This window comes from Chenopodium album, chromosome 22 (genome assembly GCF_948465745.1).
Source record: "Chenopodium album chromosome 22, dcCheAlbu1.1, whole genome shotgun sequence".
Lineage (NCBI taxonomy): Eukaryota > Viridiplantae > Streptophyta > Magnoliopsida > Caryophyllales > Amaranthaceae > Chenopodium > Chenopodium album.
The window spans coordinates 26,290,784-26,362,872 of record NC_137855.1 but is presented as its reverse complement, the minus strand read 5'-3'; the positions used below and the strand labels follow the sequence as shown (position 1 = coordinate 26,362,872).

Sequence of the window (72,089 nt, the reverse complement as noted above, 5' to 3'; positions counted from 1 at the left end):
CGATCGGAAAAGACCCACGTTGGTGCGGCCACACAATAGGGGATGTGCGCCCGCACCACCATGATGTGCGCCCGCACCACCATGGTGTGCGGCCGCACATCCTTCGTGTGCGCCCGCACCTTCTGCGCGTGCGGCCGCACTCAGCTGGGTTTCTTCGAATCTTCAACTCTTCAAGCTCAAGGGGTGCAAACATGATTTATGATGGTGATGGAGGACAAGGTAGGCAGTAGCTAAGGCTTAATATTGAGGGCACACACTTCCTTTGAAGGGAGCACAAGAGAAGAGCCAAGATTTGGAACTTCCACTTCTTTGCATCTTGAGCTTCCCAAACTCCATGAACTCGATCCCAAAGCTTCTTCCACCATAGTGGATCACCAAAATCAAGACCCGAACCTCGTCCAATACCTACAACCACGAAAATAGAGCAAATAAAGAAGAAAAGGCTAGAAAACAAACGAAAAGCACAAAAGCTACAAAATAAGAGAAGAAAGGTAAAACTAAGCAACAAAGCATTAAACTAAGCACTTATTAAGCATGAAAGCTATGAAAAGAGAATAGAAAGGACCTAAATGCTCGTCAAATGTGTGCCATTTATGACACACATCAGGTACCCTTGTTGGTGATCGTGTTGTTGTTGTTGGAATTGTTGTTGTGGAGGTTGTTGTGGAGGTTGCTGCTGCTCTCCTTGCTCTTGCTCCTCTTCATCGTCTTCATCGCCGGGAGCCCAATCGTGGTCTCTCTCGAAGATCCAGTTGGTCTCGTCGTCGATGAAGGTCCGCTCCGGGTCGGGGAGGTAGGCATAGGACCGGCCACTGACGTGCCACAGGTAGGGGTGTGGCCCCTCGACGTCCTCCACCCACCTCATTGTCCTAAGCGACTGCATATCGATCCGCGTCGCTCCTGGGCAAACCTGCTGATCTGCAAAATCAAGATTAAGAGCAGCAGCAATAATAGTGATCATACCACCTATGGTGATGTTACCGGTCCCGGTGGCAACATCCTCTAGGTGGTCTACAAACCAGGACCCTACATCTAGGGTCGAACTACCCATACTCAAGTGCCATATGAAGTGAAGCTCCCTAGTGGACACTACCCCCGAACTGTCACCTCTAGCGAACGTCGTGTTCGCTATGGTGCGCTGTGACAACCTAAATGCGGGGTGGATAATGGCCGTGGCCTTATCGGTTTTGGGGTTGTAGTTAAAGAGGCCGGTGATCTTCCTCCAAAACTCACCTGCGTTATAGCTACGGGGTGGCCTATCCTTTGCCCCAATGGTTCCGTTCGTAGGCCACCCGAACGCTTGGTTCACCCTATTGATGGTCATGGTATGGGTGGTGTTCATGAGTTGGAAGGTGATACGGCGGGGGTTCCTAGTTGTGTCCCGTTGGACTTGGAGGGTGGAGAGGAATTCAAGAGTTAATCTCTTGTAGGTCAAGGCATGTAAGTCTAGCCAACTACCTAGGCCACATCCCTCGAATAACATTCTAATGTCCTCCCCCACCCCTAGGGACTCGGCAACCTCCTCACTATAGAACTTGGTCGGCCTAATTCTCTTCCTACTATTTCTCAGAAAGTTGTTTGCAAAAGTTTCGTCATTGAAAATTATTCCCATTGTATCCACTTGTGGTGGACCAACGGGAGGAGGAGGAGAAGGGTTGCGGTACCTAGCGTCCGTGTTTCTAGGTCGATTTCTTCTAGACATGGTCGGATTTATGCAATGCAATCAAACAAACCACAACCAAATAATCAACACAATAAACACACAATAGGCACTAGGTCCACTAAACACAACCAAAGCTCAAACAAGGCCAATAGATATTACACAATCAAGCCAAGCTCTAAGTCTCCCACCTAAAGCAAGCAAATCACCAAGCCACTAGGACTTAATCCAATCACAACCACAACAATTCTAATATCAAAATTATGCACTAGAATCAATAAATCCAACACAACAATTTACTCAAACAAGCATGCTTTGTCATGTATGAAAATCAATTCCTCACCCTCACTTACAAAAGTGCAATTCTCAAAAGACACCAAAATTCATTCAAACTCTATAATACTTGGCAATTATCAATTATCAATCACTCATAACCAATTTCAACAAGCTTTCATAAGCAATTTCATGCAAAAATCCAAGAATTCAAGCATAAAAATAGTTAAAGGGAGGAACGATTATACCGAGCTTATCGTGGGTGTAAAACCCGCAAATGAACCTTTCTAACCTTCCCTTTGCTTCCTTGAACTTACTCCTTCAACCAATTGCTTCAAATTTATCTCCCAAAGAAAACCCCCAAATCAATTTCAAGGATAGGGTTTGAGTATTTTGGGTGATTTTTGGGATTGAAAGTGATAAAAGGAGTAGTAGTTTGTGAATTTGTTGAAATGGAGTGAAGATTATTGTATAAAGAGTTGAATTTGGGTGAGAATTTGGGTGGGAAAGGAGAATTGAGTGAGTATGGAGAGGAGGAAGAGGAGTTCTAGAGAGAGAGAGGGAAAATCGTGAGATTGAAAGAGTGAAAGTGAGGAAATTTTTTTTTTTTTTTTAAGTAAAACCCGTGGCTATAACAGCCATAATCGACGCTGCACGGACGTGCCAAATTTGGCACGGACGTGCAGTTTCGATCAGTTTCAATCTTACCTTCTGCCTGATTTGGCACGGACGTGCTGAATTTAGCACGTCCGTGCCAAATTTCGAAGTACTTTGGGCACTTACTGCCTGATTCTGCACGGACGTGCGATGTTCTGCACGTCCGTGCTGACCTGATGCTGTACTTTTCTTCTCTTTTTTTTTTCTTTTTTTTTTTTTTTTTTTAATAATAGTAAGGCATAATAATAATAATAAAATTATTATTATCACCATTATTATTATTATTATTATTATTATTATTATTATTAAAATTGCCTACTACTTCATTTTCACAAAAACCTTTTCTTACTTCTCTTTTCATCAACACCTACAAAAGACATTGAAAGAAAAGTTAGTAATAGTAAAGTGATGGAAATTAAGTAATAGCTTATTGAGAGAGAGAGTTGAGAAACTCGGGTTGCCTCCCGGAAGCGCTCTTTTAACGTCACTAGCTTGACGACCTCCACACTCAGGAGATAAGATTACATTGAGTTGATTCTAAAACACCCACATGAGCACCCTCGTAGTAAAGCTTGAGGCGATGCCCATTCACCTTGAAAGATCTCTTGCCGTCCATATCCAAAACTTCCACGGCTCCATGAGGAAACACTTCCTTGACGACAAAAGGTCCACTCCACCTTGATAAAAGTTTCCCGGGAAACAATTTCATCCTAGAGTTGTAGATCGAGTAGTACCTTATCGCCCTTTTGAAATGCTTTCTTTTCAATGTTCCGGTCGTGGCAATCCTTAGTGCGATTCTTATAGTTGCTAGCACACTCATAGGCTTCCAACCTTAGCTCTTCAAGCTCATGCAAATCAAGCCATCTTTGCTCTCCCGCGCTAGCCAAGTCGAAATTAATCTTCTTGATCGCCCATTGGGTTCGGTGCTCAAGCTCCACCGATAGATGACAAGATTTTCCATACACTAGCCGGTATGGAGTTGTGCCTATTGGGGTCTTGTACGCCGTCCTATATGCCCATAGAGCGTCGTCAAGCTTTTCCGACCAATCCTTCCTATTCTTAGCAACCGTCTTCTCGAGGATTAGCTTTATTTGACGGTTAGACACTTCCGCTTGTCCACTTGTTTGTGGATGATAGGTAAGGCCGCCACAAGGATGTATTGATTTCCATGAGAATTCGGGAATGGCCCCATGAAATCCATACCCCAAACATCAAATAACTCAAGCTCAAGAATCGGTTGTTGGGGCATCTCATTGCGCTTGGATATGTTGCCGGTTCGTTGACACCGGTCACAAGTCTTCACAAATCCCCAAGCGTCCTTGAAAATGTGAGGCAACCATAACCCGCTATGCAAGATTTTCAATGCAGTTTTGTTGGCTCCCATATGCCCTCCACATGGATCGAAATGGCACATCTTGAGCACTTCTTGCACTTGTTCATCCGGGACACACCTACGGAGCAAACCATCTACTCCTCGTTTGTAGAGAATGGGATCATCCCAAACATAATGTCTTGCTTCTCTTTTTAGCTTCTTCCTTTGATTCTTGGAGAAATCGGGTGGACATTCTCCACAAGCCAAGTAGTTCACCAAGTCGGCGAACCAAAGAAGCTCCTTTTCATTCAAAATGTAAAGCACATCATCTCTCAATTCATCACATATAGGGATTTCATCATCACTAGCTTGCACATTCTCTAGTCGGGAAAGATGGTCCGCAACCACATTCTCGGCCCCCTTTTTATCACGGATTTCAACATCAAATTGTTGGAGAGATAAGACCCACCGAAGAAGACGTGGCTTGGATTCTTTCTTTGCAATAAGGTACCTAATGGCTGCGTGATCGGTATAAACAATAGTTTTGGAACCAATGAGGTAGTTCCAAAACTTCTCAAAAGCATGAACCACGGCAAGAAACTCTTTCTCCGTTGTGGTGTAGTTCCGTTGAGCTTCATTCAAGGTCTTAGACATGTAGTAAATCACGTGAAGCTTCTTCTCTACCCTTTGCCCCAATACTCCTCCAATCGCAACATCACTTGCATCGCACATAAGTTCAAATGGCAAATCCCATCTTGGCCCTTGCACAATTGGAGTTGAGATTAAGGCCTCCTTTAATTTGTTGAAAGCTTGGAGACACTTTTCATCAAAAATAAAGATGGCATCCTTTTGAAGAAGAGCATTTAGGGGTCTAGCAATTTGTGAGAAATCCTTGATGAATCTTTTATAGAACCCGGCATGCCCCAAAAATGACCTTACTCCTCTCACATTGATTGGTGGCGGTAGCTTCTCTATCACTTCAACTTTGGCCTTGTCAACCTCAATCCCCTTGCTTGAAATCTTGTGACCAAGGACAATTCCCTCTTCCACCATAAAGTGGCATTTTTCCCAATTCAAAACCAAATTGACCTTCTCACATCTTGCCAAGCACTTGCCCAAGTTGGACAAACAATCCTCGAATGAAAGGCCCCCTACCGAGAAGTCATCCATGAAAACTTCCATTTCGGCTTCAAGCATGTCCCCAAAAATACTCATCATGCATCTTTGGAAGGTTGCCGGTGCGTTGCAAAGCCCGAAAGGCATCCTCCTATATGCAAAAGTTCCATAGGGACAAGTAAAAGTTGTTTTCTCTTGGTTATCCGGGTTTATAGGGATTTGAAAGAAACCAGAATAACCATCAAGAAAGCAATAATACTTGTTCTTGGTTAGTCTTTCAAGCATTTGGTAGATAAAAGGGATAGGAAAATGATCCTTGTTGGTGGATGCATTTAGACGTCTATAGTCTATGCACATCCTCCAACCGGTCACCGTTCTAGTTGAAATGAGATCACCATTCTCATTTTCAACTACGGTCATTCCTCCCTTTTTAGGGACCACATGAACGGGGGAAACCCATCTAGAACTCGAAATGGGGAAGATGATGCCGGCATCAAGGAGTTTGGTGATTTCTTTCTTCACCACCTCCCCCATTTGAGGATTGAGTTTCCTTTGCCTCTCAATGGAAGGCTTAGCACCCTCCTCAAGTGTTATGTGGTGCATACATAAAGCAGGACTAATACCTTTGAGGTTATCTATGGTGTAGCCTAAAGCACCTTGGTGGTCTCTCAAAACACCACATAACATTTGAGTTTGGCACTCATTCAAAGAAGAATTCACAATAACCGGAAAAATTGAATTGGGGCCCAAAAACTCATACCTTAGGTGTGATGGTAGAGGTTTCAACTCTACCATTGGAACACCCTTACCTTCTCTTGAGGTAGCTACTTCTAGTGCATCATGTGTTGTGATTCCCATGCACACTTGCTCATCGCTTGATTCCGTACTTCCTTCAAGCATCTCCTCATACAATGCCATCTCTTTGCTTTGGTCACCTATCTTTTCCTTGTTCAAAAGGACATTCTCAAGGGCATCATTAGTAGTGAGCAAGTGCTCATGCATGGAAGTTACAATAGAATCAATAGTATCAATCATCATGCAATTATCAAGATTAGAGCTTGGATATTTCATGCTCTCATTCAAGTCAAATTCTATTACCTCATTACCTACTTTTAGTGAAATTTTAGCACTTTTAACATCTATTAAAGCACCCGAAGTAGCAAGAAAAGGTCTTCCTAGAATTATTGGAATGTTAACATCTTCGTCCATTTCTAACACAACAAAATCCATCGGGATTATAAACTTTCCTACCCTTAGAGGAACATCCTCTACCTTACCCTTTGGGAATTTAATAGAGCGATCGGCCAATTGTAGGGTGATGTTGGTGGGTAGAAGTTCCCCTATCCCAAGTCTTTGGTATACCGAGTATGGCATTAGGCTAACACTAGCCCCTAGGTCACACAAAGCATTATCAATTTGCATCTTGTATATCGCACATGGGATAGAAAAGTTACCGGGGTCTTTCAACTTGGGTGGCATCTTATTCATGATAATAGCACTACAATTCTCGGTGAGATTCACCGTTTCAACCAATTCACACTTTCTCCTTCCACTCAAAATGTCTTTTAAAAACCTAGCATAATTAGGCATTTGCTTGATAGCGTCGTTAAAAAGAATTGAAAGATGAATTTGCTTCAATGTCTCAAGAAACTTTCCAAATTGCACATCTAATTTGTTTCTAACAAATTTATGAGGATATGGTAGCCTTTGCAATTGTTTTGTTTCCCTCTCTTTTTCTCTTTTCTCTTGACTCTCTTTTTCAAAATCATTCTCTTTTTCACATTCTTTTTCTTTCTCACATTCTTTTTCTCTTTCACCCTCTTGATTTTTCTCTTTTTCTTGCTCACAATCACTCTCAAGGGGAGGCTCACTCATGTTCACTCTCTCATTGCTTTTCTTAGGAACACTATCTTCCAACACCTTCCCACTCCTAGTAGATATGGCATTAATGGGCCTCTTAGGATCTAGTCTTTGGGGTGGAAGTTTGGAAGTGCTAGCCCCTTCCTTCAAAGCATTAGCCAATTGTGAAATTTGAGTTTCAAGCATTTTATTATGAGTCATTACTTCATTAAACTTCTTGTCACTCGTGGCCATGAAAGTGTTGAACATTTTAGCTTGACTTTCCATCATTTCCTCTAGATTAGACTTACCAGGTGATGCTTGGGCATAATAGTTATCTTGGGGAGCTCTATTACCTCTCACATTTGAATTGGAAGCATTTTGATTAGAAAAACCTCTATTGTTATTGTTGTTCCAATTATTCCTATTATTAGAGTTCCCCCCTTGGTGATATTGGCCTTGATTCCCATAATTCCCTTGATTATTATGGTTATGGTTACCATAACCACCTTGTTGGTTGTAGTTACCTTGGGGATTTTGGTCCCTTTGGTTCCTATTACCCCATTGGTTTTGGTTATGGTAATCATAATCATTTCCTCTTTGATTATAAGCATTTCCCCCTTGTTCCCTTCGATTAGGTGGTAAATATCTTTGATTGTCATTCCTATGTCTATTATCATAAGACAAAGCATTGACCTGTTCATTTTCATTATCATTACCATCTTCATAATGGGATTGGGGTTGGGAATCATATTTACAAGAAGAGGTATCATGGTCATATGACCCACAATTTTCACAAAACAAACACCCATGTGGCATGTTATTAGATGTAGAAGGAGAAGAGTTAGAATTCATACCCCTCCCCTTAGATTGGGAGGGATGCTCTTGTTGTGAAGTGGAAGTCTCTAGCTTTGCCTTGATAGATGTCATCTCCTTGCCAAGATTGGCTATTTGAGATGTCAAATTATTGATGGCGTTGAGGTGATCGACGGAGTAAACCGCATTCCCTCCTTTGCTTAAAGACTCCCTCTCTCCTTCTTGCCAATCCATGTGGTGTCTCACCACATCCTCAATTATCTCGATGACTTGTTCCTCTGTTTTGTTCATAATCGGGCCACCCGCTCTCGCATCCAAGCTAGTCTTTCCTTGTGGGCTCAATCCCCCATAGAAAATTTTAAGCACTTAATATGATGGAATGCCATGATGAGGGCACTCCCTTTGATATTCTTTGTATCGTTCCCATGCCTCATATATGGTTTCACTAGCCCTTTGACGGAAGCCTTGGATCAAAGCCCTTGCTTCGGCCGTCTTCTTTTGAGAATAGAATCTCCCGAAGAAGGCCGTGGTGACCTCGTCCCAAGTTCTCAAGGAGTTAGGCCTCACCTCCTTCTCAAGCCATTCAAGAGCCCTTCCTATCAAAGAAAAAGGAAATAGCTTTAGTCTCACAAACTCTTGAGTTACCCCATTTACCTTGATTGTGTTGCAATATTTCTCGAACTCGTTCAAGTGTGCAAGAGGGCTCTCATGTTTTGCTCCACTATATTGCCTCCTTTCAATCAAATTTATCATCGCGGGCCGAATCTCGAAGTCATTGGCTTGAGTGACGGGTGGAGCAATGCCACTTGAAGCTCTATAAGCTCCCGGAGTTCCCAACTCCTTTAAAGGTCTTTGAGGTGGTGGTTCCGCGTCACCCATTTGATCTCGATCCTCCTCGAAATTGGTCTCTCTAGTTGGGGGAGTATTGAACGGCCTAGAACCGGCTCTTTTTCTCCTTCTATAAGTTTGCTCAATCTCGGGATCGTAAGGTACCAAGATCCTGTTATGAGTTCTGCGCATACACTCTCAACAAACGCAATTAGTACCAAGGCTACAAGTGTAGCCAAAAAGAAACAATTCTTTTTGAAATTTTTATGGTTTATGGTGAACTAGACTCAAGTAATCAATTAGCAATCAACAACACCGTTCCCCGGCAATGGCGCCATTTTGATGGGCGTTAGAACGGTCGCTCATTCCACACTCAATCAAACACATTTATTAACAAACACCTTACAAACCAAGCATAATGACAAGTAAGAGTTCGGTCCACAAGGAACGGGATATGGTTGCTAAAGATCTTAACACTTAAGCTAATTCGACGTCAATGGTGAATTGGGGTTTCGTCAAGTAGACAAACAAACTATGGTTCTAAATCAATGGATTAAAGACACTAGGGAATGGGATCCACTCAACCAAGGCAATTAGGCAAACGGGAGTAAAATAGACAAGTTATAGCAAGGACTATATGTAAAATCAACCTCATGCAATAAGAAAACAACTCACACTACTAAACTTAGATTCCTCATTATTCTAGCAATAGATGATACATAATCAAATTACAATAAGTAATGACATACTCAATTTACACTTCCATGTCAAATTAGGCACATCATGCTATCAAGCTCCTAAGTCAAGGGTAGCTAATCCTATCATGAAGAACTAACAAGAAATCTCATATAATCAATTTAATTGCAATACAAACATCAATGTTTCTCCCATATTTGCATAACTAACCCAAAAGGTTGAGCTTCACCCAACCCCTAGCAAGAAGACTACTCACAACTCATATTTATAAACATGCAATTAACAATTAGGGTTCTAACTACTTCAATAATTGGGAGAAAGTGGTTAACGATTGAAATAACTATCATCCAATAACAAATTACCAAGAACTTAAGAAGATTTAAATGACATGCAAAAGCAAATGAAATCAGAAATTAAGTAGAAAAAGGTTGGAGAAATTACTAATTGAAGCTTGAAATTGAATAACAATGGAGGAACTTGTCTTCTACAATGATTGAGATTGAGAATTCCAAACTAATAATTGAAATATAACTAATGATTTGAGAGAATTTATGTTTCTACAACTACAAACTAAGAGGAAGCTCTGAAAACTTGGATTTCGTACAATAGAGTCTAAGGGGGTATTTATATGACCCTCAAATAAAAAGGACGGAGAAAACAAGAGTCGGGCTTTTCTGCAGGTGCGCACGGACGTGCCAGGGGTGGCACGGACGTGCAGCCAAGGTGGCACGGACGTGCCACCCTAAGCACGGACGTGCAGATTTGGGCAGTAGCTCAGATTTGGCCAGGCTAACTGCACGGCCGTGCAGTTTATGGCACAGACGTGCTGGCTGAGATGCACGGACGTGCTGAAGCCTTGCACATCCGTGCCAAATCGGGCAGTAGCTTGGTTTGACTGGGACTGTCCTGCACGGCCGTGCAGGACATGGCACGTCCGTGCAGGGTCTTCTAGGCCCTTTTCTTCACATTCTCTTCAGTTTTGCTCCTTTGTTACGGCTTCTAAACTTGGTTTGTTATCCATATGCTTCAAATCATCGGTTTTTGGTCCTGAAAACTCAACAAAAACACTAACAACCCGTGAAGCAAGGGATACACAAAAATTGAATGAAAATAGGATAGAAAGTGAACCAAAATGCTAACATTTCAAGTAAACAAGGTTCAAAAATCACCCTAAAATCGTATCAAATAACAAGTTATCACCTAGCATGTCACTAACCATAAAGATCAAAGCTTTAAACTTAACATGGTACTAACATGCTATTAGAAAGAGAAAAAAAGCACCCTAAAGATGATTCTAGAAAGCAATAAAGACATCCTAACATGATACTAGGAATTAATAAAGTAATAAACGTGCTTTCTACAACAAAATAATAGGGAGTAAGCTAATTACTTACTTTGAAGCGTCGTACCTCTTTCTTTCATGTCTAGAGCGAAGACAACTTCGAACTTGGCTAAGTGTGTCAAGATCTTGTGAATGCGGAATTGTGTTTATAAAAAGGTTGGTTTAGAAAGACAGAGAAAGAAAGCTATATTGCTCAAGAGAGAAGAGAGAAAGTTGATGATTGTGGATGAGAGTTCATAATTGAAAATGGAGGTCCAAGGACCCTATTTATAGAAAAATAGTCCGGAAAATAGTCCAAGGGCCCAGTTTAGTATTTTGGCCATAACTTCCTCATCATTCATCAGAGGGTTTATAATATATCGTTGGAAAGCTCTTTTCGGGCCCTATCCAAGTACACTATTATTGGACCCTTGTCGTAGACCAAACTAAACTGGATTAGACATTTTCATAAATAGAGAAGGTTTTCGAAAATAGAATGAAAGGTTTTAGAAGAAAAACAACCGCAACACTAGACTTTTCACACTTTCACTTCATTCGATTATCATTCGACGCGAAAGGGATTCATCACCGGGTTTGGTTTTGGGGAGACACAATTGGGCGTCTACAACACATAATACAAAATATATCGAATAAGATAACAGATTTCAACAAGACAATAGAGGAAATTATGTAAACATTTACAGGACATCAACAAAGCAAAAGAGGACATTATCAACAAAAAATGAAACATCATCAATAAAATAGAGGACATCATCAACAAAATAGAGGACATCATTTACTGCAATAAAGGACATCATCAACAAAATAGAGGACATTATCATGAGAGTGCAAAACATCAGTCAAAGTATCACAAGATATATCTACACCAATAAAGGATATAATGTCCGACCATAAAGGAGATCATCAAACAGTATAGGATATCAAGAACAAACATAAAATAAAATCATTAAACAATGAGATAACAGTAAACCAAAACAAGATATCTTACGCATAATACACATAAGACAACATCAACACAATAGAGGATATCACTCAAGAATTAGAAGATATAGTTTAAAACGAAACATATATTACAACAACGATAAAATAAACCTAGATTCGGAAGTTAACTTTCTCTTCGACGATTTCTTCGGAGATTTTCTGTAAATCAACAAAGGAATTTTAAGCACAAAATTATAGAACAAGTTGTAATTGAACTAAAAACCTAAAAAAAAAAAAAAAAACAAACACAAACGAGAAATTCAACAACAATAAAAAAACAATCAAAGAAGTAAATTTCAGTAAAACAAAAAATAAATTCATCAAAATTAACAAAATCATCAATGATAATCAAATATAACAATATCAACAGTAATTATCATCGGAAGCAGAACTCGACTGGTAAACCTAAATCAAAACAAAAACAATCAACTAAAAAAACGGTCAAATTAAATGTATACCTAGAAGCAATATTTGACTTAGAAGAACCAATATCATCGGAAGTTAATGGAGGTTTATTAGCATTCTATGACCACATCGTTGGTTTACGACGATAATAAGTGCGGCTAAAGTCTTTCATAAAACGAAGACGCCTAATGCACAGAAGAGAAATAAAAGATGATGAACAAATGAAGAACAATGAAAGAACAACTATGAAAAAATGCAGAGAAGAGAAATCAAAAACGATGAACAATCGAAAACGAGTGAAGAAAAGAAGAACAACAAGGAAAATAGAGAAACTTCAAATTAACGGCGGTTTATTTTGGATAAAGAACAAAAAAAAGGAAATATAAACGTTAACAAATAAAACATTGAAAGGAATTGGGCTGAACATTATTAATAAAGTTGTTGGGCTGAATAAAAGAAAGTCGGGCAAACAAGCCCGTGCAACTGGCACAACTATTATATTCCAATAGTTTGTGTATATTATATTCCAAAAGCAAGTGTCTAACAAATTCCTTCATGATGAATAAAATGTATAAAACCAAGGAAAAAAGAAATTCATTGTTTATGCTAATTTTCGTTAAGTGGGATTGAGTATCAAAATCTAGGCTACGGATCAACTAAATAAAACCGTGAATAAAGAAATGACACAAGGAGTTGTTGACGCGGAGAACCCAATGAAGGTAAAAACCGCGGGTAGAATAAGGATCTACCAGACTTTCACTATGCAAAGTATCAAAGGAATCGATTTACAATGTATGCTTAGAGTATTTTTGTAGCTAGGTTGCGATGTGTGTTTCGTCTGACGATGCCTTCCCCCTATATAGGTGGCGTCTAGGGTTAATACCTAGCCGTTTGGAAGGTGATAGACTTGATCCCTTGATTTTCAGACGTAGTTTCATCATTATCCCTTTTCAGTTTAGCCTACTAATGGTAATGTACAACTTGAGCATGGACTAGTCTTCCACGTCTATTTTCCCTAGAAAATAGGAGGTCAGTCGGTGCTTCTTTCGTTCGTTGAAGTTAACCTTTCTTCGTCAGGTCTTGGTCTTTGTTAGAGCTTGATCTTGTCGTTGACTTTGGCTGGCCATCATTGACTTTGACATACAGAATTTTACCCATAACAATTTGCCCCTAATTGCTAAATGTGGATAGCCATTTACATTTTTGGCAATTACATAAAAAATAAACAGAAACAAAAAAAGGAAAAACAAACATAGAGAAAAACGGTAAAATTCAAAAACTAAATTACTTGGGGGCAGATCCGTCTTTACGTTGATATGTACTACCTTTGGAGAAGTTATTTCATCTTCCCACTCTCTCTCTCTCTAACCATCATTTCTTCCCCTTTATTACTGCTACACGCTTCCCACTTCCCAAAGTTTCCACACAATTCTTGCTTTCTCTCTCATCTTTCTCTCTCTTGTGCAGAACAACTTTGGCGACTCTAAGGCGGTGCGCGGCGGTGATCTTGAACTTTAATTAACTTCATTTGACAAGTAATCACTTCAATTTCTTACTTTATTAGTTAATTTGGGCGAAATGTCGAGCAAAACATCCAAAATTAGGTCTAGGTTTTCTCTTCGCATTGTTGAAAAAAAAGGAACGATTGTTTCACAGAGGAGAACTATGACCAAGTCAAAGTCGTTGATGGCGCCAAATATGATGGTTGGCTTTGTCAACATGGAGGGGTTTCCTAAGACTACTTTTGCTCATATTCCGGGTCCTGGGAAGACGGTGGAGGATTGTCCTAAAGGCTTTGTCGTGGCTTTTAGATACCCTTTCTTGGAGACTGGGGTTAAATTTCCCTTTACACCTTTAATTCGTTCTTTCTTTGAAGTGTTGGGGTTGAAACCTGGGCAATTGATGCCTTCTAGGTGGAGAATTCTATAGGTTATAGAGGAAGTCACCAAAAATCAGGACGATCCTTTTACTTTGGAGGATTTGGCAGCGGGGTATGAGATCAAGATGTCGGATAATGGGTTTGTTATTCTATACAAGAAGGGAGATCGGTTAGTTCTAAACACCAATGTGAATGATAGGGGTTGGAAGAGCTGGTTTGCTTTTGTCAAGAGGGTGTCCCAAGGGGTCGAAGGAGAATGGTTGACAAAGGGGTGGTGTAGGGAATATTTCAAGCATCCAAAACTTGAACCCCACTGTGATCATACAGTTAAGCGTGGTGGTGTACAAAGAGAAGGCAACGAGAGCAAAAAAGTCGCCAACAAGTTTTAGGAACATGTAAACCATTCACATGGTGAAGGTTACACCGCTTTACGATCCTAGAGATCACTAACTCCATAGTGGTCTTGAACCGTGACTAGATATTCAGATGAAGGTACGAATCCAACCTAAAAGAGATTGAACCCACCCTAAAAATAGGCCTCTACTTTATTCTTCTCGTATTCATGTGCACAATCTGACTAACATGCAATCATTAGATTAGCCTAAACCTTTTTAATCTATGTTGGTTGATTATTAATGCACAAATAAATCTATTATTGATGATCACTTGAAATAAAATCATATAGCCTAAACCAAATTATTAATTATCTTATTAGGCGTGAATTCAAATACAAATTCCGTTTAAACCTGCATAAAAGGCGTGATCAAGCAACAACAATAATATGTATCAAGCAACATGATATCGATGATCATAAACCCAACAATCATCATCATAACAACAATCTCAATAAAGCGTAACAATAGTAGCAAGATCCTAGGCATGATACTAACAAGATTAATAACAAACCCTAGCATGTCACTAAACAAAAAAGATCAAAGCTTTAGCCCTAACATGATACTAACATGATATTAGAAATATGAGGCATTCTAAATATGATACTTGGAACATAAATGATATTAGAAATATTAGTTAATACCAAACATGATTCTAAGAATTAATATAAAATTATAAACATGATTTCTATATCAAAGGAATAGTAAATAATCGAATTACTTACTTTGATGCCTCGTATCTCATTCTATCAAAACAATACACACGTTAGTAAATTTAAGGAAAATATTAAATAGTAAATAATCAAGAATTGAAATAAGATCTGGGACCAAACCCTCAGAAAGTATCAACCTTTCACGTCGAGGGCAAAGGCAACTTCGAACTTGACTAGGTGTGTCAAGTCTTGTGAATGAGGTATGATGTATTTTCAAAAGGGCTAGGCTTAGAAAAAGAATAACGAGAGAATAAGCTTGAACTTAGAGAGAGAGAGAAAAGATGATTGTTGGTGATCAAACTTGTTGATGATTTAAAAACGGGGATTGAGGACCCTATTTATAGAGAAAATAGTTCGGAAATGATAGAAAAGAGTTAGAATTAAAATTGGAATAAAATTGGTTCTGTCGCAGAGATGTCGCACGCGACAGAGTCTGTTGCGACAGAAATCACGCGGTGCGACATAGCTGTAGTTTTGCGCTGAGACAGCTTTTTGCGAATTTTGTTTTTATAATATCTTTTGATCCGGAAGTCCAAATAAGTCATATAATATGTCGTTGGAAATCTCTTGAAGTATACTTTCCAACCCAATTAGACTTGAAGAATAAAACATATGGCGGAAATAGTGAAAGGGTGTCAGTTTTAGATAGAGTTTAATATTTCTTTCATATCATTTTCTTTATTGATCGAGGGTCGAAGCTAGGTCGTTGAGGCTAACCCCTACCCAGGCCAAGGTCATTCAATATTTATAAACACTCAACACACCCTACATAAGTATAACGGTAAGTCGAGGGTCGAACTCAAAGGAATGGTGGGCTATTGTCTATGGTCAAGCTATTCCGAAGTCTAGAGATAGGGTATGAATTCTATACTAGGACAAACACGACAAATAAACGAGAAGAAATCAAATGTAATAAGCACTAGGGCTAGGATCCACATGTAGTCATAATGGAAGCAACTAATTGGGAGGTAAAATTGGTTAAGTCAAGCAATGTGAGGGAAAATCAATCATGCAACCAATAGAGCATATCAAGCTATTCTCCTTGAGGTCTAACTAACGTCAACTACGATAAACTCTAGCTAGGAAACATCACAAGACACCTCAATCGTGTAAGTGCAAGCCACAAATCAATGGTCCATATCAATGTAAACTTACAATCCAATCTAGTGCAACAATCAAAGTTGGCCAATCTTGAATCAATCACACACATGCACATGATCATCAACCAAATTTAATCACATTATCAACTCCATCAATTATCCCCAATTAGCACTATGCTTCACCATTACCCTAGCAACTAATCTACTCACTAGCCATTGAAATTAAGATTAAAACAACACTAATCAACAAATTCATCATGATCAAATCAAACAAGCTGAAATCAACACAAAATCAATCAAACATCAATCAAACTTGAACGATCAATGAAGCAAAATTAAATCAAACTAAAGATCAAACTATAGATTGAATTAAAGAAAAGGAATCCGTACAAGCTTGATAAAAAATCAAAGGAAATGTAGAAATCTTCAATCATCAACAATACACCATGAACTTCTCTCTCTAAAACCTAGAGTTTCTCTCTCTAAAAATATGATCTAAAATTATCTAATGAATTCAAATTGTTCTCCCAAAAAAGTTCCCCTCTAAAAATAGAAGAAAAGGCTATATATAGGAAAGATACAAAGAAGAGTTAGTTAGATCGTCCCAAAAGAAATCCCGGAAGGTGCGGCCGCATCAAGGAAGAGACGCGGCTGCGGAAAAAAGGGTATGGAACAGAGACCCAGGTGGGCGCGCCCGCACAACCTAGGTGTGCGGCCGCACCACCTGCGTGCGCGCCCACACCTGGCAGTAGGGCACTCCTTCTCTTTCTTCGTCCTAGCTTATCCTCGTGCGCTCGTCTTGGTGATAATGATGAACACTAAGGTAGGCAGTCTTGAAATGGATATTTTGGTGGGTTCATGGAAAAGATGATGCCCCCACCACATGCGTGCACCGATCTCTTGACTTGCTCCTTGCGTTCCTTCAAACTTTAAGCTCCAAAAGACAACCACGAGGCATCCAAATTGATGTGAAATATGAGAGGAAGGCTCGGGAGTCCTTGGAAACACGATCATAACATGAAAATGAAACAAAGACAAGCAAATAAAAGGGAAAAAGAACAAATAAACAAAGAAATGCACAAAACAAGGAAACTAACTAAGGAAAGCACAAACTAACGAAATAAAGAACAACACTAAGGAAAATTAAGGAAAAGAGCTATAAAATAGCATGAAAATCATCCTAAAAGAAGCCAAATGAGTGCCATAAATGACACTCATCAAATTCCCCCAAGATAAACTTTTCCTCGTCCTCGAGCAAAACAAAGCAAGAAAGAATAAGAATGAAAGACTTATTCAAAAAGAAAAAGGAAGACTCAAGATGAGAATGTATACTAAGACTCACTGTCGTAGGAATCACGGTTGCTTTTAGCTACAACAAGCCCTTTAAACCCCAAAGTCGCCTATGAGGACGAGTGACGTCTCGTAAGGGTATCCTAAGAGTTTACCCACAACTCTCCCTCAACATCAAAGAGGCAAATCCATAAAAAGAAAAGAAAAGGGAAAAAGGAAAACAAAACCTTTGCGAAATGGACTTACAAAGAAACTACAATGCAAATGGATGAAAATCTTTCTCAAGTAATCAAGGCATGCACTTTTCAAGATATCCAAGGTTGATTGAAACATAGGGTATGCTAGACATAGGAACTAGACATTACAATCCACGTTCATCCCAAACGATCTTACCGCGTTCTCCCCATTAGTCTCAAATCTCCCCTTAGTGAGCATCCCAATGATTCCTCGAAGGAACCGGAAAAAGAGATTTATTAAGGCTATTCGACAATCTTGACTATGCATCCCCTTTCCTTAGACAATGACCCATGATTCCCTCCCCCGAATAGTGACTCAACTTTCTAGGACGAAAGGTCTTTTCCCAAGGTTGTAACGTAAGGCATAAAGGGTGAAGGTAGGCTAAAATTTTAAAATTTGGCGGTTTTCCTAAAAAATGAAGCAAAAGGGTGATCAATCCTCAACAACACGATCAAGAAATCACCAAACAAAAACAACACCCCCAAGCTTATTCAAAGCTATACTCACAAGAAATATATACAAAAAGCTTAAACGCTTTTCCCCCAAGCTTAAATGAAGCATTGTCCTCAATGCTTAGAAGGAGAAAAGAATACATCAAAATATTTTTGAGTTTTTCACTTTATTCAAAATTTTTTGTTTTGTCTATTTGTTATGCTTTGCTTTGTCCTTGCCTTTTTCTAAATTCGGACGTCTTTTTCAATATTGCACTTATTTGTCCATGTCTTTTATAATGTAGGACGGCTTTTACTCATACTCATTTGCCATTATTCACAAAGAAGATAAAATCACAAGCTTGCATCAATTTAACCACATATCCCAACTTTATCACCATAAACTCCATCAAGAATGATCAATTGCTTCACAAAAACAAGAAAAGAAAGAAAATAAAACAAAAGGCCAAAGATCTAAAGATGTAGCTTGAAAAGAAGGAAATAGGCTCAAATGGTTGCACGAAGGCAAATGTAAACCCAAAAACAAAGATGAAACAAACTATCCTAAAAATGAAAAATACCACCCCGAAAAAGGTGCCTTTGTCCTCCCTAGATAGCTCGGTCTCGGGTTCAAGAATCATAAATCAAGCATTATAGTTTAGGTTTGCAATAGTAATGGATCCACATCGCTCATACAAAATAGGTTGAAGGCTTGAAAAATGATGAACCTCACATGGAAATAGCAAAAACTCACTAATTGTGTCAAATGAACTATAAGGAGCAAATACCAAGAATGCCACAAACAAGTAGAATCCGGCTTCATGATCCTCCTAGTTCAAACCAACTACCCTAGCATACACCTATCCTAGAGTCAACCAAACATAGTCTCAAACCGTGCATACCTTTACTACCTAGGAAGAAAGTAATGCAAAAGACAAAGTCCAATGTACAAAGTCTTACTCATAAGGAAAACAAATATGAAGAATAAGCCTCAAAATTAAACCACAAACCAAAACAAGAACAAAGGAAAATAAAAGGTAAAAAAAAAGAATAGAAAAGGAAAAGAAAGTCAATGGAGAAAAGAACTAGAAAGCAAGTTAAACACATATATCCCAATCGACATACAAGTGATCGAATGACAACATCGTCATCAATGCCAAACACATTACGTGTTAACAAGCAATCATCCTCGAACCGTTCAACTTCCCCTAAACTAATCCTAATCTATGCATCCAAAGGAAATAAGGAGAAAAATTAGAAAGGTCTCACCGGGCCATCCATGCTTAGCATAATAAACAAAAGCGATAGAAAGTACCACCTTCGTTGCGTTCCATGATCTTAAGCATCATCAAAAAGCCATGTGAGAAAAAGAAAAGTAAAAGAAGCTATAAACAAAGAAAATGGTTAGTAACTTCAAAACAAAAGAAAGAAACTACAAAATAAAAGTAAACCAAGCTAACAAAGACTATAAACAACGAAGCAAAACTAAAACTAAACTAACAAAGACTAAAGAAGGAAAGGAGAGAAAGACTAAGAAAGCAATTAAACAACTATCTAACTAAAGAAACTACACTACAAGATTTGGATTCACGGGATTTGGATCAAAGGGTTTTGGATATAAGGGATTTGGATTCATGGAGTGAGGAGAAAACAACATCTTCACAAAGAAAGCATCACAACAACAACAATAGCAAATCAAGCTCATGGGCTAGCAACAAGCATCAAAAGGACTAGAGACTAAGAAAAGAAAACCGTCAAGCGAGAGGCAAATATAATACAAGGCATGCAACAACAACAAATATTGGCAACCAAGACACAACAGAGGTTCCCTCAAGCTAAACATAAATACATCTCAACATCCCAACAATACAAAGCAAGCACATAAAACATAAGGGATGGAGGTAAAAATCACAAAAGCGAGGGAGCTAATGACCACCACCACCACTACCACTCGGCCCGGCCTCTTTGGAATCATTAATTCCCATGTAGTCATCGAAGGTTGGGAGTGAATATGTAGCCCAACCTCCGGTGAATCCCTCGGGCCAACCATAATGCCCCTAGTGTTCCTTAGTGCCTGTGTATTGGAACAAAGGTGTGAGCCACATCCGGTATCTAATACCCATGAAGCCGAGTTAGTGAAGTTAAAGTCAATAACGTAAATACCTAATGTGGAAGCAACGGTTCCGTTCTTCTTATCTTCCTTGAATTTGAGGCAGTCTCTCTTCCAATGTCCCTTCTTCTTGCAATAGAAGCATTCGGAATCAGACTTAGAAGATGCTACCTTTTCCTCCTTGTTGTCTTTGGTAGCTTTCGGCTTAGGCGGAAAGTTTTTCTTTCCTTTCCCCTTGAAGCCCTTCTTCCTTTTGCCCGCCCTTTTGCACGGCTTGCCCTTCTTAATCATGAGCATATCATGTTTTCCCTCATCCTTGAGCGTCTGCTCAGCTTGCTTCAACATCCCATGAAGCTCGGTGAGGGTTTTCTCCATGCTATGCATGTTGTAGTTCATCTTGAACTGGTCATAGCCTTTGTGAAGGGAATGGAGAATGATGTCAATAGCCATTTCAGTTGAATACCCCGCATCAAGCCTTCCCATGTTCTCAAATAATCCGATCATTTTGAGCACATGTGGGCTGACTGGCTCTCCTTTCTTGAGCTTAGTCTCAAGGATCTTCCTGTGGGTTTTAAACCTTTCAGTTCGAGCCTGTTCTTGAAACATATTCTGTAACTCAGAAATGATCTCATAGGCCGATTCCTTCTCGAAGAAGGTTTTCTAAAGTTCAGGAGACATAGTGGCTAGCATTACGCACTTGACATCCCGATCGGCTAATTGCCATCGGTTAAGGGCTGCTTGAGTTACCTTCTCATTGGGAGCCTCGGGCATTTCCTCATCAAGGACATACTCTTTCTGCTCTTGCATAAGAAAGATGCGTAAATTCCTTTGCCAATCAAGGAAATTGGTACCACTCAACTTCTCCTTGTCGAGAATTGAGCGTAATGAAAACTGGTTGTTTGAGGTTGAAGAAATGATTCTACAATTAAAAGAATTTTAATGAAAAACCATTCAAAATTACTTAAATAAGATTGAATTTTATTCATGCAAATTTTCAATACTTATTTAACGTCTTATTTACACGTAAAATTGTCCATATTTTGTGAAAATAAGGCGATTCCAAGATCCGAAGAAACAAAGAGTGGTTAAGCATGCTTTGGCTTGTCTTAAACACTCAATCTTCTTGGGTAAGAATTGCCTAGCTAATGGCTCTAAGCCACTCTTGGTTAAACAATCGTCGCATTTAATGCATCTTTGACGATGTATCTCTTTTGCCACGGTATGTAAGGACTCCTCACTCATACCGATGAGTTAAACCAAAACCAACGTGCTCACCCGGTGTGCCTTACGCGCCTTGGAGAAGTAATGGCACCTCGCTTTGGCGTAGCCTACCATCATCCTCGTCCGGTCAATAAGTGTCATTTTGGAAAGGCAATTTTGACTCAATATTATAAGGGACCTAGGATTTCTATGTTGGTTGATTTAAGTGAACTTAACTAATCATCGCAACATCAACAAAACCTAAACATGCATCTAACGAATAATTCACATATATATAAGCATAAAATATAAAGCGAAATTATGGATGCATATTGGCAACTAGCATGACCCCTTGAATTCTTCATATCTTCAAAAGGTCTTCATTTGCAATTCAAGGCTTTGTCTTCTAAGATACGCCGCCTTCAAGACATAACCAAACTATGTAAAAACTAGTGTCTACGACTAAGAATAATATAAATATTAAAGTACAAAAATACTTAACGGTGCGTAGACCGTATTTAGATTTACAAAAATACATAACGGCACGTAGTCCGTATTTTCTACCCTAGTCGGGTCCCACTAATTGCCATTTCATAAAACCTGTGAGAGAGAATATACATTCCATTCATCCACTCACTATTCGTGAATGGCCCATGCAACTTACAAAATCAAAACATGTAAACTGCATTTAAACAACGCGCGCACTAGTAACTAATTTAGGTGGTTAATCCGATTAACATGCCTAATTAAAACTAGTCAAAGTTGTTTAACCGATTATGTAATTGACGTCATTAATAATTGAAGCTCCCACTAAATTCCGCATTTCCCTTAATTAATCTAATTAATTAAGCCGGTAACACCCTAACTTGCCAAAATGAAATTTTGCCAACGTCACTCAAAACCGAACCGAGGCCTAGCCTCCCAAAATTTTAATTAAAATAAACAAAATTAATTAAAATAAATAAAACGGCAAAATAAGTAACATTAAGCCTATTACGGCTAGTCACCTCACCGCACCAAGCATACGCATACACCAAAAAGCGCACACACGGCCCACGGCACGCGGCTGCAAGCTGCTGCCACGGTACGCCCGTGCGTGGCTGCTGCAGCCCGCGTGCTGCTGCCGCGTGTGTGCTACTGCCGCGTGTGTGGCCGCACGCAAGGCGGGGCAGCCACATGCGGGCTGCTGTGCAGCCCGGCTCGCCAAGGTGGTTCTTTGCCTCGTTTTGCGTGCCACAGCCTCGAGATTTGATCCCTTTTCGCGAGACAAAAATAATTAATTCTAAATTAATTTTAGAACTAATTTAGTGAGCAAAATAAAATTTTAAACAAGTCTAACTTAATAAAATCTTCAAAGTGCGAATAACCAAAATAATTCCAAGAACCATTCTTAATTAAATTGGTTTAGCTTGGTGCAAAATTAAATTGAGGCAATTTCTCACGTTCAATTTAATCAATTTAAATTAAACTTGAGAATTTGACAAAGTAAGGGAAAGTTGGAAAAATATGAACTTTAATGTTCAAATGAAAATTCCAACATCTAAATTTTGTGAATCCTTGAAAATTATATCTTCCAACATGAAGATAACCAAATTTCTATCACAAAAAATTGAAACTTTATGTTTCCAATTAACTCAAAATGATTAAAACAACAAAGTTTAACACAAAATAACATGGAATTTAGTGGTTTTTAAAGTTTCAATCACTTATCACAAATAAAGATTGAATCTTTAACACTTAGGAAGCCTAAAAAATAAAATTTTCACACTAAAAAGCAATTAGTTTGCAATTATGTGAAAATAAATCAACCTTTAAGCATCAAATACTACCAAGTAAGGCCCCGTTCTTTAGAGCTGCTCTGCTCTGCTTTGCTCTGCTAAAATCTGCTCTGCTTTGCTCTGCTCTTCTTTGCTCTGCTGAAATTTGCTCTTCTCTGCTCTGCTCTGCTTCAATCTGCTCTGCTCTGCCCTGCTCTTCTCTGCTCTACTTAAAATTAATACTTAATATTGAATTATTATTATAATAATAATGTATATTTAATAACAATAATAACTAATTAATACTTAATGGTAATAATAATTAATATTTAATAATGATAATAAATAAATAATATTTAATAATAATAAATAATATTTAATAATAATAATAAATAAATAAATAATATTTAACAATAATAAATAATATTTAATAATAATAATATATAATTAATATTTAATAATAATAATATTATTAAAAATAAATATTTAATAATAATAATATTCTTAAAAATTGATATTTAATTATAATAAAAATTAATATTTAATAATAATAATGATTAATACTTAATAATAATATAATTAATATTTAACAATAATATAATTAATATTTAATAATAATAATATTAATAATATAATTAATATTTAATAATAATAATATTAATAATAATAATAATATAATTAATATTTAATAATAATATAATTAATATTTATTAATAATAATAATTAATTTTTAATAATAAAATTTAATGATTATACTAATAATAATAGTAGTAGTAGTAGTAGTAGTAGTAGTAGTAGTAGTAGTAGTAGTAGTAGTAGTAGTAGTAGCAGCAGAGCAAAGCAGAGCCTAGCCACGAGCCCAGCTTGAGCCCAGCCCGCACCCAGCCCCGCACCAAGCTGCGGGCTGCTGCTGTGCCCGCAAGCTACGCACTTGGTGCGGGCTTGCTGATGCTATGGTGCGGCTGCTACTGCGCTAGCGAGCCTAGCCGCGACAGCTAGCTGCTGCACACACCACGTGCTGCTTCTGCTAGCCTTGGCTGCTAGCATGGTGCGCTAGCACGCACCAGCCAGCCATGCTAGGCTAGGCTTGGTGCTTGCTAGCCACCTTTGCAAGGACATTTTTGCCGCTAGCATTCGGATGCTCGGGGCACTCCGATGCTAGGGGTATTTTGGGAATATGGTCGATTTATTATTATTTTTGCGCGTCTCGTCTTTTATTATTTTGACTCGACTTTCGACGATCGGTTTTCGACGCTCCAAACTCGAATCACCGACGTCTAAATATTATACACTCGGGCGACGAATTAATTTCTTCCGAATTAATTCGTCGAGTCGGTTCGTATATTTTGCTTGGGTGGGATCCAAAGGGTTTAGTCAAGATTAAGCTGTAATATTAATTATATTAATATCACTGATCGGAAGCGGCCTCCACCCAGGCATTCCGATCACTTGACCTTGCTGAATATATTAGCTTTCTAATAATTCTGAACCCGCTATCAGAATAATACACTTGTTCGAAGGACACCATCCTTTCATTTATTGTATCCGGAGTGGCGTCCATGAATGTTAGGAGCTCAAGACCTATTGTTGCATCTACTATGGCGTCAATGTGCAGCAACGAGAACGGATCTTTTGGGCATGCTTTGTTGAGATCGGTGAAGTCGATACAAACTCTCCACATGCCATTTTTCTTGCTGACGAAGACAACATTAGCGAGCCAATTTGGATATTTGACTTCTCTTCTTTTCCCTGTATCGATCAGCTGCTGCACTTTATCGTTGATGATCTTATTTCGTTCCATGGCAAACTTTCGAAGCTTCTTCTTCACAAGCTTGTGATTTGGATCGATGTTCAGCTTGTGCGAAATGATGCTTGGATCTATGCCAGTCATATCTTCATGAGACCAGGTGAAACAACCTTTATTCTCTCGGAAGAAGGCTAGGATAGTGTTTTTTAGTTCAAGTGCTAAGTTGGCTCCAACACGGATGGTTTGATCTGGTTTTTCAGTATCTAAGGGTATTTCGTCGATTTTGAGGTCGTTGGGATTGTCTGGTGTCGGGCCTTGCTTCAATTGCTATGCGGTTCTCATGGTTGGTTTTAGGGTTGTTTTATAGCAGTGTTTGGCTTCACGGGGTTCTCCTTTAATTTCTTGGATTCCCCATGGGGCGGGAAATTTGATCGATTGGTGGTAGGTGGAAGGAATGGCTTTTAATTTGTGGATCCATGGCCTACCCATGATAGCATTAGGCTGAGGGGAAGTCGACGACATTGAATTTGGTTTAAGGGTTTAAGCCTCCTGCATAGGGTGGCAAGGTTAAATATCCGTGCTGAGAGTTGACATAGTCTCAACCCTCAAACTGACCAAGGTTGTTGATCTTCTGACGAAGTCGCTATCTTTTAGCCCCATATCTTCCATAGTCCTCCAAAACAATAAATTTGCGGAGCTTCCTCCATTGACCAGCACCCTTCGAAGCAGATAATTCCCAACCATCAAAGAAATCACCAAGGAATCTCCATGCTCTTTGTTGATGTTGTTGATGTCGTCATCGTCGAAAGTGATGGCCATAGCTTCTAGCTTCTTTTCCAGAGGATCTCTCAGCTCTTCCGGGACATCTACATTTTCTTTTGGACGACTTTGCGATTCTCTTGGCTGCAGAATATGTTAGTCCAAAAATATCATAATCACCAAAAACAACACTAAAACTACCTCGCGTACAGGCGGCTTTGGGGGCTTGCTCGTTGTTTCGACTTTGGGGCGATTGGCTTCGCTGCTCTTCTTCTTTCCTAGCAAATGCTTGAGGTTGTCTCTCTTCAGCTGGAAGGCGACTTCTCTTTGCAAAGCGTAGCAATTCTTCGTCTTGTGACCATGGTCGCTATGGAACTCACACCACTTGCTCATATCCTTCTCCGACTCTGGCTTATTGCTCTTCATTGGCCAGCATACTTTGTTGCCTAAGGGCTCCAATCTTTCACCACTGCTTAGATGTTCACGTCGAACCCACACTCGGATATCTCAGGGTATTGCTCTGGGTCGATGATCTGTTCCACCTGCGCAGTATTAACTAAACGTGATCTACCTGTTGCCTCATAAGGCTGATGTCGCCATGACCCTCGCTGGTTGCTTGGGGCTTTGCGATCAGATGAGCCTCTGGCACTAGGGTTGGAGCTGCTATTGGCGATATCCTTGTCAAAGCACATTTGGGCCACAGCTCTTGTCTTGACTTCTTCAAATGTTGACCAGGGGTACTTGACCATATCCCTGTACAGATCTGAGTCTGTATGCAACCCTCGGAGGAAGGCTTTGATGGAAGTCCTGTTGTCGATGTTCTTGATCGAGACTTTTTCCTTGTTGAAACGAGACCAATAAGTTCTGATGCTTTCCTAGGGCCTCTGTGTAGGAGTTTATAGGTACTACGCAGCGGAAATAACATATATGAATCATATTCAATAAAGTACCTAATCCAAGGATCACATGCATAACACACAAGACACATAATCATACCTTTGAAGCGTGAATTCCACGAAGCAATTTGACAGGCAAATCAGGGAGAGAATAGAGCCCCAAGTGTTGCTCCTCTACTTAGTCCACGAGATTCGAACGAGCCGTCCACCAATACTAGATTGGTCGAGTGATTGAGGAAAACCGCGATCACCACCTTTTCGGACAACCGACCACCGCACGAACTACCACCACCACGAGACACCACCGGCGCCAGGAGGAAGAGAGTGACGTGAGAGAGGGAGTATGAGAGGGGGTTGGTTTCGTGTTTGCTAATTAGGGTTTGATCTAAATGATCAGTAAATTCCTTACTTGCAAACCTAGGCACCTAGTCTATTTATAATCTTATTATAATTAGACTAGGGCACGAAGCCCAATAGCCTCTCTAAGCCCCATATGGTCGGCCACGTAGAGTGATGAGGCCCATGGTGGGCCTCGTCCTCTATTGCTCGATCTAGCCCTTTTGTGTGACCTTATAGGATCCGTCCAATTGGGCTTTGGCCTATTTTACTAGTCCAAAGATCGTAAGTACCTCTAGCTATATATGTCAAAACGACGACCCAAATGTCCGGACTTAATTATCTCCATAATTTGATCCAACTATATATCTAGTAATTGCACACGACGAAGACATAACTCCTTCAATCTCCCACTTGTCTGAGACAAGGGTGCAATATTCAAATTCCTTAAGTCAAAGTATATGTCGATTTGATAATATGATTGCATCACATGTCGAGATCATATTAATCTACAAATCGTTTCTTGAAATCTGAGTTAGAATTACAAAACCAAATGATTACTGAGTAATGCATTTGAACGCGGCCACGTATTTTCTGAATTCTCCCTCTTCAAGCGGCCATGACACATTTCCTAATTTAATAGGTAGACTCTATCCAATCTTGTGGCAACAAGCCTCCCACTCAACTTCTGAAATGATCGGGAAACACCCTTTATAATCTCCAGTTACGGGCAGACGTTTGAGTGTACCACAGCCATAACATCCATTGAATGAAATCAATGTTCCACTCATGTCAAAGGAATCCACTAATATATACGGAAGCTCTATACTTGAACTTCAAAGTAGGTCAATAGTTCGATCATGCATCATTCATGCATATCCAAGTGATTGACCGAGCATCACTATGCCCCTATAGCCCATGAAACTGCGCTATCCAATCAATCTTACATGCTAGTCCATTCATTGAAATCATTTCTGTCCATTTTAATGATCTTGAACTAGGAACTTAAATAATATATGAATTTTGTTCACCTGTGGGGTTTCATTCAAAAGGTCATCAACCTAGTGAGCCCATCAATTCATAATTATTTTGGACATTTTATTTAATTTCAAAACCATAATTAAATAAGAGAAATAATAATTTCTATTTTAAACATAATTCTGCAAATTAATGTATTTCTCATGTAATATGTTTTCTCAAACATACACAACTTAAATTACATAATTTGCTTCAATCCAAGACTTTAATATGACTCTCACACCATATTCTATGGAAGGGGTTTAGTGATTTCTCACTCATAATAAACCTTTGCAGAATGTGACCTCCCGCTGGTCAATGATCTCATAACTGAGGCAATATCTCATATTCATTTGTTTGGATTTGTGATGTGACCCTGGCTCCTTTGTTCTTGGGCAAAGGTGACCCTTTAGTCATATGACATTTTAATCCGAACTTCCTCTAAAAAACTATCCGACTATAGCTTAATACACATATTCTGACATTGAGCATGCAATAGTGCTCTACTTTGAACTCTTCAAGCTCACTTGTACTTCTCCATACTAACAAAACTGTGCATCTAGATCAACTTCTAGAATCATCTTGCTTGTTTGAAAAAACTTGCATCCATAAAACCTTTTGACAACTTGTTTATCTTTAACACCGTAAACTAGAAAAATTCCTTTTGTGCTTCTCAAGTACTCAAGGATTTGTTCTTGGTAACTTTCGTATGCTTATTCTGTATTTGCTTGAAACTTGCTACACATGCACAAGTCATATGTAACAACTTGCTTTGTACATTTCATGGCACATGTAATGGCCCCTTTTGCAAAAGCATAAGGTACATTACCTTTACAACTCAACTCCACTAGCTTTTAAGGCAATGAGTTTTACTGAGTGTAAAACCATGAGGCATGGGAAAAGATCCTCTCTTAGAATCTTGCATCTTGAACTTGTCAAGAACCTTATCAACATAAGTCTCATGATTAGGTCCAGTCATCCTTCAAGATTCACTTTGTGGATTTTGATTCCCAATATGTACTCAACATCTCCTAAGTCTCCCATATAGAAAAAATCTTTCTAACCATTGCTTGACTTATTCAAGCATTGATATATCATTTCATATGAACTATATGTCAACTACATACTAAACTAAGAAGACCAATTGCTCCCACTAAACTTCTTGTCTCTACAAGATTTCTTTTCCATTCTTCTAAGGTAATCAAATCGTTTGATTTCCTAATGAATATTCCAACTCCCTAATGCTTACTTCAATCCATAAATGAATTTTTGAAGTTTGCAAAAACTTTCTATGAATTTCTGGAATTCAAAATCTTAGGTTGTATCATATACATGCCATCCATCAAGAACATTTCATGAAGGTAATTTTGATTTCTATAACTAGAAATAATCCGAATAGGCTTACAAAACTAATAGGTTTGACCCCATTGGCAAGACTATCATGGACTAGCACATCTTTACAGACATGGAGTCCATTCTGGATTTCTTGGCTTTAAGCCACTTCCTGAGTTGGCACTTGTCCAAAGCTTGCTTGTAGGTATGGATTCCAACCATTCCAATAGGATTTTTTTAGAATCCACCCTTTCCTAGAATTTCAACAAACTGTTTGTTTTAATCCTAAGTAACCTACGATAGGTATGAGCGACAATAGAATTATTATCTTCAACTCTTTGAAGTCTTTCATTCTAGTAGGACGATAGAAGTCTCGCTACTTGAATTAGCTTGCTTCGACACATGTTTTATCAAATTAGCTGATTTCATGCGCATTCGTCTCTGATGCAGTGTTATCCACATCCATTTGTTGCTCGTCTCGAATCTCATCGAGACCTAACTTTACTCCCACTTTGCTTTGCAGGAAGACATTTCTTTCTATAAATACACTATCGCGAGCAACAAACATTTTGTTTCTACGCGATTGTAGGAATAACACCTGATTTAGGGTTTATTATGTCATCTTTGTAAACATTTTACATAGATTTCATACTCCCTCAATCCTGTTTAGAAAAGATTACTTTAGATCATTTCTAATCCATAACATTTATGACATCTTTTCTACTGCTTTGGTTAAGTTTCTGTTTAGTATATTCGCAATTGTTGTTGTTCTAATGCATATCCTCAAAACGATATTTGTAAATCATTAAATCTTGGATCGAACCATGGCAAGCAAAGTTTGATTCCTACTTTATACATACATCTTAATTGTAATGTTCCTGGATTGTGAACTAATTCAACAATTCCTTTAGATGATCATTTGTTTTGAGTTAAAAGTTTATCACAACAATCATATTGTGGTGCTAAATTGTTTATCTCAAACCTGATTTTACATTTCATTTTGGAATTTTGAACATTTCAATGATCCCAGCTTTTATTTCATTAAGTAATTATCGTTATATTTACTTAAATCGTTAATAATAGCAATGAAATAGTTAAATCCTTTTGCTAAATCTTGAATTTATGGTACACTCACATCATATGTTTGTGTAAAAGGTCATTTTAGCTCTTTTACCCTTTCAACTAAAAGGTAACTTGGTCATTTTACCTTATCAAGCATGACTTCATATTCTCAAGTGATTCATAATCATATAAGAGTAAGAGTCCATCCATAACTTTGGATGTGCAAATGGTTTATGTGACCTAACCTTACTTTATTTATAAGTAAGTTTACTTTTAATCATCTAAATTTACTTTTGTGATCTACTTATATCAATGTCATAAAATTAACTCATATCTAGCAAAATGAAAACAATTTATTACCTTGGTCATGGATCAACATTTGTCCAAGCCAAGTAAAAACCAAATCAGTATTCAAAACAAGAAAACCGAAATATTGTCTCATCAAAAACTGGAAATTGTTCTAAATGTCATGATAAACTAATTAGAAAATAAAACTATGAAGCTATCTCTGGCCACTTAAATACTCCTAGTGCACCTTCAAGCTCCATCTCCATGCTAGCTTCACTTGTTTGCAGTTCCTGCGCAACATCACAATGTCAAGCTCTGCAACTTGGTATCACATACCTTAGTGAAAGTTAAAATGTTTAAAACATAATACCTGAGGTTGATGCTCCATTCTTCTTCTTGAGGAAATCAAGGTATTTCTGGAAATTGCGTTTCCAATGCCCTTTCTTCTTGAAAGTAAAAGCATTCACTCTCACTTGCAGCTTTGGGTTTTGGATTCGCCTTAGGCTTTTCAGGAGCCTTGGCAACTTGCTTGCCCTTGCTCTTGGCACTAGCCTTTTGCCCCTTCTTCTTGAACCTCTTTCCCTTTTGAATCATAAGAACTTCCTTCTTAGGTTCCTTAGGGATTTGTTTCTCAGCACTAACCAGCATTGCATGCAATTGATTCATAGTCTTTGCATTCGCAGTCATGTTAAAGTTCATGATAAACTGGTTGAAACTTTCTGGAAGTGAGTGGAGAATGATGTCTGTTGCCAAATCATCACTTATTGAGTACCCCAGTTTCTCCATACTTTGAATTAGGCCGATCATTTTGAAAACATGATCATGAACTGTGGCACCCTTCTCCATTCTACAATCCATAATCTCTCGATGAAGCTCATACCTTTCAACTCTAGCTTATTTCTTAAACAAAACTTTGAGCTCTTCCATGATTGAGTAGGCATCCTGGTCCTCAAAACGTTGTTGAAGACTAGGTTCCATGGTAGCAATCATTAAGCAAGTGATAGGCATAGCTCTATCATGAGCTTCCTTGTGCTACTTGATCTCTGCCGCATTTGGATTTTCTGGCAGAGGTCCTGGTAATGGGTTATCAATGACATCCTCCTTACCTTCAGATTTCAGAACAAGCCTTAGCATTCTTTCCCAGTTGGAAAAGTTTTCCCCTGTCAACCTATCCTTCTCAAGGAATGGTCGCAAATTGTAAACGTTGTTGTCATTATGATTACGGCTACCCATCTATGTCAAAATAAGGCAAAGTTTAATAATTATGTTTAATTAAAATTAAAGTACCATAAAAACATTCATTTGGTAACTTTAAAACACTTTATTCAATCATTAAATGATCCCAATTGAATTTTAAGTGATTCCAAGATCCTTTATTTGTGCAATAATTAACCAGAGTGAGGCCCTGAAATCAACCATTACATTTTCAAGGTGAGTAAACTCTTTACTGATTACAACTCTTGTAACTCTTGGTTGAATAATTAACCATCGCATGTTTAATTATTACTCTTAGCTTCAAGGTTCTAAACGCTTTAGGTAACCTTGTTGAATATAACCAATTAAAAGTGTAGATATGCGGTCCTACCCCCACTTCCCCAAGATATATCATGATGCTCTGCTGAAGGCTGACCCATCATAAACGATCAAGGTTTTCGTCAGGTTTTGGAAAAGCTGCATCAATATTACTGGGATCTAGATTCATTATGTTGTGATTATTTAGTGAACTCTAGCGCATCATCAACAACATAAATAAAACTAAACATGCATAATCTACTAATGCAATAAAATATGACATAGTATGGCCCCTTAGTCCTAAGAAAACTAAAAATGAAAAATGCTCCCACTTGAATCATCATGGATCTTCATCCACCTTACTCCTTTGGGCCTTCACTTCATGGGCTTCTTTTGGTCTAACACCATTAAATAACTATTCTATTTACATTAAATAAAAGTTATAAAATTACTCAACGGTACGCAGACCGTATTTAGATTACAAAAATACATCACGATACGCAGATCGTATTTAAGAATCTATGGGTCATACTAGTCTATATATAACAACATAATATCATATATTAGAAAAGTGCCCTATAATAAATCACTCAACATGCTTGTCTAAACTACAACATCGAATGTTCATAATAAAGTCAACAAATTTCCTAAAATATCTTATATTTTAATCCCTTCCCCTCCCTTCCCCTCCCTCTTGGACCGCCACCTGGTCGGCAGCCGCCGTGGCTGCGCCACCCAGCCGCGGTTGCCGACCAAAATAATTTTTTTTTTTTGTGTTTTAATTTAATTAAAATAACATTTATCCTAATTAAATTAAATCAGTCCATAAGATTAAAATTAAATCACATTCAACTTTAAAATTAGGGTTCATCATAAAATTAATCCCAATTTAATTATAACTTTTAAAATTAAATCTATGATCATACATAAAACATTTTTATGCATAATTTAACCCAATTAAAATTATGAAACATAAAACAATTCGAATTAAAACAAAATCAAGCACAAAAATCATATTTTAGGGCTAGGATTTTCGAAAACAATTCGAAATTAGGGTTAGGGGTTCGAAAAATTCGAACATATTAGGGCATAATTCGGTCCTCTTTATGGCTATATGAGCATAATTAATTCACATTTAATCGATTCCAAAAGTTTAATCACATTAAAATAATAATCGAACCATAATTAAATTAATTTCTCCCTCTTAATTGATTATAAAATTAACGTGGACATCAAATAATCGTATTATTATGATCTAGCGCGTTAATGCAAGAGGCTAACTGATACCACTGTAGGAGTTTATTGGTACTACGCAGCGGAAATAACATATATGAATCATATTCAATAAAGTACCTAATCCAAGGATCACATGCATAACACTCAAGACACATAATCATACCTTTGAAGCGTGAATTCCACGAAGCAATTTGACAGGCAAATCAGGGAGAGAATAGAGCCCCAAGTGTTGCTCCTCTACTTAGTCCACGAGATTCGAACGAGCCGTCCACCAATAATAGATTGGTCGAGTGATTGAGGAAAACCGCGATCACCACCTTTTCGGACAACCGACCACCGCACGAACCACCACCACCATGAGACACCACCGGCGCCGGGAGGAGGAGAGTGACGTGAGAGAGGGAGTATGAGAGGGGGTTGGTTTCGTGTTTGCTAATTAGGGTTTGATCTAAATGATCAGTAAATTCCTTACTTGCAAACCTAGGCACCTAGTCTATTTATAATCTTATTATAATTAGACTAGGGCACGAAGCCCAATAGCCTCTCTAAGCCCCATATGGCCGGCCACGTAGAGTGATGAGGCCCATGATGGGCCTCGTCCTCTAATGCTCGATCTAGCCCCTTTGTGTGACCTTATAGGATCCGTCCAATTGGGCTTTGGCCTATTTTACTAGTCCAAAGATCGTAAGTACCTCTAGCTATGGCAAAACGACGACCCAAATGTCCGGACTTAATTATCTCCATAATTTGATCCAACTATATATCTAGTAATTGCACACGACGAAGACATAACTCCTTCACTCTGGACGATCCGGTACAAGTCGATAGTCTGCTTGTCGAACTGCCTGCTGCTTTCAAAATGGAAATAAAACTTGTTAATTAACATAGCAAAACTAGTGATACTACCTAGTTCAAGTTTGCCGAGCCACTTGAGGGCGGGACCAATCAGCGTCGCGCCGAAGGATTTGCACATGCATGCTTCCCAACACTCGAACGGGATCAAAGCTTTCCACATGCGCTGCTTGTAGTACTCAACATGCTGCTCTGGACACGTCCTCCCATCATAAAGTGAGGTGAACGTCGGGAGCGACAATCTTCTAGGAATACAAGCCCTGGACAACTCATCGCTGAATGGAGTCGCTGTGATCCGTCAGGAGCTTCTCTCTGGACAGGGATCGGAACACCTGGCATCCTCTTCATCATCGACAGCGCCCTAGAATTTTGCCTCTCTAAAGCCACTAACCTCGGGAGAAGGATCTCAGTCTAGTTCGGCTCGCGATCATTGGTCTGCAGCTCGACTCCTAGAGTCCGAAAATTCTCTTGCTGCTTAATATTTCTGATAGAGGGCTCCGTCTGCATCTCTTCATCGCTGGACTCTGCATCTGTATCGTGCGGAGATTCCACCATGTCCAACGGCTACATCCTCGGAACCATGCCCAGCTCCCTAGGTCGGCGGCGACGGTTGCTCTGAGTGGATTCCAGCTGCGCTACTGATGGAGGTTAGCTGCATCAGATTCTGACACTTCCTTCTCCTTGTTCAGACACGCGTTAGATTCCCGAGCTACTACCAGATCAGCTTGAGCTTTCCCATAGGCTTCTTTCAGTTGTTCTGGGGTCATCTCAGTGGGACTCAAATTGAAGGTTGAATTAGGGTATTTTGGGTTTTACCTAGTTGTATCCCCACGGTGGGCGCCAAATTGTTTATGCTAATTTTCGTTAAATGGGATTGAGTATCAAAATCTAGGCTACGGTTCAACTAAATAAAACCGTGAATAAAGCTAATGCGAAAATAAAGAAGTGACACAAAGAATTGTTAAAGCGGAATTCCCAATGAAGGTAAAAACAATGGGTAAAATGAGGATCTACCAAACTTTCACAATGTATGCTTAAAGTACTTTTGTAGCTAGGTTGCGATGTGTGTTTCGTTTGACGATGCCTTCCCCTTATATAGATGGTGTTTAGGGTTAATCCCTAGCCGTTTGCAAGGTGATAAACTTGATCCCTTGATTTCCTAAAGTAGTTTCATCATTATCCCTTTTCTGTTTAGCCCACTAACGGTAGTGTACAGCTTGAGCATCGACTTAGTCTTCCACGTCTATCTTTCCCTAGAAAATAGGAGGTCAGTTGGTGCTTCTTTCGTTCGTCGAAGTCAGCCTTTCTTCGTCCGGTCTTGGTCTTCGTCAGACCTTGATCTCGTCGTTGACTTTGGCTGACCATCATTGACTTTGACTTACAGAATTTTACCCATAACAATCAACACATTCAATGTCAAACTTATATAACATGGATTGTAATTTTAAGTCTTAAATAATCATTCCTACAAATAAAATAATTATTAACAAAGTCTATTCGTCGAAAACCACAAAACAACTATTTGTTAAGATGATAATTAAGAATTAAACACGTTAGGCATAATCAAGAAAAGACAAATTAATTTAGAATGGACCTCCCTTGAACTAAATCAAGTTATGTAAATGCGTCTTTTCATGATGCGTCCAATCATCCTCACAAAATATGCAACCCAAAGATGTCATCATAAATCAGGAACTTGAGTAGGTATAATCAACAATCCAGCCTTTGAAAATGAATCCTCATATGTTCCAAACAAGCTACCAAAATTTTAACCAAAATTGACCATGTATGACCTTCGAACTGGGAGTCATCTACAGAATTGCTCCTAAAAAACGTGAGCAAAAATAATTCTTGCTAAACAATATTTTTCCCACACCATACAACCTTTCAACCAATACTCTTTGTGTAGCCAATGAAAAAAAATAATGTCATCTTCCAATTGTTGTAAATGAAGGGATTTTCTAGGCTACGAGAAAATAATTAAACAATACGATTGTAAAGTAAATCTTGTAAACAATGGAACAAATTTTGTGTGTCGTGATGCAAATCATTTACTTGAAAACAAAATTCCGGTGCAATCGTGGAACACAATAGTATTCGCCAGCATGTTCTCTAAAGTTTACACACCACTCTTACACAAAAACACTTTTGGGTGAGAATTTGGAGTCACATAAAATTATGCCCAAAAAAAGAGGAGAATGTGTTTAGCTATATTTTGTGTGTATGAAATATAACTAATTTTCTCATATATCTAATTCAAAAGATAATATGAAATGATGAAGAAGATGAAAGACAAATAGATTAATCAAAAGTTAAAAGAATTAGCCAACCCTTAAACATCCCATTGCGAAAGGAGTTAATTAAATGGAGGTTACAAAGGAATCCAAACAAAAAGAACTAGAATGCCAAAAAAAATGAATCTAAACATGGAAAAAGTCTACTCTACAACCCACCCGTGCACAAACCAAATAGGCCACCACAACCTACTCGTTGAGTAAATTGATCAAGTTCTTTTACTTTTTTTACTCTAATGACAGTTTCATCTGGTTGTTGATGATATCAATCATGTAGTTAATTTGAGAGCATGTCTTGGACTTTCATTTGTAGGGGGTAATAAAGTGGCATTCGGGCTAGCTCATTGCTTGTCTGAGTAGAACTATTTGGTTATCGAAATTTCCATCTTGTCTAAGGGTCTGTTCTGATTGACTAAACTGAGCTGAACTGAATTTATTACTGAACTGAATATTTTATGAGAGAAGGAAATTAAGATAAGAACTGAACTGAATTTATTAAAGCTGAATTGAACTTAACTGAAAATAAGCTGAACATAACAGGCCCTAAGTTATATTATTTCTTCGTTGAACTTTGATCTTGCTAAGAATGAAAATTAGTTGTCCTTCGGGTTTCTCCTTACCAAAAAAAAAAAAAAAAAAAAAAAAAAAAAAAAAAAAAAAAAAAAAAAAAACCACAAATTGGATTGCCGCACTGTATTGCAAGACCCTATATTAACTTGAGTAATAGAAATTTATACAATAATTCTATACAAGAATTGCTTGGCTTTCCACTCGTGCGTATCAATTACCACCAACGGCCAGTACATGACATACATTATGCAATGGTTATTAGTATTACCACCAAATGGCCATTTCCCAAATTTACATGGCATACATTATACAAGGAAATCCTAAAATTAACTATGACTCATCGGGTTTTGGTTCGAGGATAACAGGTATTTTCTCTTGGTGATCACCTCGTAAAACTTCCACAGTCACCTAAAAGATGAAACAATAAGTCCGTGCTAGAATATAATAGATGAGGATTCAATATAGGGTGACCATATTAGAAGCATACCTTATCCCCTACTTTGCAGGTGTCAAGTATTCTGTACAAATCGCTACCATTAGTAACTTTCTTGCCATTCACTGATGTTATTATATCCCCTAGTATAAGTCGTCCATAGGCATCACGTTTTGTAGATAGAAGGCCCTGTAGTAACATAAGAACAATTTAAGTCAAATTCCACAAATAAAATGCAACCGTCTTTCAGCAGCTCAAGTGGAATGCTTGAAGCACAACGGTATTTATCAGTGTAAGTTAACAATTATCAGAAACATACCGCTTTGCCAGCAGGACCTTCTGGTGGAGCATCTAGCACAAGCACTCCACTAACTCCTAGTTGCTCCACTGATTGATCTGGGGCGAATTTAATCCCCAGGATCGGTCTTGTAACTTTCCCATATTTCACAAGCTGATCTACGATGCCACCAACCTGAAAATTAAATATCAAAAGATATGTCATCCTTTTCTATATCCACCTACAGAGAAAAGGTAACTAATATCTAAAGGAAGAAAGATAAATTGAAAGAATATATTGACACAGGTGATGAGATTTCAAGCAATGCCCCCCCGCCCCCACCCCCAAAAAAACCCCTCCAGATCTTGACAAAGGCAGAGTTGAAAACCTACAGTATCAACAGGTATTGAAAAACCAACACCCGAAGATGCACCAGAAGGAGAGTATATAGCAGTATTTATCCCGATGAGATTGCCAGAACTATCTAGAAGTGGACCTCCACTGTTACCAGGATTTATAGCAGCATCAGTCTGTATAACATCCTGAATTGGACGTCCTGTTGCAGCAGAGCTGATTTCCCTTCTGAGCCCACTACATAAAACACATAGAAAGTGGTCACACAAGTAGCCTTTTTAGCTTCCAAAATGATATCTCTAAAGCGCGACATAATACTGCAGCGTACAGGTTTTTAGTAATAGCATAAAAAGTAAAAACTTATGATTTTAGCAAGAAAGAGAAATAAACATTTTAGGTTCATTGAATTGCAGTTGTATTTGGCCAGACGGATTAAGTAGTAGCTCAGGTTGCAATCAAGATAACAATCAAATACAATGGAAGCACACTTTTATAGCAGCAAGAATTGATAAAGTTTACACTATAACTTCATCAATTTATGATTCTAGAGTTTTGGACCATATGCTTACAATTATGTTAAATATACTACCTGTTTACAACTACAACCATTTTTTATACTTGGTCCATGCTTTGTCTAATCTACCCATGGTTTTAATTATGTATGAGGTACCCTAATAGTCTAGAAAATTCACTCTATACCTTTAAAACTATAAAATTTCATTTAAATCTCAAATATTACAAGGTGAATTATTGTATACGTAAGGTTGCTTGGCAATTTTTTAAAACCACAAAAAAAAATAAAATAAATAAATAAATAAACCCTTTTCAGGAAGATTTTGAGTCCAACAATTGCACCACAATCCTTTAGAAACCTAAGAGGTCTCTAGGGAGTAGTTAAGCTTAAGAAATAAGGGGTTGTTTGGTTACACTCAAAAACAGAAGGAATTGAAAATTCCCATGAATTTGAAAATAAGGAACTTGTTTTAGACCATAAAAGTGGAGAATATTAGAAGTGTAAAATCATGGGAATTTCCAATTCCCACAAAACATGGGAATTTAATTACCAAGGTCCCCCTTGGTAACTCAAAATTCCCATGATTTGTAAATACCCATATAACAATCAAACAAGTTTAGTTAATTCCTAGGAAGTTGTATGTGGGATTTTAATTCCCATGAAATACAAAGGCCATAGGAAATTAATTCCTTTGCCAAACAAACAACACGTAAGAATATGAGTTTTTTTTTTTTTTCTCTTTTTCCTTTTTCGGATTGTTTCACATCAGATTTGCAATCTTTGTATTAATTTTCTTGGTGTTACTAATTGTTTTGTTAATATGCATAATAAAGCCAAGTTGAAGATAATATTGGCACCTTTTATGGTTATTATGTAAGAACATAAGGGTTATAAACATTAGCTGATATAATTATTTCTTACAAAATAACAACAATAATCTCAATATGAATAGGCTTTAAAAAGAGTACGTATTTCAAAACAAATGTTACTAGGCGTTAGCCATCTTAGAGGTTTACTTTTCACATGAAGAAAATAATCCTATACAAAACAGCATTGACGTAATAAACATCGATAAATTTTATGCTTGGTCACTAATAGAAGTATATGATGAGTGACATCTTAACTTTAATAGAAAGTACAGAGTATAATTTACACTATAGCTGGTAATTACACCACAAAAACAAACTCTCAGCAGGTAAGGAAGAATATCCATTGATAGGAATCATTTCTTACTTATCTACCTTCCCCAAAGCCAAGCCCAAACCTTTGAGCTATTCAATGAAAGTTTTATTTACCTTATAACACCTGTTGTCAGCGTATGGTCAAGTCCAAACTGCATATATTCATTAAATATACAGATATTAGTGAACAAATGTAATTCATAATAACATATTTACTCATAAAATATTAATAGATTATGTAAGCTGACATTAACTTTTGTGAGACCTATCTGCAGAGTATTTTAGGAATCTTAGATAAAGGGCTATTTAACAGATATTTACGATTAATAAGAGCCATGTCTGGATTATTTGGAACAGTTATCTATAAAATTTGCAGCCCTTATGATTAAGCATATAAAGGGCACAACTTTAATCTAATGAGATTATAGACAACTAAGACAAGTGACCATCTATATATATATATATATATATATATACTCCCTCCGCCCACGATTATTTGCAACATTTACCATAAATGGGTGCTCTCTTATCTGCAACAAAATTTTTTCTTTTCATTTTTAGTAAATTTTAATCAGTAAAATGACTACCTTACCCTTACTTTATTTTTTTAACTTTGTTTAACATCTTATAATTACACATACTTACCCACTAATTACCACCATATCTCAACCACTTTGCCCCCCTACCACTAGCCCAGAACACCAGCCCCACCATACCTCAGCCACTTCGCCGCCCCTACCACCAGCCCGCCAGACGAGCCCGGAGCACCAACTATACTCCGACCAGACCCCAAATCGCCCACACGATTCTCCGACCACACCCCAGATCGGCGCGCCATTCTCCAACCAGACCCAACCGCGGCCAGACCCCAGATCTCCTCGCCATTTCCGTCGCCATTTCGGTGGTTTGAGTTCGTGGGTTTCGTGGTGGCCATCGTGGTGGCTGGTGGGTATCGACGATCTGGGGTCGTGGGTTTCGGTCTGGGGCCGTGGGTTTCGTGGTGGCCATCGTGGTGGGTTTCGCTGGTCTTGGGCCTTGGGTTCGGTGGTCTGGGTTTCGCTGGTCTAGGGTTCGGTGGGTTTCGTGGTGGGTTTCGGTGGTGGTGTGGGTGTTGGAAGTTCGTGGGGTTGCGATGGTGTTGGTGGTTTGTGGGGTTGCATGGGTGTTGGTGGTTCATGGGGTAGCAGTCGTGAGTGGTGGTGTTTTTTTTTTTAATTAAGGTTAATTATCCCTTCTCTCTCCTCCTAATTTTCAATAACCTTCTTTAAGAAGTTTTGCCTAGGAGTCCGCAAAAAGTGGGTTTATATATATATATATATATATATATATATATATATATATATATATTGATCCAATGAGAAGGATCTTAATATAAGAAGAATGAGAAGGAATCTTGATCGTACAAATGATCTATCGATTCATATTTCACCCGTGTAAAATGCACATTTAATACAAAAATTATGCACATTTAATTATAAAATAATGCACATTCATTTAAACTTTTGTTTTCCTTCTTCCCCGCAAAACTCTTTCTCACTCCTCCATTAAACCATATTATATTGAAGTTCTAATTAATTTCAAATTTAAGAGATAATGAAGTAATTGTGGTTATGAGCTACAAACCCAGTAATTAAAATATGCATCTTTAATAAAGAGCTCCATATGCACATATTCGTTAACAATTATGCACCTAATACTTAAATATGCACATTTTTTACAAGAATAATGCACATATAGCTTAAAAATTTTGCATAATTAAATTTCACTCTTTGCTTTAATGTCTTATTTTCTAGCTATTGTCCACGACTCACAAACTGAAGTCATGGATAGATATATTTTTTTATTTTTTTTTAAATATGTGAACAAAAGTGAGAAATGAGATGATCATGGAGGAGAGATAAAATGAAAAGATGGGGAAAAGAGATGAATAGGGATGAGAGAGAAAAAATTAGGGGAATTTTTTTTTTTTTTCTTTTAGATCTTGTGAGCAGAGAAAAAGAAAATGGAAGATTGATGAATATCGAAGAAGAAGAGGGAAAGGAATAAGGGAAAGAGAAGGAAATTGGAGAAAAGAAGTTTTTATGTTATTTACAGATTTGCCATTAATGAAACATGCAATATGGGCCATTAGATCATTTTATTTGTACGCATTGGATCACTTCTCATCCTTCTCATCTTAAGGCCCTTCTCATTTGACCCTAAGTCTCTATATATATATATATATATATATATATATATATATATATATATATATATATATAAAGGGATAAAATGCAGAGTTGAAATTTAAAACAAGTTTTTACTTTATAAATTTATTTACTTTATTGTTTGCTCTGTATTAATTTTGTCATTACCGTTGTTTATAGTTGCAGCATATAATCATTTCTTGTATACTACAGGAATGGAGGGAGATTATTTGGTAAAACATACAAGATTGTAGAATATTTAAAAGCCTATCACCAATTCAATATATGACAAGTTTGAAACTAAACTATCTAGCAAAACAGAGATGAGTAAATGTCATCAAAAGCCCTCTCAATCATGAAAGAAATGTTAACAACCTAACAGGCAAGACCAGCAATTTTTGGCTTTTTGCTGCATAATAGGTCACATAACTTACAAAGTTTTCCTATATTAAAAGAAGGAAAAACAAACTTACTGGGTTCCCAATAGCAAAGACTTTCTGACCAACAAGCAAGTCTGCAGAGACACCAATAGGTACTGGTCTCAATTTATCTTTAGGTACATCAATGCGCAAAACAGCAACATCTTTGTCTTGGTCATACCCAACAACTTTGGCCTCGTAAGTAGATTGGTCAGCAAGAGTGACCCTGTAAATCACTAACAACATTTTAATTCTAAAAAATTTATGCATCACCTGAAAATGATATCAAAGTATTCACAGCAAGCTAGCCCTTCACACCTCCAGAATTCAAGCAAGCACAGAGCTTAAGTAGGGGAAGAAGACACCGGTCGAAGGGATGTTGTCATATAAAGTAGCCAATGAGAATGTGACATGTGACCCTTCACTCAACTTTGCTTTGGGGGGAGTGGCTGTGGGCTGAGGGATTGGGATTTCCATAACCCTCATCCACTCAATGTTTCTATATTAATAAAGATTTCAATATTCTCCAGCTTGATATTTTAAAAAGTAACACCTACATATACATAGTACATCCAAAGAACATACTCCCTCTCTCTCACAATAATTATGCAGGATCTGAAATTTGATATTGGAAAAAAGTAGAAAATTTAGGACTGCTACTGGGATGAAGACATAGCACTCATAGCAGCATCAACTTTAGAATATCAGATAGTACTTTTAAATGATAGAAGACAAAAGAATCCAAAAAATGGTCAGCAGGGCTGTGACATAACAGGAAACATTGCACAACAGAATTGAACAACAAACCTGAGATCAGAAGCACCACGAATCACGTGATAATTGGTGACTATGTGACCTTCTGTATCCCAAATAAAGCCTGATCCAGACCCCTGAGGAACCTCTAACACATCCAATGTAAACGCATCCTGTCTATTTTCACAAGTCAATACAAAATTCATAACCATCAAATTTTTACAACCCAGAAAACTAAACCCAATGTAAGCTCATGCAATTGTTATATTGATAGATGGAAATTAAACCTACATTTAAAGGTGATTTGGTATTGCATTTAAATGGTCAGCACACTTTTATTATTCAGATTGTGGGTTGTCTAAAGAAGTAACTAAAACAATAAATGTTCAGCAATTTCATTAATTGATTAATTCTACAAGACTTCAAGGGGCTTCAAACAGAATTTTGGATCAGTGACTTTAATGGAAACTTTCTTGGTTTTGCGATTGGGATACAACTTGCTGTAGCTATCTCTTCAACTGTACAAAAATCATTGTCACCATGATAAGATGGTTTGAACCAATAAAGCAACAGTGAGATTTTTAATGAAAACCATATGTTTTACAGAATTTTAAAGTATAAAGCTAAGCTCCATTTAAGAGACTATGTGCCTATAATGGGGTTGAATTTAATGCAGAATAAACTAGAACTCCAAAGTGACTCCAGAAAACTATGAAAAAAGATTTGAGGTACCTACATCAAAAAATAGACTTAATGTAGTTGACAATGGTTTCAAGTCTTTCAACCCTTAGCACAACTTCAACAATACAAACTCCTGTAACCAATTAATGTCCATATCTACTAACTCAATTTTAGTAGACACTATTATCTTAGGCACTACTTTGCCGAATCCTAACCCTTTTAGCTTTCTCAAGACCTCGACCAGCAGACAAAATTGAAAGAAACGATAATTCTTCTTCAACACAACCCCCAACCAAAGAAAGTCCCGAATAAAACTAAAAGATGACAAGTAAGACCTAATAAGAGTCACCCTTCCTGTGATAGACGCAATGGGCTGCCACTTAAGTGTAATGGGAATCAGAGACAGCAAGGCACTATTGAACAAAACTCATCAATGAAACACTCTGGGGAGGAGTAACAGCTGGTTTGATACTCTGTAGAATAGTGACAAAGTTAATTAATATCAGGTTATCTTGTCGTCTAGTGTAGCTTGCTTGTTTATGTAAGTAGTAGTATAGCAGTAGAAGGCATGAGATTTGTGATATGGAATTAGAGACAATTGTAACCTCAACTTACTAAGAAAGAGTGATAACCTAAAGTTATCAAGAGAGTATAGCCTCAAGCTTATAATTTTATCATTCACAAGTTCTTTTGTCATTATCAATCAAATTTTCAAGCTTTCATCTTCAAATTTACTTTTATTCATCAAAATGTACAAACCAGAAAATCAGTATATAACACTTCCCTGATTCACCCCAAAGAAAGAGGAAACAAAACAGATATGAAAAAATAAAAATAAATAAAAAAAAAAGCCTCCTAGGATACAACCTAACAAAACCCCATGGTATCTGATAACATGACCCCAAACCACACAGCCTGCCAAGAATGTAACAAAATTTCATCTACCTAGAAAGTGTGCCCCCATCGTCATCCCAAAATTTCATCTAACTCAGCACTAAAAATAAAATCTTTCTACTACTCTCCTTAGAGAACAAACCCACAAATACTTATGCCATAAAAATAACCAGATAAAAACCCTAAACGCATTCCATCTGGTTGTAAAAACCAGTTTTCACCGAAAACCCTCTGACCACGTATCCAAAGACTTAAGTGTCTCCACATCCTCTTAGTTTCAATAAATTAAACTTAAGTTTAATTGATTAGGGAACTTTGGAAAATTTATGAAAAGAGGAAACATGATGGAACTGACCAAATTCAACATATTAATGAACACGGTGGCGAAATCGTGAAGAATCATCAACTAATGGGTCATTCAATAATGATGATACAAACAAGTGGGGTGCATGGTAGCTACATTTACAATCTACATTTTGAACATAAATTTTTTTGGAACTGTTGAAGATTTGTTCATGTCAATAGAACATGGTGATCCTACGAAGTTAAAAAATGCTTAACAAATCAAACAACATTTGAATAATAGGAAGGAAAAAAAAACTAAGATAAAATAGAAGCATCTTCAAAGAAAGCTTGTGACTAGTGACCATAAATTAAGATGCTTCATTCAAGTAAAAATCATAGGTACGTGGTATGACTGGTATCTAAGCTACTCGGATTTGAGTACTCATGTCCGACATAAACATGTGTTCAAGTGTCCACTAATTTTTAATTTCTCTATTCCAAATTAGTTGATCTGTTTTGACTACTTACAATAATCACGAACCTTCTATACTAGCCTTCATGGTTTATAGACAAGGAAAAAAAAATCATATGAGATATTGTTGGATTCCTATCAATGTGAATTTTCAATCTACCAACTTTTTATTTTACTGTAATTAGACAATATTACGGTTAAAGTTATGAATTGACAAACATGATAAAAGAAACAAGTAAACTAACTATATATTTTAGAAGTGCCCAAGTATTAAGCGTCCAAATATGCCAAATGAAGAGAGTCCAATAACATAATGCAGTAGTAATCCAATAACATGATAAATGCACTTGAGATTATTGCTTCTAAGTTCAAGTTAAGTTTGACACACATATAATTTACTTCCTTTGTTCTATTTTCAAAATACCCAAAATCTAGGCGAACTAATTAGCAATAGCTGAAACAAATTTTTTAGATTTCCTTGTATCAAAACAATCAATATTAGAAACTTGCTCAAAATGTAATTGTTCATGAATTTCCAATTAACCATCAAATATTTTCTTTAATAAAAAAAAAAAAAAAGCAAAATTAAAGCATACTTAGTAGCCAGATTGGTGATGTAAACAACAGAGGGTGTATTCTCTTGGAAAAGACGAACAGTAGCGAGCTCATCGGTTTGCAATTTCCGTGGCGTGCTGACGACAAACGCCAATGCCGGGTCAACATCGGCCACAATCAGTGAGAATGACAAAGCCAATGAAGTGCATACCACAAAGAGGGAATCCAATGTTGAGGCAATTGCGGATTTACAGGAGGTTGAATCTTGCTTGGTTGAGAAGAATGATAATTGGGATTCACTAATTATCTTTGGAATTCGATCAACCCGAGTTTTGAAGGGAATGATATTGTTGCTGTTACTGGTACTGCTGTTGCTAGTGGTAGTGTTCTTGGTGGTTTGATTTCTGGAGAAGGAGCGAGAGATGGTTGAAGTGAAAGAGGAATAGGCAATCGTAGTTGTAGCTGCCATCCCTTGCATTGATGACAAGTGCCTTCTGGAGATTGTTTTTCTTAATTTGTTTGCTGGGGAAGCTGCTTGCTTCTTTTGGACTTGTGGTCATCATTGATCTTCTTGTAACTTCGGCAATATGGAGGATTTTTTTATATTTTTTAAGGATATTTTGCGAAATAACACCAGAAATTAGTTAAAAACTAGTATTTGGGGCCCGGGTGATGCCTCAAAATATTACATTTTTTTCTTGATGATAATTTTGTTATACATATTAATATTTTGTAATAAAGGGTAACATAAATATCACATAAGTTAGTGGTAAGATGCCCAAACCTCTACATCACATAAAGGTTGCATGTTCAAATCTTATGAAAAACATTTTTTTTAAAAAAATAAAAATAAGTACATGACATGCAATGAGAAACATATAAAAGGAAGAGACACGTGGCGTTAAGTGAGTGACATTGTGTAACAAAAACTTGAGCGGATGATGTGGCGTAATGAAGGAGTTTACGTGGCACATAGACTTTCTTAAGAAGGCCTTTTAATATATTGCTAATTAGACCTTGAATTCCTAAACCAAATATGATATACTTTCTAATTTTAAGATATATTGCTAATGGCATATTTGATTATCTTAATGTATTAAAATCCAAGGTATTAAGATAAACTTTCTACATTAAGATAACCAAATATGTCATTAAGATTCAAGGTTAGAAAGACTTAATATTTTTCATTAAAATGAAAAATCCCTCGAAAAAAAAAAATAAGTACATGACATGCAATGAGAAACATAAAAAAGGAAGAGGCACGTGGCGTTGAGTGGGTGACATTGCGTAACAAAAACTTGAGTGGATGATGTAGCGTAATGAAGGAGTCTACGTGGCACATAGACTCTCTTAAGAAGGCCTTTTAATATATCGCTAATTAGACCTTGAATTCCTAAACCAAATATGATATACTTTCTATTTTTAAGATATATTGCTAATGGCATATTTGATTATCTTAATGTATTAAAATCCAAGGTATTAAGATAAACTTTCTACATTAAGATAACCAAATATGTCATTAAGATTCAAAGTTAGAAAGACTTAATATTTTTGGTTAAAATGAAAAATCCCTCGAAAAAGGCATTTTTGGTCAGATTTTGGCCTAAATTACACTCCTAAAAGGAAAAAAAAAACATTTTCAGAGCGCCTTTTCCACACAAAATTCACTATTTTTAGGCGAAAATATGGATTTAGGGCCAAAAATCGCATAAAAACGGGATTAAAATTAATAAATCCAAGCTACTTATCTAATTAGCAATATAAGACCAGAAAAATAAAGCCATAAAACACCTTGAAAAATTATGATTATAAAAATAAATGAGTAAGGCTCTGATACCGCTGTTGGGTTTTAATGAGTCCGACTTACTGCGGAAATAAAACCCGAGCCAAGAACAAACTCACAATTAATATAATCAAAAACATAATTAACAAGAATAAGGAAAGATAGAATTACCCTTGTAGCGTGCTTCGCTCGTCCTCCGAGCTCTTACTTGAGAAAGCTTAAGTCTCGCAACGGGCGATAACCTCTGACGGTATCCACTCGCAACACGACCCCAACTAGGTCTACTACTTGGATGTTAGCCTAGTCTAACCAAAAAAGACTACCCGAGTAATTATGAGTTTAAAGGTTTTCTCTCAAGTGGAGATGTCTTCTAACTCTTACTCATGAGATTACCCAAAATCCTAAGAGTGATATTTATAGGGAAACTCATGAGTGAAATCCTCTCTTCCATTAATGTGGAAGAGTTGGTAAAATCAATATTCTCCTATTATTTATTAATCAAAAATAAAAATTAAATAGCCAACAACTAATTAATCAACAAGTGGCATTCCATGAGGAGAGTTTAGGTAAGGACCACAAGGGAGGGGGGGGGGAATTGATCCCCAAGGCTTCCCAAAAAACCTCCCCTCACAATGCTCGGCTCCAATGGCCAACTGCCACATGACAGGCCAAGCCTTGGCGCCCAAGCTACCTTGCTGGCGCTTGGTCCCTGGGCTAGGCCTGCTGCTGGGCGCTAGCTACATGCGGCTTGGTCTAGCAGCGAGCATGCTTGCGCGCCAGCCCAGCAAGCTTGCTGCTAGGCGTGGCGTGCCATGCCGCACCATTCGCATGCTGGCCTCCACGCTGCTAGCTTGATGTTGTTGCTGCTTGCGCATGCTAAGGATGCTTGCTAGCCATGCGCCAGCAGCAGTGCTAGCAATGGTGCGCTAGCACGCACCAGCCAGCCTTGGCTCGGCATGGTGCGCATGCTAGCCACCTTGGCTATACCATATGCCCCTAGCACTCGGTTTGCTTGGGGCATTCCGATGCTAAGGGTATTTTGATAAATTGTTGATTAATTAGTGATTTTACCGTCTCGTCTTTTATTATTTCGACTCAACTTGCGACGCTTGGTTTCGACGCTCTTAGCTCGATTCCTCACGTCTAAATATTAATTACTCGAGCGACTCGATAATTCCTTCCGAATTAATTCGTCGTGCTGGATCGTCAGTTGCTTGGGTGTGACTTGAAAGGTTCAGTCAAGATTAAGCTGGAATATTAATTATACATTAATATTATTGATTGAAAGCGGCCTCCACCTAGGCATTCCGATCACTTGACCTCACTGAATAATTAGCTTTCTAATAATTCCGAACCCTCTATCAGAATAATACACTTGTTCGAAGGACACCATTCCTTTCAATTTTAGGTTTAGGGTTTTAATATCAACTAATCGAGCTTAATTAATAAATAAAACGAAATGGATTAAAAAGGGGATGGGCTGAAATCCAGGTTGAACTGTGTTTGACTAAATGTTTAGATGGATCTGTTAACTGATTTGTTGAATGTGTTTGATTGAATATGGACTTTTAGCACTCTCGAGAGTAAATACTCGACCCAAACAATAATGGCAATAAAAGGTTGTTCATCATCGAGTTTGGTTTTGGGGTCTTCAGCTAATTTTGTTGTTTTCATAATTTCATTAATGGATGTTATTGTTTATGTAGAAAAGCCAACAGAAAAGGGGGTTGGCTACCTAAATGCACCAAGCATTGTTTACCTAGTTTAGCAATCAACTATATTCATTATATTTTTTTTTTTATATTAACGACTCACTTAAATTTTCAGTTCAATGAATTTTTTTTTTATCATTAAACATAGTATATTGCTTGTATCCAACATTAAACAGAGTATGTTTCAACTAGTGAGATTGAAGAGAAAAAAATGAAAAATATTAACGGAGTTACGTTATCTATCCTAATTAATGAATTTTGCAAATATAGGATTACCCGAGGAAGTAGGGTAAAATTACATAGAAAAATCATATAACACACAAGGTTTTATGGCATAGTTTTCCTTTTTTTTGGTAGATATACGTAGTATGATCCTTTCTTATCTATTTTTTACTAAATTTCAAAAAAAAAAAATTCCGAGGGGGAGGGGGCAGTATCAGTTTTCCAAGTTTTCATTTCTTAACTAAGTTGCTAATTTGTGTACTTCTGTAATTTGATAATTATGTTCGAGTGTTTGTATACCTAGTGTGTGATCCGAGGATTGCCTCACATGTCATTTTTTTTTACCTCATATGTATTTATATTCTAATCTTGTGAAAAATAAATGAATTATACTATCTCTAATTTACTTAATAAATGGATGGAATATATATTATTATGTGATATTTAAAACATTAAAATACGTTGGTTGAGATTGTAAATGTTGTTTTGGGTGTTTTTGTCCCTTGGAAGAGTTACAACTCAAGAATGGTCCGACTAGATCTGTACCTGCAAAAATAACGGAGACTCCGGGTGGGTGAAGCTTCGCCTCCTACAATCAAGTTAGTAACTTGAAGAAAGGTAAAAAGCGCGGAAATTTAGGTGGGGATCTGCTTGGATTCCAAGCTCAGATATTTTTTAATATGAGAGAAATGGGGTGTAATAAATGATTGTGAATGTCCCCAAAATGGGGAAATATCTCCCTATTTATAGGGTCATGGGGAAAAGTGCCCTCCACTAGGTCATTCTGACCTAGGGCAGGTGGGCTGCGCCACAAAAGAGCGGATTTGGGGAATTGGGCCTTTGACGGCCGCAACTCAGAGGAGATATCTGGGATTGCCACGTGTCAGTTGGGGAATGGTCAGAGATGACTTGCCAGCCTCTAACACGTGGTGTTCCCTCATTGGTCGACGTGTCTAGGGTAAAAATACCCAAACATTTGCCCCTCACAAGGGTCGTGGCAGGCCATGTGGCGCCTGTGACACGCGTCACCCCAGGAGGGATGAATAGTAAAAACGGCTAGATTTAATGGGGATGCCCCCGTTTCACCCGTGTATAAATAGGGATTTACCCCTCCCTCTCTCCTCTCACTATTTTCACCATTTAGATTTTCTAGAGAGAGAAAGAGAAATTTTAAAGATAGGTGCTCTAATCCCGGTTGCGTATTTTCCTTTTTTCAAGATCTCTGTCTGTATATATTTGTTTTCAAAAATAAAAATGGACTCTCCATCCACACACACGACACTGCCTAAGACATTTAGCCAGTATCCTGGTACGGCTGAGTCTAGAACCGGGGGTGCCCTTTCTAGACAGTCGGAACTACTTTGCTCATCCCCGAATTCCTCCCTCTTTGTGTCTATGCAGGACACAATGGCAAGAGTTAAACAAACGGCTATTAAGCCCACACCACGGCGCGCTAGGAAAGTGCCCGCGGAAGAGGTTACTAGGAATGAGGACTATGATGGTCCGGATGAGCAAGAAGGTTCCTTAGCTGGCAACCCCTCTTCCCCAAATAACACCGAAGTGAGGGGAGCAAGCGGCGAGGAGGCCGCCGAGAGATCAGGGTCAGAGGCTTCTAGCTCTGAACAAGAAAATTTCGCTACTGACTATCAACAGCCGGCTAAGACCACTGCTTGCCCTAACCCAAGGAAGATAAGAATGCTTCCGGGTGATAGAGCTTTTTTGAAGAGCGGCTTCAAAGCTTTTAAACAAAATCACCCTTTTGGAGAAGGGTGGTATATTACTGTTCCTCCTGCGGAAGCCTTTATGGCCTGGGGAGATAACATCGACAATGCAAACAACTATTTTGTTTGCTTCGAGGTAGTGATAGTAGCCGGCCTCCGGTTCCCCCTCATACAGGGATAACAAAAATCCTCAAGGGGTACGATCTAGGCGTCTGGCAACTAACTCCAAATTCATAGGGGAATATATTGAGCTATATTGCCGCCTGTGAGTTCCAGAACATAGACCCCATCTTCTCGGCCTTTGCTCACATGCATTACCTAAGCAGGGCCCCAGGCAGTCATGGGGCATGGTATACTCTTACTACCCTGCCCCAATATCAAATAACTTTGGACAAGGTGTCCAAATGGTCCGGGTGGAGGGAAAAGATTTATTTGGTTTCCTCCCCCACACTAAGTCACAACCGGACACTGCGCCGGTACAATAAAGAACCGGCTCTCCTGGGTAGAAAGTGCGCCCTTCCTGAGCTCTCTTCAAGGGCCCGGAGGCAAATAATGGACTTGGGTTTTTTCGAAACCACAACTGAGCCCTTGGGGATGGGACTCAGATTATTGTGCCAAAGAATTGGATCCCCCATCCGGACTTTTTCAAGGATGAAATATTCCTGTTCGCCTGTGGGCTAAGCCACATGTTTCCTAATGGTGGATCAACTTTACATTCGACATATTTGCTGTCTTTGTTTTTATGCTTAATCTTTTATTGCTTTGACTTACATCCCGCTTGCTTCTTGCAGCTGAAGCCTTTAAGATGGTTGACCCGGAGAAGACCCCGGCCAAATTTGCTGCACTACTTCGCAAGGAACAGCTGCTTACCAAAAATGCAGCCATCGAGGCCAAGAAAGGCGGGATAAGACCGCTTGTCCTGCCTTAATTTCTTTCAATTCCATTAAGTATTCTTGCCGGCTGCTGACTTTTGATTTTTCCTTTGAAGGGCGCCAGTAAGATCATTCCTCGCTCCTTCTCCAAACACATAACAAGACCGGGAGATGAGCTGCGAAAAACCCCGGCTGCCAAGGCCACAAGGAAAGCCCCCTCCCAGTCAACTTCTTCTGCCAAACCAGATCATCCCACGACTGGTGGCAAGTCCCCCTCTGTAATGAGGGCTTTGATTGAAAGCTCAGAGTGCTCGGGGAAGAAACTGCTGGATGCCTCTAAGGCATCAAAGAGTGGCGAGCCACTCAATGCTGCAGCCAGTGCTGCATCGACTGGGGAGGGAGAAACCCCATTGCCCCAAACTCAAGGTAAGGTTCGAACTGAAATTCCTTATCCTCTTGACTTCATGCGAGTCAAGACTAAGGTCGACCCTTCTGGAGGCTCAGTAAGCAGCCGGCAACGGATGAATGCCTCCTATGCTGCATCTCTCTCACCAAGTACTTCTTTTGGTGCAAATGCTACCTCCGGGTCACCTGACTTCCTGACCTTCGCCAAGAGGATGGTGAGGACCCTCACCCGGACTGAGAAGAATTCAGTGCCTGATCTGTAGGTGGTGGATTTTCACCGGATAATGGGCCAGCTGGCGGAGGTAAGTTGATCTCATTCTCAACACTTGTAAGTTTTACTTTGTTTTATCAAGTACTAAATTTTCCAGCTGACCCCTTTTAGGTTATGCTGAGAGTGGATGGGCTCTAGGGCCCCTACAGGCGGAAACAGGAAGAGGTAAATGACGCCAAACGAAGGGCCACTCAAAATCTCAACTCTGCTGAATATGCTAATTATATGACAGAAATTAAGATTAAAGTAGTGGATTTGAAACAGGAGGAGCTGATTCATACCCTGACGGCATCTAACGAAGCCGCAAACACCCAGGCCGACGAACTTGAGCAAAAATTAAAGGAAGCTCAATCAGATCTCAAGGCGTTGGAGAATGTTGATAAAGAGAATACCAAGCTCCGGGCGGATGTCAGCCGGTTAGGGTTGGAAATGGTTAAACTGAAGAACCAGCAGCGGGAAGAAATTTCCAAGGAGGAAGCCCGGCTAATCCAGGAAAATGAGCGAGACAACAAGGCCCGCCTGTAGATGACCTGGGATCTCCTCTACCTAAAAGTAGACTTCGAAGTCTATAAATTACGCCTCAGTGGCGTATGATGCCCAAGTTCTGGGGGAGGCAGCGCCGCCACATTTCAAGGTTTGGGCAGCTAAGCAGGATATGAAGTCTCTGATGACGAGGGGGAGCAGGCAGAGAACCAGGAGGATCAAGGAAGCCAGCCTTAAGCAGCTGCAAAAGAGACAGGAAACCTCCCCTCAATGCAGGACCAGCCGGAGCAGCCACCCCTCCAAGAGTGAATTAGCCACTCTTATTCTTTTAGCGGCAATATGCCATTTTGCTTTTCTTTCCGGCTTGTATGCCGAGTATCTTGTATCTTTTACCGACTAAGGGGTCGGGTTGACAATTTTTTCTTTTTTCTTTACACCGAATGTTATTCCGGTTAACAATGCTAATTGGCCTTGTGCCAATCAAATTTATGAAGTATACCGACTCAGTCGGTTTTATATTTGCGTTTGTTTTTTCAATTTTGCATTTTGCATATATCATACATACTTGATATTTTGCCTAACTTATGAAAAACATGCGGCAGGTACCAATCCAGCTGTCGTTGCCCCGGACGGCTGTGTGGTTGGTTTCATCCGAAATTGATTGATTGGCTTAAAAACTTTTGATACTTTAAAGAGTATGAGACGTTTGTAAGCCAATCAATCACAATGGTGATTGCCCCAAACCAAGTACATTTTCGGCCACTAAGCAAGCATTCCAGCCTCTTCCCCAAGCGGTAAACAACCGTCTGGGTATAGAGTATAGCCATTACGCAAAGTGTTTGCCCTAATAGGAGAGTGCTTAATTTAAAATTCAAAAAACCTAAGTAAGAACTTTGGTGAAATTCCGACTGATGTCTTAGGACATCCGGCATTTCGTAATCCTTAGTCTCTCTAAAGACTTTTCAGGTCAGACGGCTATGAGTTGGCCAATTTGGCCATTCAATCTTTGCCGTATGCATGGGTACACATAGAGCAAGCAGGTAGGCTTCCCTCTGCGACGATTGCACCCGGAGGGGTGTCGCCGGACGCCTTTATCCAGGTTGGGATAAGCGAATTTGTGGTAAAGACAACCATCCAGCCATTGGCCTCTTGTCTAGTTGGAGACTGGTTGCGTAGCCACTAGGCGGTTTTGTGCCTAGTTTAGAGATCTGGCCATAAGCCGCGTGTCGCTTTGGACATTCGAATTTAATACTAAGTTTTAAACTTAGTTTGTTATCCGGCCATTGGCCTCACGTCACTCGGATGTTAAGTTAGGTACTAAGACTTAGACTTGGTATCTTTTAGCAATTGACCCGTATGGGGAGTGTCCAAACAAAATTTAAATTAAGAAAGACATAATTGAAAACCAAAAGTACTTCTCATTAATACTCTTTGTTACAAAAATTTTACAATACTCAGAAATAGTACTTTTTTTAAGTTGTCTATATTCCAAGTTCTAGGCAGGCGTCTACTGTCTGGGGTTTCCAGGCGATATGTGCCACCCCTAACTTCTTTATAGATCCGGTAGGGGCCTTCCCAATTTGGAGTTAGCTTTCCAAGCTCATTAGCCCTACCGGTTGCTTCTATTTTTCGTAACACAAGGTTATCAACTTTCAAAGGACGCTTGTGTACTTTTTTGTTGTTGGCTCTGGTCATTCTCAGACGGTAGATCTCATGACGCAGGGCAGCATTGCCCCTGCGTTCCAGGAGGGAATCCAATGCTAGCCGCATGGCCTCCCAATTTGCTTCTTCATCATAGAGCATTACTCTGAGAGTTGGCTTGTAATGTTCAATAGGCAAGACGGCTTCAACACCGTACACCATGAGAAATGGGGTCTCTCTGGTTGCCCCTTTGGTAGTTGTCCGGATGACCCATAGGTTATGAATCAACTCTTCTGCCCATAAGCCGCCGGCTCTTCCAGTTTTCTTTTTTATGCCGTCTAAGATGAGTTTGTTAAAAGCCTCAACTTGCCAATTTGCTTGGGGTCGGCCGACTGAGGCAAAGTAACTTGAGATCCCTTGATCTCCCAACTAAGTCTTGAGCTAGGGAGTCTCGAACTAAGGGCCATTATCAAATACCATAGACATAGGTACCCTAAACCCGGGTGATGATGTTCTTCCAAATGAAAGAGATGACATCCTTTGTCTTGATATTCTTTACTGCCTCAGCTTCCACCCACTTGGTGAAGTAATCCACAGCCACCAGAATATAGCGTTTTCCGCCTGGTGCTGGCGTATAAGGACCCAAAATGTCCATGCCCCATTTAGCAAACGGGACTGGGTTGTGGATTGTCGTCAGGTCAGTAGCCGGGCGATGTATAAGGTTGCCAAACCTTTGGCGTTTGTCACATTTCTTCAAAAATTCTTTGGCGTCTGCCTTAAGGGTAGGCCAAATATGGTGCCGCCTGGCTCTGACGGCTAGGGACTTACCGCCTATATGGGAAGCGCAATATCTCGCATGCAATTCTTCGAGAATTTCTTTTCCCTTTTCTAAGGTAACACACTTCAATAATGGCTTAAGGAAACCATCCTTGAAGAGTTCTCCATTTCTCATCTTGATGTTTGCTGCTCTTTTATTCATGAGGGCTGCTTCCTGTGGTGAATCAGGAAGCGTGCCATCTGCTAAATATGCCCGAATGCCATCCATCCAGGTAGAACTTCAGTCCAGAGTTCCAATGGGTTCTTCATATATACTTCTTTTTTCCAGAACTTCCCAAAAGACTGACCGAGGCGTATCATGGTGATGAGTGACATTTATGGCACTCATTTGGTTCCTTTTTGGATGATTTCTATTTCATTTTATCTCTCTTTTCTTTAGTTTTCCTTAGTTTTATTCTTGTTTTCTTCATTTTATGCTTTTTGTAGTTAGTTTCTCTATTTCATGCTTTTTCTAGTTTACTTGTTATTTTTCTCTTTTACTTGCTTTATATCATTTGTTTGTAGGTGGTAATTGATTGTCCAAGAATTCCCGAGCTTCTTCTCTATGAGCTTTCATTGTTTTCATGCCTAGAGATGGTGCAAGAAGCTTCAAGTCAAAGGTGGATCCAAGGGGCAAGCTTCAAGGCTTTGTATATGCCTTCCTCATGGCTTATACTTTTCAAGAAATTCAAGAAAGTTTCTGCCTACTTTGTCCTCCATCATCATCACCTAGGATGTGTGCACCTCGTGAGTTAGGACAAAGAAGAAAGAAGGAAGCAGCAGAGTTGTGCGGGCGCACTAGAGGAGTGTGCGGCCGCACATCTGGCCGCACATCTGTCGTGTGCGGCCGCACACCAGGTGCGTGCGGGCGCACCTGTCTGGGTGTGCTCCCGTGCGCACCATTCTCTCTCCTACGAGCGCCCGCACCGACGTGGGTCTATTCTTAGACGTCTTTCCTAACTTCCTCTTGGGATTGTTAGTTATTTCTTTTCATTTATAGAGAGAAGATTAGATCTTCATGAGGAAGAATTAGATTAGATTAGATTTTAGAGAGAGAAAACATTAGTTCTTAGCATTTTTAGAGAGAGAAAGTGTGGGTTTGATGATTGATGATTGAAGATTGCTTCATTTGATTTGATTTCTATCAAGTTTGTAAGGATTCTTTACTCTTTAATGCAATTCAATGTTTGATTTCATTAGTATTGTTGTTTGATTTGGTTAATTGATAGTTTGATTGATTTGATTGAATTTGTTGGTTTCAATTGATGAATTTGAGAATGATGATTAGTTTAGCTTTGATTTTGATGTTCTTTATGGATTGTGAGTAGTTTATTTGCTAGGGTAGTGGTGAAGCATGTATTGATGATGAATTGAGATTAATTTGGGGGAAAGTGATTGAGTTGATAATGTGATTAAATTGGTTAATTGATTTTGTGCATGTGTGTGCTTGATTAGGCTTGATCACCCTTGTTATTCACACTAGATTGCATTGTGAGTTCACATTGATACGGACCATTGATTTGTGGCTTACATTTACTCGATTGAGATATCTTGTGATGTTTCCTAGCTAGTGTTTGATGTAGTTGACGCTAATTAGACCTCTAGGAGAATAGCTTGATGTACTCTCTTGGTTGCAATTTCGGTTTTCCCTCACATTGCTTGACTTGATTGGTTAATTCCCCGAGTTGATTGAACTTCATTGTTGATGCATGTGGATCCATTCCCCTAGTGCCTTAGCATTCATTTAGTACAAGCCTTTTGCATCGCCTAGTTTGGCCTTAGTTTCTACCATAAACCCCTTCTAGACTTCGGAATAGCTTAACTTAGGCATCGTGCATTCGACCTCCATTCCTTTGGGTTCGACCTTGACTTACCACTACACTAAATAGGGGTTTGTTAAGTTACAAATTTTGTTTGATTGGGTGGGGTGGTAGCCCAACGACCTACCGTTCTCCTTCCCATCAAAATGGCGTCGTTGCCGGGGAATGGTGCTTTGAGTGCATGTTGTTGTTGAGTCTATTCCACTTTATTTGCAAAATACAAAAAGATTTTACACTTTAGGCTACACTTGTAGCCGTGCTACTAACATTTTCTTTGAGTTTTGTGTGCTTAGATCCCTAGCCATGGAAAGCAATTCAAGAGTTGCCTTGAAGGAACTTGGAGTGCCCGGTTCATATAGGTATGAGAGCGGCATAGTTCCACCTACAACACCGGCAAACGATTTTGAAATTAGGCCGGCAATGATCACCCTAATTGAGAGGAGACAATATAGTGGGGCAAAGAACGAGAGCCCATTGAACCATCTTAAGGAGTTTGAAAAATATTGCAACACTATCAATGTCAATGGAGTTTCTCAAGAGTTTATCCGCCTTAAGTTGTTCCCTTTCTCTCTCATAGGAAGATCTTTGGAATGGCTAGACAAAGAAGTGAAGCCCAATTCCTTGAAGACATGGGATGATGTCACAAAGGCTTTCTTGTCCCGTTTCTACCCACCAAAGAAGACGGCGGAGGCTAGAGCCTTAATCCAAAGTTTTAAGCAATTACCTAGAGAGAATCTCTATGAAGCATGGGAGAGATACAAGGACTACCAAAGGGAATGCCCTCACCACGGAATTCCAACATATCAAGTGATCCAAATCTTCTATAGAGGTTTGAGCTTTCAAGGTAGATCGAGCCTAGATGCCGGAGCTGGAGGGCTAATCATGAACAAGACGGAAGAAGAGGTTGTGGATGTAATAAATGATGTGGTAAGGAATTACATGGATTGGCATGATGTAGAGAGGGAATCGGTAAGCACAAGTTGCTCAACCGATCAATCTTATGTCATCAACAAATTGTCCACAATGGTCTCGGAGTTAGGAAAGGAGATGAATTCTCTCAAGAACAAGCTCGAGAGTCCTTCACAAGCTTCTAGTCTTCCTTCCCAATTTAAGGGGAGAGGTACATCTTCCTACTCTAACCCTCCTTTTGCTTCTTGTTGCATGATTAGAGAATGCTTGGTTTGTGATATGCGTGGAAAGAATGATCATGATGCTTCTAATTGCTCCAATGTTCCTTGTGATAGATATGATGGATATGAGAATGTGCATGTGAATTGTGATGATAATAATGATTTTGGACCTAAATTTAATGCTCAAAAGATTGTTGGGAATAGGAATTATCACAATAATGGGAGCTATGATAATTACAACCAAAAGAGTGGTAATGGTAACCGTGTGACCCAAGAATTTTGTGGTAACCATAACAACTTTTGTTGTAATGATCAAAGCTATGGCCAAGAATATGGGGATCATAACCAAGGTAATGGTAACCATAATCAAAATTTCGGCCAAAATCATGGTAAGGGTAATTGGAGTAATCAAGGTAGGGGAAATTTTCAAAATGATGTTCAAAGAGATACCCCACCCCAAATTACTCCAAAGACTCAAAGCCAAGGTGATGATTTCTTTACTCAACAATCCCAATTGAATAGGCTAGAAAATTTCATGATGGATCAATCTAAGATGTTGAATGAATTCACATTGTCTTGTAATAAAATGTTTGAGGTCCTATTTACTCATGGAAAGATGCTTGAGAACCAAATTGTTCAACTAGCCAACCCTTTGAAAGATTGTGCTAGTCCATCTCCTTTTCCCTCACAAGAAGTCTAGGGAACCTGATGTGTGCTATGACCACTAGGAGTGGTAAGGTCCTTAAAGAGAGTGTTCCTAAGAAGAGTAAGGAGAGTGAAAAAGAGAATGATTTGAGTGAAGAGAATAAGAATGAAGAGCCTAGCAAGATGAGTGAGGATTCCAATGATAAGCCTAAGGAGAAAGAGCGGAAGCAAGATGAGGTTTACAAACCTAGACTTCCTTACCCCCAAAAGCATAATAGGCATAAATTGGATGAGCAATTTGGGAAATTCATCGACATGCTTAAGCAACTTCATCTTACTCTTCCTTTTACCGATGTTGTAGAACAAATGCCAAACTATGCTAAGTTTCTTAAGGAAATTTTGAGCGGTAAGAGATATTGCAATTTGGTGGAACCGGCGAATTTAGGGGAGTGCTTTAGTGCCTTTTTTCAAAACGACCTACCCCAAAAGTTGAAGGATCCCGGAAATTTCTCCGTACCTTGCAAAATCAAAGGAAAATTGTTTCAAAATGCTCTTTGTGATCTTGGTGCTAGTGTTAGTATCATGTCTTATTCCGTTTTTAAGAAACTTAAGCTAGGTGAACTTCTTCCATCCAATATGACCCTTCAATTGGCCGATCGGTCTATCAAGTTTCCTAAGGGGAGAGTTGAGGATGTTCCTCTCAAAATAGGATAGTTCACCATTCCCGTTGATTTCATTGTGCTTGAGATTGCGGAAGATGAACATATCCCTATCATCTTAGGAAGGCCTTTCTTAGCCACCACGGGAGCCTTGATAGATGTTAAGAGAGGTCGTATTACCTTGAGAATTGGTAAGAATGAGGAAAGTTTTGATTTGAAACCAACACATGAGTCTTTGTCCCTTGTGAAAGGAATTATGTGTGTTAATTCCCCTCGCCCTATTGATGATGCATGCACAATTGATTCTTCACATACCGATTTTCTTGAAAATTATGATGATGTGCTTTTGAGTTGTGATTGCAAGAAGGTTAGTGAAGATAAAGTGATGATTCCCAAGCTTATGGACGAGGAGGAAGTTGATATTCCTCATTGGTTTGAACTCCATCCTCAAGATGAAGGTGATGTTTCTATGAGTTTAGATGGTGAAGGACCATTTACAAAGAAAAACAAGGCAAAGAAAAGAGCCCGAGCTTCTAAGAAAAAGAGAAATTAAAGAGAATGAAGTTGAGGAAAGAAAAGCTTGCATTTGAAAGGTCTTTGTATGAAAGCTTATCAAGCAACAACGAGAAGTTGCTAGAAGTTGAAGAGGAATTTGTTCTTTCTACTACCTTGAAGAAGGTGGTGTTCTTTGACCCTCCATGATTTGGAGGAAAGGTCGAGCTTAGGACCTTAAGCAAGCGCTTCCCGGGAGGCAACCCGGAGATTCTAACTTTTCTTTTTGATTTTTGAGTTTTCTTGTTTTTGTTTCTTTTATTACTTTTTCTTTGCTTTCACTTTTCTACTTGTTTGGATTTTTAGGATGAACTTTGCGAGATTGGATTTCTTCATGAATGCATGGTGAATGGAAGGTGTTCGTGGCACATATCATATCTTGTTCTATTCCAATCGAAATTTGAGGTAAAAGGGGTAAGAATTTTAGAGAGGTAAGATAGGAATTTCATGTTTTAAAGGTTGGAGGAAGTTGATACTTAGTGAGTTTTTGTGGTGAGCACATGAATCTTTAACTTTGAGCTCTTTAAAAATGTTTTTAGCTACTGCCTATGGTGTTCCTCGTCACCATCATGATTCATGTGCGCACCCAAGTGGTCAGTAAGTATCAAAAATAAGAGGAAAAGAAAGAACGGAGAAGCACAGCAAGGTGCGGCCGCACATCAGGTGTGTGCGGGCGCACAAGCTACAAGTGCGGCCGCACACCCCCTGTAGCCGTGCCCTTTTATTTCTTCTTCTTTTTTCTTTCATTCATTACCTCATTCCTCATCTCCTACCTCACGCTCTCCCTCTCAAACCCTCCTCACTTGTGCACACTCCTCACTCACCATTCACCATCAAAAATCCCTTGAATCCAAATCTTGTAGTTTAGTTTAGTTGTTTAGTTTGTTTAGTTTGCTTTTATTTCCTTTAGTTGTATATACTTCTTGCTTAGTTTAGTTTCCTTTCATTTGTTGTTTTCCTTTATTTGTTTGGAAGTTACTAACAATTTTCTTTGTATATAGATTCTTTTATTCTCTTTTTCTCACCTTTTTTTTTGGTTGAAGCTTTTTGTTTATGGAATGCAACGAGGTGGCTTCTTCTTACTTCGTTTATTTTTGCTAAGCTTGGAGCTGGTGAGATCTTTCTTATTTTTTCTCTTTATTTTTCTTGGTTGCATAGAACTAGATTAGTTTAGGGGAAGTTGAATGGTTCGAGGATGGATGCTTGTTAACACATAATGTGTTTGGGATCGATGACGATGACGTCGATCGATCACTTGTTTGTCGATTGGGATTCTTATGTGTTTAACTTGCCTTCTAGTCCATTTCATATTATCTCTCCTATTTTCCTTTTCTATGTTCCATTACTTTGCTTTTATTTTTCTTTTATTTTCCCTTTCTTTTATTTCCTTTCATTTTTCTTTGTGGTGTGATTTTGAGGCATTGTTTTTCATTTCTTTTCTTATGAAATGAACCTTGTACATTGGACTTGTCTTTTGCATGATTTTCTTCCTAGGTTGTAAAGGTATGCACGGTTTGAGACTATGTTCGGTTGACTCTAGGATAGTGTATGCTAGGGTAGTTGGTTTGAACTAGGGGGATCATGAAGCCGGATTCTACTTGTTTGTGGCACGTTGGTAGTTGATTTGACACCACTAGTGAGTTTTTGCCACAACCTTGTGAGGTTACTTGTTTTTCTAGCCTTCAACATTCCTTGTATGAGCGGCGTGGATCCTTGACTATGCAAACCTAATCTAATAAAGCTTGATGTATGATTCTCAAACACGAGACCGAACTATCTAGGAAGAACAAAGGCACATTTTTCGGGGTGGTATTTTCATTTTTGTTATATTTTGTTATTTTCTTTATTTTTTGGGTTTACATTTGCCTTCTTGCAACCATTTGAGCCTTATACCTTCTTTTCAAGCCACATCTTTAGATCTTTGGTTCTTATAAAAGCATGATTGTGTTATGATTTCTTTGTGAATAATGGCAAATGAGTATGAGTAAAAGACGTCCTACATTATAAAAGGCATGGACAAATAATTAATGCAAAAGTTGAAATAGCCGTCCAAAGTTACAAGAGGCGAGGACAAAGCACTATCAAAATAAAAAAGAAAAAAAAAGTGAAAAATGAAAAATTCAAAAATATTTTGATGTGAGTTTTCTCCCTTTTTGAGCATTAAGGACAATGCTCCATTTAAGCTTGGGGGGAAGCGTTCTCACGCTTTTTGTATATATTTTTGTGAGTATAGCTTCGAGTAAGTTTGGGGGTGTTGTTTTTGTTTGGTGACAACTTAATCTTGGTGTAAAGATATGCGCAATCTTTGCTTCACTATTAGGAAAACCACCAAATTTTTAAATTTTAGCCTACCTTCACCCTTTATGCCTTACGTTACAACCTTGGGGAAAGACCTTTCGACCTAGATAGTTGAGTCACTATTCGGGGGAGGTCATCATGGGTCATTGCCTAAGGAAAGGGGATGCATAGTCAAGATTGTCGAGTAGCCTTAAAATAATTCTTTTTCTGGTTCCTTCGGGGAATCATTGGGACACTCACTAAGGGGAGATTTGAGACTTGTGGGAAGAACGCGGTAAGATTGTTTGGGATGAAATTGAATTGTGATAACTAGTTCCTATGCCTAGCATACCCTATGTTTCAATCAACCTTGGATATCTTGAAACGTGCATACCTTAACTACTTGAGAAAGATTGTCATTCATTTGCATTATAGTCTTTATGTTGGTTAATTTCGCAAAGGTTTGTTTTTATTTCATTTTCTTTCTTTTAATTTTATGGTTTGCCTCATTGATGTTTGGTGGAGAGTTATGGGTCAAACTCTTAGGATACCCTTACGAGACCTCACTCGTCCTCATAGGCGACTTTGGGGTTTAAAGGGCTTGTTGTAGCTAAAAACAACCGTGATTCCTACGACAGTGAGTTTTAGTGCATATTCTTATCTTGAGTCTTTCTTTTTCGTTTTCAATAAAATTTTCATCCTCATTCTTTCTTGCTTTGTTTTGCTCGAGGACGAGCAAAAGTTTAGCTTGGGGGAATTTGATGAGTGACATTTATGGCACTCATTTGGTTCCTTTTTGGATGATTTCTATTTCATTTTATCTCTCTTTTCTTTAGTTTTCCTTAGTTTTATTCTTGTTTTCTTCATTTTATGCTTTTTGTAGTTAGTTTCTCTATTTCATGCTTTTTCTAGTTTACTTGTTATTTTTCTCTTTTACTTCCTTTATATCATTTGTTTGTAGGTGGTAATTGATTGTCCAAGAATTCCCGAGCTTCTTCTCTATGAGCTTTCATTGTTTTCATGCCTAGAGATGGTGCAAGAAGCTTCAAGTCAAAGGTGGATCCAAGGGGCAAGCTTCAAGGCTTTGTATATGCCTTCCTCATGGCTTATACTTTTCAAGAAATTCAAGAAAGTTTCTGCCTACTTTGTCCTCCATCATCATCACCTAGGATGTGTTCACCTCGTGAGCTAGGACAAAGAAGAAAGAAGGAAGCAGCAGAGTTGTGCGGGCGCACTAGAGGAGTGTGCGGCCGCACATCTGTCGTGTGCGGCCGCACACCAGGTGCGTGCGGGCGCACCTGTCTGGGTGTGCTTCCGTGCGCACCATTCTCTCTCCTACGAGCGCCCGCACCGACGTGGGTCTATTCTCGGACGTCTTTCCCAACTTCCTCTTGGGATTGTTAGTTATTTCTTTCCATTTATAGAGAGAAGATTAGATCTTCATGAGGAAGAATTAGATTAGATTAGATTTTAGAGAGAGAAAACATTAGTTCTTAGCATTTTTAGAGAGAGAAAGTGTGGGTTTGATGATTGATGATTGAAGATTGCTTCATTTGATTTGATTTCTATCAAGTTTGTAAGGATTCTTTACTCTTTAATGCAATTCAATGTTTGATTTCATTAGTATTGTTGTTTGATTTGGTTAATTGATAGTTTGATTGATTTGATTGAATTTGTTGGTTTCAATTGATGAATTTGAGAATGATGATTAGTTTAGCTTTGATTTTGATGTTCTTTATGGATTGTGAGTAGTTTATTTGCTAGGGTAGTGGTGAAGCATGTATTGATGATGAATTGAGATTAATTTGGGGGAAATTGATTGAGTTGATAATGTGATTAAATTGGTTGATTGATTTTGTGCATGTGTGTGCTTGATTAGGCTTGATCACCCTTGTTATTCACACTAGATTGCATTGTGAGTTCACATTGATACGGACCATTAATTTGTGGCTTACATTTACTCGATTGAGATATCTTGTGATGTTTCCTAGCTAGTGTTTGATGTAGTTGACGCTAATTAGACCTCTAGAAGAATAGCTTGATGTACTCTCTTGGTTGCAATTTCGGTTTTCCCTCACATTGCTTGACTTGATTGGTTAATTCCCCGAGTTGATTGAACTTCATTGTTGATGCATGTGGATCCATTCCCCTAGTGCCTTAGCATTCATTTAGTACAAGCCTTTTGCATCGCCTAGTTTAGCCTTAGTTTCTACCATAAACCCCTTCTAGACTTCGGAATAGCTTAACTTAGGCATCGTGCATTCGACCTCCATTCCTTTGGGTTCGACCTTGACTTACCACTACACTAAATAGGGGTTTGTTAAGTTACAAATTTTGTTTGATTGGGTGGGGTGGTAGCCCAACGACCTACCGTTCTCCTTCCCATCACATGGCAGGCGGAGGATGCCAGTTTTGACAATCCATCAGCCTGGTTGTTCTCTAACCTGGGCACTTGACTCAAACGAAATTCCTCAAGTGTTCCGGCCTCTTCTTTGACAGCATGAAGATATTTGATCATTGCTGGATGGGTTGCTTCATAAATGCCCTCATACTAGGTAACGACCAACTGAGAATCAGAGAAAGCGTCAATCTTTGTTTCCCCTACTGCCTTACACATGCGGATTCTGGCTAGCAGGGCTTCATACTCTGCCTCATTGTTTGAGGCCTGAAACTTGAGCCGTAGTGCATACTCAAACTTGTCTCCTTCTGGAGATTCATAGATAATGCCTGCACCACAGTCGTTTTGTAGATCTCCCGTCTACAAACACCTTCCAAACCCGATCAATATTATCCGGAGCAACCGGACGAGTCATTTCAACAATGAAGTCGGCAAACGCCTGACCTTTCACTGCGTTTCTTGGTTCATAGGTGATTTCAAGGCTTTGCATTTCAATAGCCCAGTTTAACATTCTTCCGGATGACTCCAAGGAGACATTGGCCGCTTGAGGGGTTGATTAGTGTAAATTACAACCGGATGTACCAGAAAGTATGGATTCAGCTTTTTGAAGGCCATATACACAGCAAGACCAAATTTTTCAACCATGGGGTACCGGAGTTCAGCATTTTTTAGCACATGGCTAATGAAATAGACCGGGAGCTAGATGTCGTCTCTCTCAGCAAGGATAACAGCACTAAGGGCATGATCTGAGACGGCTAGGTACATGTACAACTTTTCTCTAGGCAAAGGACTAACAAGCCTAGGCAGAGAGTGCAAGTGTTCTTTTAATTTCTAGAAGGCCGCCTCAGCATCATCCCCCTTTAATCAATCAAGAAACCGGTAAGTCTAGTCTTCCTGATTGCTTGGAAGAAGTATAGGCATTTGTCACCTGATCGGTTGAGGAACCTCCCCAATGCGGCCAGGCAACCGGTAAGTCTCTGAACTTCCTTGACAGTGCGGGGTGACTTCATGTCAATCACCGTCTGTATCTTCTCAAGGTTAGCCTCTATCCCCCTTTAATCAATCAGGAATTCGAGAAACTTCCCAGACTCAACACCAAAGACGCATTTCTTAGGATTTAATATAACCTTATGCCGCCTGAGTGTGGTGAAGGTTTCTCGGGAGATCAGCAAGGTGATCCGCTTGCTGCTTGGATTTGACTATCATATCATCAATATATTCCTCTTGATGTGTTCATTATATATATATATATTTATCCCCATCCCTTGGTCGTAATTAGTAGTGTTTTTGGCTCCTACGAGCCACTTTTATTACTAATTTGTGTTTTCCAGTGCTTTGGTAGTTTTGCTTGAGTTTTGTAGGAATTTGTGTACTTGGAGCATTTTCCCGGGTTTTTCGAGGAGCATCTACAAGTATTGGAAGACCGCGACCCAGTTCGATAGCCCAAGACCGATTGGAGGGATCAAATCGGTGACTAAGGGCTCAGTTCGATGGCATTTGGGCCAAGTTCGGAGGCCCAAGGGTAGAAGACTGATGAGCGTCATTTATGGCGCTCAAAAGAATAAGATTTAGGTTCTTTTTCTCTATTTTCTTTCATTATTTTCCTATATTTTTCTTAGTTTTATTTGGTTTTCCATTTTAATAACTCATTTTGAGTTTTGTCTAGTTTTTATGTGTTTTTCTTTATTTTAGCCCTTAATTCGTAGTTTTAGTTTTATTTCTTTTATTTATTTTCATTTTATTTATTTTATTTGTCTTTTATTTCTCCCTCATGTTCAGTTGTTTGTGTAGGTGATTGCTCGGGACAAGACACTAGTTACATTGTCATATTCGGAATTCCGATATTCAAGCTTGATGTTTCGAGGTCTTAAGTTCAAAGTCAATTAAGTGTTGCAACGATCACAAGCCAACATGTCTTATCCCCTTGCTGCCATCTTATCCTACACCCCACCATATCCTATCCTACACCACACCATTTATCTCCCCTGCTCTCCCTTTGCTTCACCAATTCACAACAGCCAACAACACCAATAACAGCAACGCTCCCCTGCTCACAACACAACCGCCACCTGCCAAAACCACCATCACTCACCAATTCGCGCAGCCCTTAATCTCCTCACCACCACAATCCCACATCAGCCACCAATTACCACCTCCGCACCAGCTTCCCCTGTTCTTGCAATTTCACAGCTGCCAACAGCCACCTCCGCAAACAACCACCCACATTCCGCAGCAACCACCAGCCGCAAAATACCCAAAATCAACAACCAATAACCGCAGCCACGTACGCACCTTTCACCTCCAATAACCACCGAAACAACCAGCCCATACCGCCAACACTTGCTGCCTCCCTCGCCAATTAAATCGAACCAAACCACCCTTCTCCACCGCATTAATTCAGCCCCGATTCAATTAAGCATCAACCTTCATCAACTCCCATACTGAGCAACCCCAATCAAACTCAATCAAGTCCTAATTCAATTGGATTTCCCCGAGGACGCGGGTGTGAGAGGAGCGGACGCGGGTTCGATGCCTCAAATCAGGCAGTAAGCAGCCGCGGTTGTCCCGAGGTCTTCCCGCGGACGCGATGGCTCTGGAGAGGGCGCGGCTTTCTGGGTTCAATTTAAACCCGTATCACGAGCTTCTCACGTGAGCATTAATAAGATCGAGCGGTCAAGATTATTTGCTAAAAATTGCTAATGGTGCTGATTTGATGATGAAGATTTGCGAGAGATGATGGTGGTGTGATGAATTTCAGAGCAGCCACGAAAGGAGAAGGAGGGGAGTTGAGGGTCTGACTTGTTTTTGGGGATTTCTTTCTTTTATTTATTTTAATTCCTTTTCCATTTATTTTATTTCTCTTTTTCTTATTTCTTTTCTGAACTTATTTTTCCTTTCTTAATTTCTATTTTCCTTTTCCTAGTTTATTTATTTTATTTCCCTTCTTTTATTATTTTTCTTAGCTTAGTTTAAATACCCATTTTTTGGGGATTATTAGAACCAACTTTTATTCTATTTTTTTTAGCTTAGCTTAGTTTTCTCTCTCTTAGGTTGAGAGCTTCTCTCTCTAGATTAGGCTATTTTAGGAGTAGTTTTAGAGAGAGAAAGTGAGAGATTTCAATGGTGATTGAGAGATTGAAGATGCAAGTGTGACAATTGTGTTTGAGATTTTCTCTATTATCAATGAGCATTTCTAAACTCTATCTCATTTAATTGCTTTGTTTAATTTGATGTTTGTTTGGTTTGATTTTGATATTTGATGTTTGATTAGAGTAATTGTTCTTGATATTTTTGTTGATTCTTTTAGTTGATAGTAGATTTGATCATGTTTCTTGAGTAGTTTACTTGCTAGGGTTTGGGTAAACATGTGTAATTGATAGACTCAGATTGATTTGGGAATTTGAGTAGTTCTTCTGTTGTGATTAAATTGATTCATAGAGGTTTGCATGTTGCATAAGTTTGATTGGAGTAGCTAACCATGATTGCTAGCATTGATTGCATGATTGAATTGATTGACATGACCACTTGATATCGATTTGATCATAATTAGTTGAGTATTTGATTATGTTTCTTCATATTGTTTAGCACTAGAGAAATCTATGTTAGAGAGTGTGAGGATGATTAGTTGAATGCCCCTAATTGCTCCTACTATTTGTCTTTGCATAGCTTGGATTTCTTGACTCCCTAATTACCTTGGTTATCATGAATGCATGTTGATCCCCATTCCCTAGTGTTTCATTTGTTTGGTTCTTGATTTAGAAAGTAGAATAGCGTTAACTTTCACCTTGGACTTCGACCTAGCTTAGGCGTTAATTAGAAATACTTGAACATAACCGTTCCTAGTAGTTCGACCCTTGACTTACCTCTATACTTGTATTTAGGTAGTTGAGTGATTATAAATTTGTTTGACCGTAGGGAGGATAAGTTCAACGACATAGTTTTCCCCACGTCAAAGACCGAGGCTAAAAAGCCTCGCCCAAGCCACAAGGCTCCGCCCGAAGGCGCGCCCGGCCGGGCGGGGCGAAGCTTGAGGAGCGCCCGGAGCACGCGCCCACACGGGCGCGAGAAGCCCTTAGAGAGGAAAAAAGGCGGGCCCGGTCGGGCGGCCCCTTGCCCGACCGGGCGCGTGTAGATTTTAGAGGATTAGTCTTCAGATTAGTTTTGTTTAGCGGAGATTTTCTTGCTTAGTATTAATATAATTTTATTAGGAAAGATTAATACTTCTTCATTATTACTTACTCTAATTTTTATTCTCTTCCTTCTCTCTACTCAACTTTCTCTCTCTAGACTTTTATTTTCTTTCTTGTTCCTCAACTCTCTTGTAATTTTGCCGTCTTGGTACGATTTATCTCTTAATTAATCTTAGTATTTTATTCATTCTAATTTCCTTCATGTCTTGTTTAATTATTATGTTTTGCTTAGTTTTAATTATGTCTGAGTAGTTTTCCTTCTAGGGTTTATGGGGATCTAATAAATAATATGAAGAGGTAATTTTGTGATTGTTGATTATTAATGTTTAATTGATTTCCTATTGATTGTTTATATGCTATGCAATTAGATTTGGCCAGGTTTAATTGTATGAGTGTAGCAATATTGATTCGAGATTCGAGAGATGAGAACTGATGTTTAGGCTTAGTTTCGATAGGCAGCTTAATTTATAAATGGTTAGGTCGAGATTCGAGAGATGAGATTTAATACCGGTAAATTAATTCTGTGATTGTAATACGTAGCGAAAGCCCTTTATGATCTGATTAATTAATGTATTGATGATTGATTATTGTGTTTTACCCTGGAATATTGTTTATTAGTGAACCTATGCCCTAGGCTTTATTATTATTGATTTCTTCCTTAACTATTCCCTTTACTCATAATCTTCGTAGTATAGTTTATAATCACAACAAATATTGGTTACTTTAATAATTTGGATTATAATAATTAATTAGGAATAGAAAGACCAGTTTCCCTGTGGATTCGACCCTACTTCCCTATCTGCATAAGTTAGTGGACTTAGGTAATTATTTTTGATTAGATGATACGACTTTAGCCTGTCAAAATTTGGCGTCGTTGCCGGGGAAACGGTTTTATTTTTATTTCTAATTGTTTTTGTAGTTTAGATTATTTTTCCCTTTTTGCCTTAAAGGACATTAGTTCTTTGAGGTAGTTCTAATATCTGTCTTTTTAGTTCTTTGTTTATGCCCAGGTGTTCCAGATCAGGGTACATTCCATTCGATCCTGAGATCGAACGCTCGTTTCATAGACAGAAGAATTTTTACAGGCAGATCCTAGCAGGTTCTGGGATTAATAATATTCCTAGAAATCCATTACCTACTTCTAGTGATTCGGAGCATTCTTCTGATTCAGAACTAGAGATGGGTACACCACCACCACCTCCACCTCGCAACCTTAGCGATTATTCGCAACCATCGCTGACGGATTTTCCACATCTTTCTCCTACGCCCGATCTCAAGGGAGTCCAGTTCGAGATCAAGCCCCAGTTCATAACGATGATAGAAAGAAAGCAATTCAGTGGAGCAAAGGGTGAAGATCCTAATCTTCACATTGCAGATTTCTGTCAATACTGCAATACTATTAGGCAGAATGGGGTAACGCAGGATCAAATCAGGGAGATTCTTTTTCCCTTTTCTTTATGTGGAAAAGCTAAATTATGGTTTAATGGTTTGAATAGAGCTGCACTTGGTATTACTAACTGGGAGACTCTTGCGTTGAATTTTTATAATAAATATTACCTTGCAGAGAAAACAGCTTTATTGAGAAGCGCCATCCAGAATTTTGCCTAAGAGACAGATGAAGCATTATATGAAGCTTGGGAAAGATTCAAGGATCTGCAGAGGGAGTGTCCCCACCACAATTTGGCGAAGTGGCAGCTGATTCAAGCTTTTTACAATGGTTTAGGAAATGCATCTAGGACAATTTTAGATTTCGCAGCTAGCGGTAGATTTATGAATTTAAATGTTGATGATGCAGGTCAGGTTATTGAAGATATGGCAATCCATAATTCCCAATATGGGAATGCTAGAGGTTATGCTAACAAGGGCAAGCATCATGTTGATTCAGTCACTTTATTGCAAGCCCAGCTTACTTCTATTTGTCAGAAACTAGATAATCTTACTACTAACAATCCTAATTCTGTTGCTAATGTTTCTGCTGTTTCTAATAATGCTAATGATGCTTTTCTGTGAAAATTGTGGAAGTGTAGGTCATTATGAACAAGATTGCAGGAGTTCAATGGAGCAAGTTAATGTTTTTCAAACCTACAAGCAAAATAACCCATACTCCAATTCCTACAATCCTGGCTACCGGAACCATCCCTACCTATCTTACCGTAGCACCAATGTTAAAAATCCTCCACCTCCACAACAACCACAACAAGCACCCCCTCCACAGCAGAAATATTACCATCCTCATGCTAATCAGAAACCCCCATCACAGCTCCCTACTACATCTTCTGACCCTGCTTTATCAGAAATTAGGGCAATGCTGACCAGTATGCAAAAACATATGCAGAGTAGAGACCAACAGATTGACTCTATTATAGCCCATAATAAAGTCATGGACACCCAAATAGCACAATTGTCCTCTACCCTTCAATCTCGTCAGCAGGGAGCTTGACCAGCGCAGGGAATTCAACCTACGGATCATGCTAATGCAATCACCCTAAGGAGTGGTTCACACTACGATGGGCCCCAGATGACCAAAGAGGATGAACCTGAATTAACTAATAT

At 38.7% G+C, this 72,089-nt stretch overlaps 1 protein-coding gene and 2 non-coding genes across 3 annotated transcripts; 1 reads left to right on the top strand and 2 right to left on the bottom strand.

The window, feature by feature from the left end:
* The first annotated feature begins 8,052 nt into the window (after positions 1 to 8,052).
* LOC145606522 (small nucleolar RNA R71) lies at positions 8,053 to 8,158 on the top strand. The gene has a single exon (XR_014105382.1). It is a non-coding gene; the product is annotated as a small nucleolar RNA R71 (small nucleolar RNA).
* Positions 8,159 to 37,048: 28,890 nt separating this feature from the next.
* Positions 37,049 to 46,485, bottom strand: LOC145605800 (protease Do-like 1, chloroplastic). Its single transcript, XM_081661865.1, has 8 exons — positions 45,981 to 46,485; positions 43,107 to 43,229; positions 42,354 to 42,525; positions 39,809 to 39,846; positions 38,038 to 38,236; positions 37,688 to 37,840; positions 37,423 to 37,557; positions 37,049 to 37,343 (listed from the first exon to the last, which is right to left on the bottom strand). Exons 1-8 carry the CDS (start codon positions 46,415 to 46,417, stop codon positions 37,266 to 37,268), a joined length of 1,335 nt encoding a protein of 444 aa, XP_081517991.1. The 5' UTR covers positions 46,418 to 46,485; the 3' UTR covers positions 37,049 to 37,265.
* An 11,888-nt stretch (positions 46,486 to 58,373) lies between these two features.
* On the bottom strand, positions 58,374 to 58,479 carry LOC145606424 (small nucleolar RNA R71). The gene has a single exon (XR_014105303.1). It is a non-coding gene; the product is annotated as a small nucleolar RNA R71 (small nucleolar RNA).
* Between the last annotated feature and the right edge of the window lie 13,610 nt (positions 58,480 to 72,089).

What these genes read in the sequence shown, in the direction of transcription:
- LOC145605800 (XM_081661865.1), bottom strand. Translation starts at nt 46,417, where the DNA reads ATGCAAGGGATGGCAGCTACAACTACGATTGCCTATTCCTCTTTCACT. An exon ending in ATCACCAATCTGGCTACTAA is followed by an intron (nt 43,230 to 45,980) that starts GTATGCTTTAAT and finishes TTGTGAAAATAG; the next exon opens with ACAGGATGCGTTTACATTGG. An exon ending in CCTGCAAAGTAGGGGATAAG is followed by an intron (nt 37,344 to 37,422) that starts GTATGCTTCTAA and finishes TTCATCTTTTAG; the next exon opens with GTGACTGTGGAAGTTTTACG.